At 40.9% G+C, this 70,337-nt stretch overlaps 5 protein-coding genes across 5 annotated transcripts; 1 reads left to right on the forward strand and 4 right to left on the reverse strand.

Moving 5' to 3' along the window:
- Window positions 1–4,681: 4,681 nt before the first annotated feature.
- Window positions 4,682–29,425, reverse strand: LOC140367361 (uncharacterized). The gene is made up of 9 exons (XM_072453797.1): window positions 29,152–29,425; window positions 8,665–8,730; window positions 8,348–8,473; window positions 8,209–8,283; window positions 7,377–7,472; window positions 7,184–7,284; window positions 6,523–6,619; window positions 6,277–6,360; window positions 4,682–4,870 (listed from the first exon to the last, which is right to left on the reverse strand). The coding sequence occupies exons 1-9, from the start codon at window positions 29,209–29,211 to the stop codon at window positions 4,748–4,750; spliced, it is 828 nt and encodes a 275-aa protein (XP_072309898.1). The 5' UTR covers window positions 29,212–29,425; the 3' UTR covers window positions 4,682–4,747.
- A 1,939-nt stretch (window positions 29,426–31,364) lies between these two features.
- Window positions 31,365–35,054, reverse strand: LOC140367244 (tetraspanin-8-like). Its single transcript, XM_072453610.1, has 8 exons — window positions 34,919–35,054; window positions 33,024–33,086; window positions 32,840–32,959; window positions 32,501–32,575; window positions 32,324–32,419; window positions 32,084–32,212; window positions 31,913–31,996; window positions 31,365–31,834 (listed from the first exon to the last, which is right to left on the reverse strand). The coding sequence occupies exons 1-8, from the start codon at window positions 34,973–34,975 to the stop codon at window positions 31,763–31,765; spliced, it is 696 nt and encodes a 231-aa protein (XP_072309711.1). The 5' UTR covers window positions 34,976–35,054; the 3' UTR covers window positions 31,365–31,762.
- A 1,179-nt stretch (window positions 35,055–36,233) lies between these two features.
- LOC140367401 (F-box only protein 15-like) lies at window positions 36,234–41,198 on the reverse strand. Its single transcript, XM_072453869.1, has 10 exons — window positions 40,851–41,198; window positions 40,699–40,782; window positions 40,514–40,618; window positions 39,910–40,131; window positions 39,617–39,805; window positions 39,429–39,546; window positions 39,243–39,325; window positions 38,201–38,346; window positions 37,979–38,097; window positions 36,234–36,546 (listed from the first exon to the last, which is right to left on the reverse strand). The coding sequence occupies exons 1-10, from the start codon at window positions 41,006–41,008 to the stop codon at window positions 36,280–36,282; spliced, it is 1,491 nt and encodes a 496-aa protein (XP_072309970.1). The 5' UTR covers window positions 41,009–41,198; the 3' UTR covers window positions 36,234–36,279.
- A 791-nt stretch (window positions 41,199–41,989) lies between these two features.
- Window positions 41,990–54,991, forward strand: dyrk2 (dual-specificity tyrosine-(Y)-phosphorylation regulated kinase 2). The gene is made up of 7 exons (XM_072453871.1): window positions 41,990–42,078; window positions 45,788–45,891; window positions 48,235–48,562; window positions 48,672–48,835; window positions 48,909–49,298; window positions 49,383–49,473; window positions 51,303–54,991. The coding sequence occupies exons 1-7, from the start codon at window positions 42,003–42,005 to the stop codon at window positions 51,932–51,934; spliced, it is 1,785 nt and encodes a 594-aa protein (XP_072309972.1). The 5' UTR covers window positions 41,990–42,002; the 3' UTR covers window positions 51,935–54,991.
- A 7,898-nt stretch (window positions 54,992–62,889) lies between these two features.
- On the reverse strand, window positions 62,890–66,007 carry LOC140367435 (interferon gamma-like). The gene is made up of 4 exons (XM_072453915.1): window positions 65,855–66,007; window positions 64,520–64,594; window positions 63,678–63,932; window positions 62,890–63,138 (listed from the first exon to the last, which is right to left on the reverse strand). The coding sequence occupies exons 1-4, from the start codon at window positions 65,972–65,974 to the stop codon at window positions 63,007–63,009; spliced, it is 582 nt and encodes a 193-aa protein (XP_072310016.1). The 5' UTR covers window positions 65,975–66,007; the 3' UTR covers window positions 62,890–63,006.
- Between the last annotated feature and the right edge of the window lie 4,330 nt (window positions 66,008–70,337).

Genomic DNA, 70,337 nt, shown 5'->3' on the forward strand with positions numbered 1-70,337 from the left:
TTTTTATTACATTTTTTATTTAGTTCATTTTATTGTATTTCTGTTTCTGTAATTTCTTTGTGATTTTAATGCATTTTTGCTGTTGTGTGAAACACTTTGAATTGCCTTGTGTATGAAATGTGCTCTACAAATAAACTTGCCTTGCTTTGCCTTCTTTATGGGTTCTGTGACGGAGCCGCCCATAACTGAGAGTGCCATGCGGCACTCGGAGCCCACGTTGCACACAATGTTTTGTTCTAACCACGTGAATGATAAACCGGCCCGTAAATGTGGCTATATTATTAAACAGGCACATTTACCTTCCAATTGTTTTTTAGCCCCTCAAGGCAACTGCTCTTGTGATTTTGTGTGTCACAAAAATAAATTCAATTGAACTTGTCCATTGTCAACCCGATTGTCGATATGTATACCGGTCGTTAAATTCCTCCAATTCGGTGAGAGCCAGGGTGCACATCACTTCTGTCCACCTTCATGTACAGTACATATAGCTCCTGCTGGATGGCCAAACAGAGAAGCATGTATGGAACACATTATAATGCACAGTGGTGCGAGGTATGAATTATCGTGTGATCATAAATATCTATTTGTGCCATTTTTGTTACTCTTTGAATGAGCTGCCAATGTAATGAAGGACAGGCCAAGTAAAGTTCTGAGAATTCTGGGAATAATTTTAATGTTTTCCTTAGGGAAAACTGTGCTCTTTTTTAAAATGAATTTTGGGTGGATTATGTAATGCCCATGGGAGGGGCATAGGGGTATAAAAGCAGGGCCAGTTTAGCTGCCAGTTAGTTGGTGCTTGGCTGCAGAGTGGGCAACACCTGTTGAACAGCCAATACTCAAGGCTGGAGTTTATGAACTTTTTTCTGTAAATATGTAACCTTTTTTTCACATTGAAGCACATGGTTTGCCACTTTTCTGGGGCCGATGGGACTAAATAAACCACCAAAATTGAATTTTTGACTCGTTGTTTTGTGCAGATGCTGCAGTACCGTGGAGCCATTACTCAATCTCACACGCTGACAGAGGGTAACCCTAACCCAGAGGGGGTGTCTTATCCAGTTCTTATAGTAGATCCATGAAGCTATTCTTCCAAACTAAGACATTATTAGAAAAACAGGAGAACCTGTAATATATGAGAAATTGTGATAAGCTAGCAAAGGTTTTATTTATCAATAGGAATGTATATGTATAGCTATATATATTATACACCCCCACACTGGGGGCTACAGCAGATCCCTGGAAAGACATCAGACATCTCAGTCAAGAAAAGTGCAGTGCAAGAAACAATGAAGATACTGCAGAACCCTCAATCTCCCAGGCCTCTGGTGGAGGACCCGAGCTTAGAAAATGGGGCGAGACCATGGAGCGAGTGAGATGGGAGTTTTTTGTTTATTAAACATTCCACTAAATATAGAGTGGCCTTGACAATACTTTGCCACCTTCTTTTTGATACATATAAAGAAATAAAACGACTATAAAACTGACTTTTAGGCTTAGTCTAACTGACTGTATTTCTTTGTATGTGTTTTCTAATTATGACTTAGTTTAGTAAGATAGTAAAATGTATGTAAAATGCATGTATAATAAAATCTGAAATATAATTTTGTTCAATACATTTTTGTAAAATGCGTACGCCATCTGTATTTTCCTCTTGGCCTGAGCGCCACCATCCGGAATAATCCTACTTCTGATTAGTGGAGTTGGAGATGTAATCGCTAACTGATGTTCAGGAGCGGGACCACGCCTCAACCTACACTCCACTAGTAAACACGCCCCACTCTCTAACCACACCTCTAATTACCCAGAAGCCCTCCATAGTCGTTATTATCAATAAATATTCTTTCATTTATTGTTTTTTTTATTCTTTTTTTTATTCCTCGAGAGAATATAAGTTCTACACAGACACAAAGTCGTTTAGGCCAGTCTCACTGGATCATGAGCAGAGAAGTATGTGACAAAAAAATAAATAAAAATATACGTATATTTCTTCTTTTTTTTTTTTTTTTAAACCTACTTATCTAAAATGCCTGTTTGTCTCACTGCTTTCTGTAAATACAACAAACAATTTTACTATTTCTGTTTGCTGAATGTGTAACTTTTCTCCATCATCACCACAGGTTGAGGTGAAAGAACGTTGATCTCTTTGTGGTGTAATTTACCGTGTTTTTTTGACATTCTTTAAATATGTACGGTTGCCCAGAAGTGTACATCTACATCAAAACCAATATCCTCTTTGTCGTTGATGAATTAGTTTTTTTAGCTGAAAGAGGAAAGAGAAACGAACATTTATCAAAACATTAGTGAGCAGGACAGCCCTTCTTCAGACAAGTTGCTTTTAGCGTCCTACGGTTGTTGAAAATAACACTCATATTGGCACAAATGTTACATAAAATGAAAATAACTCTTAAAAAAATATTTTACAGTTAAGTGAACATTTTTACTTCCGTGATGAATTGAGGACAAAACTGACAAAAATGTTAAAGGCTGTTTTTAAAATGGCACCCTGATGACCTCTGTCGGCGTGCTCGTTTATGAAAGAAGGGGCAAGAAACAGAAAGTTAAAATCAATCAGATGTTTAATCCCTGCTATTTACAAGACTAATAGAGATAAACGGAGCGCTAACCTAAAATGTCCCTATCGAATGTGTGGCGTCTTACACGGGCGGTCCGGACGTGCCAAAATCCCTGCTCCGCGTTATATTTATAACATTCAGATATTAGGCGGAATATGACGGTTGACGCCTCCTTCCAGTATTCTTCCATGAGCTCTTTCGCACGTCTGTGGCCTTGAAGTTTGCAGCTGTTCCGGGAAGGTCTCCGTCCTTATCAGAGAATGTCTCAAAAGGAGCAGTGAGTGTCTCAAATGGGAGAATAGACTATGTGTTGTGCGTATAAGGAGTTAACCCAAGTGTAACACAGTCTAAAATGAAAATAGTTGGTTATACTTTTAATACAGTTCGTAAAACAGTTTCGTAAAATGAATATAGTTGATTATACAATATAGTAATGGTTAACATATTTAGATTTCCCTTCACCTCTAACAACTTGCGGTGAGCATGTGTTGCTGCAAACAAGTTACATGTTGCAGGCATTGCTCTTGAATAGGTGATTTCCAGTGAGGATGTGACACAGGAAATGGAAAGGAAGAACTCTGACTTATTTGTGTGCAAGAATAGAATGTTTTTTGTTTTTTTTTACTTTTGTTTCAGTATTTTAAGTCTCTTTGAGCGTCCAACAAATGCAATATAATGCTATATATTCAATGTATAGTTGTACCATGATGGCTTACAATTGTGTCTGAAGTTTTAAACAGTAATTTTACAATTTTATGAAAACTTTGGTTTAAAAATATGTCAATTTCAAAAGTGAAATTATGTCAAATACACATTTCTGTAAACTGACACAAAATTTACACAAATTATGCTTTTGATCGCAATGCTCTTTACGAAACAACATTATCAAGTTCCTTTAAAAAAAAAAAGAGAGAGAGAGAGAGAGAGAGAAATCCACCTGGCAGAGTTGGTGAAAAACTGTAGAAGAAAAACTGATGTTGATGAAAATCTGAACAATGCTGAAAGATGAAGAAATTAGTTTGAATCCAGTTGAAAATAGATGTGGACACCCCTATCCCACTCAAATTTGGAATAAAGTATTTTGGTCTCAAAACTCCTGCCATGAACATAATGGATGGATATCTATGGAACATACTTTTGGCCGTCGGGAAGAAGGCAATAACAAAAAAGTGGATGACCCAAGCTGCCCCGACTGTTAAGGACTGGACCGACATCATAACTGACATACGCAACATGGAAAAAATAACCGCCAGACTCAACTTGAGAATGGACAAATTCAACAAGCAATGGACAAAATGGGACTCATACTTCTTGCCATAAGATGCTTTAACCCCTTTTTTCCATTAGATGCAACCTAGTTCACTATCTGCTAACCCTTATCCTTTACATATTTTGAATTCGCTATGTCCTACTCAGCCCTACCCCCTTGGGCGTTGGGTCGCTCATTTCCTGACATAATTATTATTATTGCGTCGGCGCAATTGCTGACAGCGCAATGCATGGACTTCTAGACAAGAGGTGTGATCATGTCAAAATATGAGGTGGAGGGAAGCAAATTGAGGGCGTGGTCTGGTGCATTCTGTGAATGGCCAGAATCATAACTAATAAACTTCAAAACTAATGCACTGGAGTCGTGTTACTATCCCCATACGGGCAAGATAATCATAATGAAACAACCTTCATCATAGGCATATAACACAAATTAAAAGTTAGAGAATGATGAATACAGTCTGATTTTACATGTTCAAATGTTTCTCCCACTCACGTAAACAGTGCAGCGCCATTACGCGCTCAGCTCTTAAAGCTCTTTGCTGGACACCTCCACCTCCGGCATTGTGCACCTGTTACTGGACTGTGCAGACTTGTATTTTCATTTGAACACTTAAAATTGTATTATCTTATATCCCATCCAATGCATCTGTATTTACAACACAAAAACAAATTTAGGTACAGCACCAATGTGTAGAACTTCCTGGAACTCATGCTGTCCCCTTCCATGTATGAAAATAGACCATGATAAGTGCTCCTGAACAGGCCCCTCAGAAATGTCAACAGTCTTAACAGTCATTGATGAGCTTTTTGAAAATGTATTTTTTATAACATACCAGTTCACTACTCAATACAATAAATAGCCAGAGTTATCTGATGGAGCGATAGTATATGGAGGTCAAAGATCAGGAGAGGTAGGGTTGAGGTTGGTATTTCACTCTGTTGTATTCATCCACTGTGCTCTCCACAGCAGGACTCCTCCAGTGGTCCTCCAAACCCAGAGCAAGAGACAAGGCTATTGCTGCAATCTGCAACATATAAAACATCATTTGTGTTATGGGCGGAGTTGTGGGGAAAAAACACCCAGATACTATGTAATTGACAACTTATTTTTCCTATAACTATATACCTATATACAAAAAAGGTGAAAGGCATTTTTTAATTAAATTGGACCTCAAAATATCACTAAAATTAAGGATGTTAGATTTGGCCACAGCGGAACACTTTTGTCATAAATATAACAGAAAAGAATCATACAATTGCAACAAAACCCATTTTTAATCACATCAATGTTACATCTTTGTCTTTACTGTCCTGACAGAAACAGCATTAAAGAAGAGCTATTGTGCTTTTCTCAGCTATATAGTTATATTCTATGACCCCGGGGATCCCTATGTTATATTTTGGACATCTTAAATCGCTATATTGATCTAAAACAACGTTATAAAAAATAAGTCAGCTGACTTCCGGGTTGAAATTTGAGGCGCTGATTTGCCCCTTAACAGTGCATCGCTTTTCCCTCTTTCAAGGATTGAAGAGATTTTAGATGCATCCGATGCCCAGTGGTGTTTCACCATTGATTTGGTAGTTGTTACCACCAGGTATCGCTCTCAGAAAAGGTGTGCTGTCCTGTCCCAAGAACAGGAAAGGAAGATTTGTTTTATCGCTTCTGCCAGTCGCAGCTTGAATCCAGCAGAAAGCTTGAGTTTTGGGGCAGTGGCAGATATTTTTTTTCCCGCCAAATCAGCGCTGAGGGGCTTGCAGTTTTCACCTGTACCACCACACCCTGGGACACTTACAACTGCTGTGCAGCTGGCTATAAGACTTTCTGTGTGGCCATGTCCGCCATCCCTGAGCGGTCAACAGCCCATATGAAGGGGCTTCAGCCGGCAGATCCACTCATTGCTCCTGTGGTGGTCTGAGCAGTGGCTCCTCCCAGGACGACAACAACAGAGAGAAATTCACTTAACCACAACGCCAGGAAATAATAAATAAATAATGAGGGAAAGGCTACTATATTGTGCTTGTCAATGACCTGATGATTTTACTCGACTAGTCCTGTCTGAAAGCCTTCAATACAAGGTTTTCCAGCGGCGCTGACATTAATATGTTATGATGTATGTTAAGCTAAACTTATATTTCAAAAATACATGTGTAAAAAAGTGAAGTAAAGTCAAATTATTTATTCATTATTAATTGAATTTACTGTATGTAGCACCTTTTGTGAAACCCAAAGCACTTTACACTGCTTTATTCATTCACTCCCCACTCAGTGATGGTAAACTACTATTGTAGCCACAGCTGCCCTGGGGCAGCCTGATGGAAGCCAGGCTGCCAATCTGCTCCAATTTGCTTGCACGTGTACAGGGTGTCCTTTAGGATTATACAGTACTGCAATACAGTTTTTAAATGACATGGAGAAAGAGTTACATACTGTGATGGTGGTGACAGCAGAAATTATTCCTATTCGAAGTTTGATGGGGAAGCTCAGATAGCTCTTTAGAATCGGGCCACAAGGCTGAAAAAGAACAAAAAACAAGTTTATTGCCATACTGTAAGGCATTATAGGCAAAGCAATAACATCTCCACAGAGACAAGCAGGTGCGCACCCCTCTATCTGTGCAATGTACGCCTGCTGTCAGATGTTGCCTGAATGTCTTTGGTTCATTTCTGTGCTTACCTTGGAATGAATCCAGGGTTTTTGTGGCACCCAAACAGTCTCACTTAGAGCTAACACACAGCTTCCCACTGAGCTGATGTTATGGACATCTGTGCTGCTGCTGCTGCTGAAACACGACAAAGAAATAAGCTATCATATGAATGCAATTACACGCACTGACACTCTTAATTTACAGTTTATCACAATCAATTATTGCATAGTATGAGCTTTGACGGCTAATTTGCTCTTCCCAATCAGTGGCTGTATAAGCATGTCACTTGAGTTTTCCTGACCTCTGACCTCCAAGACGGTTGTGGTCGAGTTTCGCTTTTCCACCTTGTGAATGTCTTCGTGCTTGTGCAAAATTAAGCTGTCTCATCAATCTGTGTGCATCTTGTAATGGTTGTGAAATGTTTACTCTCCAAATGCAATGCCTTTGGGTGGCGTTGATCAATGTTTTTGTTTTATTGTTTAGCTTAAATATCGTGTATTTTACCATTGCTGTTAACTCTCACATTGCCACAGTGTCATTGGTAAGGGTTTTGTGCAGTTTGCCCGTTCTGATGCAATCTTTTTTGCATCACGTCAAAACATGTTCCTAGTTATTCCACCAATCCAAGCATTACTAACATAGAAAGACAACATTCTTAACAACATTTCAATCACACCTAAATAAATTTACCTCCATGAAATTGATGTGAAAGGAGTGGGAGGTGTGCAGAGACAGGAAGCAGGCAGTTGATCTTCCCAGTCTTCAAAACTCTTCAGCCCACAACACGATTCCTGTGAACAAGACATTGTACCTTACACTTCTTTAAAATATTTTTACTATAGCAAATACGTGTATGATTGTCATGATGTGTAGTCTAACTCACTGACGCCTGCAGTTTGCTCAGCTCCTGCTTGATATATGTTTCCGCCTTGTGGAGCGGGGTCACGTTCAAAAACAATTCCTCCACGGCGCCGTCCATCTGCACAGAGACATCATTTGACACATTACTGTCATGATCTGATCTGGTGTTAGATGTGTTTCAGTCCTTTTCCTCTGCTCCTCTTTGTTTCCCTCCACCCTTCTTGTTCTCCCTCTGGTTACCGCCCCTTTTGTCTCTCTGCTCGCTCACAGTCGTACCTCATTGTTAATCATTGGGTGTAGTATATTAGGTGTTGATTTTCCTTTGTTCAGTGCGAGATTGTCTGTGTTTGCCCTGTTAGCCCCAGCATTCGAGCGTTTTTGATTCTGAGTCCCATTTTTGACTTTCGACTCTGATTCCTGCCTGCTCCTTGTGATTCCTGTTTGCCATTATCGACCTTGGACCGTCTTGTGATTCACTTCTGCCTGACTTCTGAGCTTGCCGTTTGCCCGTGTACCGAACCTGGAAAGGATTTACGATTATTCTACTCTTTCTACTCCGTAATTGGCTCCGTTCTGCCGTTCTTGACAATTCCGTATACTGGGAGACAGAGAGCATGATTAGTGGGCGGTGTTTTTTGTTGTGGATTCGTTTTTTGTTTCTCTCTGCTGGTAGGAAAATCTAAAAAGCACATAAACAAATCTAAATCAGGACCAGTTTGGTGATGGTGCTTTAGAAATATGCAGAAGCACCTCCTATTTTCATGTCTCAGTATGTTTATTTGAAATGCCTAGACCAATATGTCAACGGTGCAATAATGCAATAAGGTTCGGCTTGTAGTTGCAGAGGCATTTACCTGGGTCTGTATATGTATGAGAGGTGAGGCGGCCACTATCAGAGCCACAAACTCCACAAAGGTGAGAGCTGAGAACTGGACAACAGACTCTGGTTATTTGAAAGGCATTTTCCCGCTTTGAGATGTGCGTCTGTGTTACCAGGAGAAGCAAAGGTTTGATGTTCAAGGAGGCCACACACAGGCCGAGGAGCGCCAGGACCACAGTGATGGGCCCCAGCACCTGCAGCACCAGCAGACCGTCACTGCTGGACAACTGGTCAAACAACTGCAGAGAGACACGCCAGAGCAAGTCGTTAAGCAAACCTGACTATGTTCCACAGAATGAGCTTATTATGGTCTGTGCTTAAGGTGATATTGGAAAATGATTAGGTTAAGACAACTTTGAGAGTGCAGATGTTTTTTGTTTTTTTTAAACGCTATATATTTAGTTAAAGCTTGTGTACTAGATTAGTTTACCTTTGCAACAGGTTTGTTACCATCAATAGAGGAAAAGCCCACACTGATCATCAACACTCCGGACACCTGAAGACAGAGTGTTGGACAGAGTGTTGGACTGAGTGTTGGACAGAGCGTTGGACAGAGCGTTAGACGTTAGACAGAGCGTTAGACAGAGCGTTAGACAGAGAGTTAGACAGTGTTAGACACAGAGTGTTAAAGCGCTAATTAGACGTTAGACAGAGCGTTAGGCGTTAGACGTTAGACAGAGCGTTAGACGTTAGACAGAGCGTTAGACAGAGCGTTAGACAGAGCGTTAGACGTTAGACAGAGCGTTAGACAGAGTTAGACAGTGTTAGACACAGAGTGTTAAAGCGTTAGACAGTGTGTTAGACAGAGCGTAAGACAGAGTGTTAGACAGAGTGTTAGACAGAGTGTTAGACAGAGCGTTAGACAGAGAGTTAGACAGAGCGTTAGACGTTAGACAGAGCGTTAGACAGAGCGTTAGACAGAGTGTTAGACAGAGTGTTAGACAGAGAGTTAGACAGAGCGTTAGACGTTAGACAGAGCGTTAGACAGAGCGTTAGACAGAGCGTTAGACGTTAGACAGAGCGTTAGACAGAGCGTTAGACAGAGCGTTAGACAGAGCGTTAGACGTTAGACAGAGCGTTAGACAGAGCGTTAGACAGAGCGTTAGACAGAGCGTTAGACGTTAGACAGAGCGTTAGACAGAGCGTTAGACAGAGCGTTAGACAGAGCGTTAGACAGAGCGTTAGACAGAGCGTTAGACGTTAGACAGAGCGTTAGACAGAGCGTTAGACAGAGCGTTAGACAGAGCGTTAGACAGAGCGTTAGACGTTAGACAGAGCGTTAGACAGAGTGTTAGACAGAGCGTTAGACAGAGCGTTAGACAGAGCGTTAGACAGAGCGTTAGACAGAGCGTTAGACAGAGCGTTAGACAGAGCGTTAGACAGAATGTTAGACAGAGCGTTAGACAGAGCGTTAGACAGTGTTAGACACAGAGTGTTAAAGCGTTAGACGTTAGACAGAGCGTAAGACGTTAGACAGAGCGTTAGACGTTAGACAGAGCGTTGGACAGAGAGTTAGACAGTGTTAGACAGAGCGTTAGACAGAGCGTTAGACAGAGCGTTAGACAGAGCGTTAGACGTTAGACAGAGCGTTAGACAGAGAGTTAGACAGAGAGTTAGACAGAGCGTTAGACAGAGCGTTAGACAGAGCGTTAGACAGAGCATTAGACAGAGCGTTAGACAGAGCGTTAGATAGAGCGTTAGACAGAGCGTTAGATAGAGCGTTAGACAGAGCGTTAGACAGAGCGTTAGACAGAGCGTTAGATAGAGCGTTAGACAGAGCGTTAGACGTTAGACAGAGCGTTAGACAGAGAGTTAGACAGAGCGTTAGACAGAGCGTTAGATAGAGCGTTAGACAGAGCGTTAGATAGAGCGTTAGACAGAGCGTTAGATAGAGCGTTAGACAGAGCGTTAGACAGAGCGTTAGACAGAGCGTTAGACAGAGAGTTAGACAGAGCGTTAGACAGAGCGTTAGACAGAGCGTTAGACAGAGCGTTAGATAGAGCGTTAGACAGAGCGTTAGACAGAGCGTTAGACAGAACGTTAGACAGAGCGTTAGACAGAGCGTTAGACGTTAGACAGAGCGTTAGACAGAGAGTTAGACAGAGCGTTAGACAGAGCGTTAGACAGAGCGTTAGACAGAGCGTTAGACAGAGCGTTAGACGTTAGACAGAGCGTTAGACAGAGAGTTAGACAGAGCGTTAGACAGAGCGTTAGACAGAGAGTTAGAAAGAGCGTTAGACAGAGCGTTAGACAGAGCGTTAGACGTTAGACAGAGCGTTAGACAGAGCGTTAGACAGAGTGTTAGACAGAGTGTTAGACAGAGAGTTAGACAGAGCGTTAGACGTTAGACAGAGCGTTAGACAGAGCGTTAGACAGAGCGTTAGACAGAGCGTTAGACAGAGCGTTAGACGTTAGACAGAGCGTTAGACAGAGTGTTAGACAGAGAGTTAGACAGAGAGTTAGACAGAGCGTTAGACAGTGTTAGACACAGAGTGTTAAAGCGTTAGACGTTAGACAGAGCGTAAGACGTTAGACAGAGCGTTAGACGTTAGACAGAGCGTTAGACAGTGTTAGACACAGAGTGTTAAAGCGTTAGACGTTAGACAGAGCGTAAGACGTTAGACAGAGCGTTAGACGTTAGACAGAGCGTTGGACAGAGAGTTAGACAGTGTTAGACAGAGCGTTAGACAGAGCGTTAGACAGAGCGTTAGACAGAGCGTTAGACGTTAGACAGAGCGTTAGACAGAGAGTTAGACAGAGAGTTAGACAGAGCGTTAGACAGAGCGTTAGACAGAGCGTTAGACAGAGCATTAGACAGAGCGTTAGACAGAGCGTTAGATAGAGCGTTAGACAGAGCGTTAGATAGAGCGTTAGACAGAGCGTTAGACAGAGCGTTAGACAGAGCGTTAGATAGAGCGTTAGACAGAGCGTTAGACGTTAGACAGAGCGTTAGACAGAGAGTTAGACAGAGCGTTAGACAGAGCGTTAGATAGAGCGTTAGACAGAGCGTTAGATAGAGCGTTAGACAGAGCGTTAGATAGAGCGTTAGACAGAGCGTTAGACAGAGCGTTAGACAGAGCGTTAGACAGAGCGTTAGACAGAGAGTTAGACAGAGCGTTAGACAGAGCGTTAGACAGAGCGTTAGACAGAGCGTTAGATAGAGCGTTAGACAGAGCGTTAGACAGAGCGTTAGACAGAACGTTAGACAGAGCGTTAGACAGAGCGTTAGACGTTAGACAGAGCGTTAGACAGAGAGTTAGACAGAGCGTTAGACGTTAGACAGAGCGTTAGACAGAGCGTTAGACGTTAGACAGAGCGTTAGACGTTAGACAGAGCGTTAGACAGAGCGTTAGACAGAGCGTTAGACAGAGCGTTAGACAGTGTGTTAGACAGAGCGTTAGACAGAACGTTAGACAGAGCGTTAGACAGAGCGTTAGACAGAGCGTTAGACAGAGCGTTAGACAGAGCGTTAGACGTTAGACAGAGCGTTAGACAGAGTTAGACAGTGTTAGACACAGAGTGTTAAAGCGTTAGACAGTGTGTTAGACGGAGCGTAAGACAGAGTGTTAGACAGAACGTTAGACAGAGCGTTAGACAGAGCGTTAGACGTTAGACAGAACGTTAGACAGAGAGTTAGACAGAGCGTTAGACAGAGCGTTAGACAGAGCGTTAGACGTTAGACAGAACGTTAGACAGAGAGTTAGACAGAGCGTTAGACAGAGCGTTAGACAGAGCGTTAGACAGAGCGTTAGACAGAGCGTTAGACGTTAGACAGAGCGTTAGACAGAGCGTTAGACAGAACGTTAGACAGAGCGTTAGACAGAGCGTTAGACGTTAGACAGAACGTTAGACAGAGTGTTAGACAGAGCGTTAGACAGAGCGTTAGACGTTAGACAGAGCGTTAGACAGAGCGTTAGACAGAGCGTTAGACGTTAGACAGAGCGTTAGACAGAGCGTTAGACGTTAGACAGAGCGTTAGACAGAACGTTAGACAGAGCGTTAGACAGAGCGTTAGACAGAGCGTTAGACAGAGCGTTAGACAGAACGTTAGACAGAGAGTTAGACAGAACGTTAGACAGAGAGTTAGACAGAGCGTTAGACAGAGCGTTAGACAGAGCGTTAGACGTTAGACAGAACGTTAGACAGAGCGTTAGACAGTGTTAGACACAGAGTGTTAAAGCGTTAGACGTTAGACAGAGCGTAAGACGTTAGACAGAGCGTTAGACGTTAGACAGAGCCGTTGGACAGAGAGTTAGACAGAGCGTTAGACAGTGTTAGACAGTGTTAGACAGTGTTAAACAGTGTTAGACGTTAGACAGTGTTAGACAGTGTTAGACAGTGTTAGACAGTGTTAGACAGTGTTAGACAGTGTTAAACACTGTTAGACAGTGTTAGACAGTGTTAGACAGTGTTAGACAGTGTTAGTGTTAGACAGTGTTAGACAGTGTTAGACAGTGTTAAACAGTGTTAGACAGTGTTAGACAGTGTTAGACAGTGTTAGACAGTGTTAGACAGTGTTAGACAGTGTTAAACAGTGTTAGACAGTGTTAGACAGTGTTAAACAGTGTTAGACAGTGTTAGACAGTGTTAGACAGTGTTAAACAGTGTTAGACAGTGTTAGACAGTGTTAAACAGTGTTAGTGTTAGACAGTGTTAGACAGTGTTAAACAGTGTTAGACAGAGCGTTAGATAGAGCGTTAGACAGAGCGTTAGATAGAGCGTTAGACAGAGCGTTAGACGTTAGACAGAGCGTTAGACAGAGAGTTAGACAGAGCGTTAGACAGAGCGTTAGATAGAGCGTTAGACAGAGCGTTAGATAGAGCGTTAGACAGAGCGTTAGATAGAGCGTTAGACAGAGCGTTAGACAGAGCGTTAGACAGAGCGTTAGACAGAGAGTTAGACAGAGAGTTAGACAGAACGTTAGACAGAGCGTTAGACAGAGCGTTAGACGTTAGACAGAGCGTTAGACAGAGAGTTAGACAGAGCGTTAGACAGAACGTTAGACAGAGCGTTAGACAGAGCGTTAGACGTTAGACAGAGCGTTAGACAGAGAGTTAGACAGAGCGTTAGACGTTAGACAGAGCGTTAGACAGAGCGTTAGACAGAGCGTTAGACAGAGCGTTAGACAGTGTGTTAGACAGAGCGTTAGACAGAACGTTAGACAGAGCGTTAGACAGAGCGTTAGACAGAGCGTTAGACAGAGCGTTAGACAGAGCGTTAGACGTTAGACAGAGCGTTAGACAGAGTTAGACAGTGTTAGACACAGAGTGTTAAAGCGTTAGACAGTGTGTTAGACGGAGCGTAAGACAGAGTGTTAGACAGAACGTTAGACAGAGCGTTAGACAGAGCGTTAGACGTTAGACAGAACGTTAGACAGAGAGTTAGACAGAGCGTTAGACAGAGCGTTAGACAGAGCGTTAGACGTTAGACAGAACGTTAGACAGAGAGTTAGACAGAGCGTTAGACAGAGCGTTAGACAGAGCGTTAGACAGAGCGTTAGACAGAACGTTAGACAGAGCGTTAGACAGAGCGTTAGACAGAGCGTTAGACGTTAGACAGAGCGTTAGACAGAGCGTTAGACAGAGCGTTAGACGTTAGACAGAGCGTTAGACAGAGCGTTAGACGTTAGACAGAGCGTTAGACAGAACGTTAGACAGAGCGTTAGACAGAGCGTTAGACAGAGCGTTAGACAGAGCGTTAGACAGAACGTTAGACAGAGAGTTAGACAGAACGTTAGACAGAGAGTTAGACAGAGCGTTAGACAGAGCGTTAGACAGAGCGTTAGACGTTAGACAGAACGTTAGACAGAGAGTTAGACAGAGCGTTAGACAGTGTTAGACACAGAGTGTTAAAGCGTTAGACGTTAGACAGAGCGTAAGACGTTAGACAGAGCGTTAGACGTTAGACAGAGCGTTAGACAGAGCGTTAGACGTTAGACAGAGCGTTAGACAGAGCGTTAGACAGAGAGTTAGACAGTGTTAGACACAGAGTGTTAAAGCGCTAATTAGACGTTAGACAGAGCGTTAGGCGTTAGACGTTAGACAGAGCGTTAGACGTTAGACAGAGCGTTAGACAGAGTTAGACAGTGTTAGACACAGAGTGTTAAAGCGTTAGACAGTGTGTTAGACAGAGCGTAAGACAGAGTGTTAGACAGAGTGTTAGACAGAGTGTTAGACAGAGCGTTAGACAGAGAGTTAGACAGAGCGTTAGACGTTAGACAGAGCGTTAGACAGAGCGTTAGACAGAGTGTTAGACAGAGTGTTAGACAGAGAGTTAGACGGAGCGTTAGACGTTAGACAGAGCGTTAGACAGAGCGTTAGACAGAGCGTTAGACGTTAGACAGAGCGTTAGACAGAGCGTTAGACAGTGTGTTAGACAGAGTGTTAGACAGAGCGTTAGACAGAGCGTTAGACAGAGCGTTAGACAGAGCGTTAGACAGAGCGTTAGACAGAGCGTTAGACAGAGCGTTAGACGTTAGACAGAGCGTTAGACAGAGTTAGACAGTGTTAGACACAGAGTGTTAAAGCGTTAGACAGTGTGTTAGACGGAGCGTAAGACAGAGTGTTAGACAGAACGTTAGACAGAGCGTTAGACAGAGCGTTAGACGTTAGACAGAACGTTAGACAGAGAGTTAGACAGAGCGTTAGACAGAGCGTTAGACAGAGCGTTAGACGTTAGACAGAACGTTAGACAGAGAGTTAGACAGAGCGTTAGACAGAGCGTTAGACAGAGCGTTAGACAGAGCGTTAGACAGAGCGTTAGACGTTAGACAGAGCGTTAGACAGAGCGTTAGACAGAACGTTAGACAGAGCGTTAGACAGAGCGTTAGACGTTAGACAGAACGTTAGACAGAGTGTTAGACAGAGCGTTAGACAGAGCGTTAGACGTTAGACAGAGCGTTAGACAGAGCGTTAGACAGAGCGTTAGACGTTAGACAGAGCGTTAGACAGAGCGTTAGACGTTAGACAGAGCGTTAGACAGAACGTTAGACAGAGCGTTAGACAGAGCGTTAGACAGAGCGTTAGACAGAGCGTTAGACAGAACGTTAGACAGAGAGTTAGACAGAACGTTAGACAGAGAGTTAGACAGAGCGTTAGACAGAGCGTTAGACAGAGCGTTAGACGTTAGACAGAACGTTAGACAGAGCGTTAGACAGTGTTAGACACAGAGTGTTAAAGCGTTAGACGTTAGACAGAGCGTAAGACGTTAGACAGAGCGTTAGACGTTAGACAGAGCCGTTGGACAGAGAGTTAGACAGAGCGTTAGACAGTGTTAGACAGTGTTAGACAGTGTTAAACAGTGTTAGACGTTAGACAGTGTTAGACAGTGTTAGACAGTGTTAGACAGTGTTAGACAGTGTTAGACAGTGTTAAACACTGTTAGACAGTGTTAGACAGTGTTAGACAGTGTTACACAGTGTTAGTGTTAGACAGTGTTAGACAGTGTTAGACAGTGTTAAACAGTGTTAGACAGTGTTAGACAGTGTTAGACAGTGTTAGACAGTGTTAGACAGTGTTAGACAGTGTTAAACAGTGTTAGACAGTGTTAGACAGTGTTAGACAGTGTTAAACAGTGTTAGTGTTAGACAGTGTTAGACAGTGTTAAACAGTGTTAGACAGAGCGTTAGATAGAGCGTTAGACAGAGCGTTAGATAGAGCGTTAGACAGAGCGTTAGACGTTAGACAGAGCGTTAGACAGAGAGTTAGACAGAGCGTTAGACAGAGCGTTAGATAGAGCGTTAGACAGAGCGTTAGATAGAGCGTTAGACAGAGCGTTAGATAGAGCGTTAGACAGAGCGTTAGACAGAGCGTTAGACAGAGCGTTAGACAGAGAGTTAGACAGAACGTTAGACAGAGCGTTAGACAGAGCGTTAGACAGAACGTTAGACAGAGCGTTAGACAGAGCGTTAGACGTTAGACAGAGCGTTAGACAGAGAGTTAGACAGAGCGTTAGACGTTAGACAGAGCGTTAGACAGAGCGTTAGACAGAGCGTTAGACAGAGCGTTAGACAGTGTGTTAGACAGAGCGTTAGACAGAACGTTAGACAGAGCGTTAGACAGAGCGTTAGACAGAGCGTTAGACAGAGCGTTAGACAGAGCGTTAGACGTTAGACAGAGCGTTAGACAGAGTTAGACAGTGTTAGACACAGAGTGTTAAAGCGTTAGACAGTGTGTTAGACGGAGCGTAAGACAGAGTGTTAGACAGAACGTTAGACAGAGCGTTAGACAGAGCGTTAGACGTTAGACAGAACGTTAGACAGAGAGTTAGACAGAGCGTTAGACAGAGCGTTAGACAGAGCGTTAGACGTTAGACAGAACGTTAGACAGAGAGTTAGACAGAGCGTTAGACAGAGCGTTAGACAGAGCGTTAGACAGAGCGTTAGACAGAACGTTAGACAGAGCGTTAGACAGAGCGTTAGACAGAGCGTTAGACGTTAGACAGAGCGTTAGACAGAGCGTTAGACAGAGCGTTAGACGTTAGACAGAGCGTTAGACAGAGCGTTAGACGTTAGACAGAGCGTTAGACAGAACGTTAGACAGAGCGTTAGACAGAGCGTTAGACAGAGCGTTAGACAGAGCGTTAGACAGAACGTTAGACAGAGAGTTAGACAGAACGTTAGACAGAGAGTTAGACAGAGCGTTAGACAGAGCGTTAGACAGAGCGTTAGACGTTAGACAGAACGTTAGACAGAGAGTTAGACAGAGCGTTAGACAGTGTTAGACACAGAGTGTTAAAGCGTTAGACGTTAGACAGAGCGTAAGACGTTAGACAGAGCGTTAGACGTTAGACAGAGCGTTAGACAGAGCGTTAGACGTTAGACAGAGCGTTAGACAGAGCGTTAGACAGAGAGTTAGACAGTGTTAGACACAGAGTGTTAAAGCGCTAATTAGACGTTAGACAGAGCGTTAGGCGTTAGACGTTAGACAGAGCGTTAGACGTTAGACAGAGCGTTAGACAGAGTTAGACAGTGTTAGACACAGAGTGTTAAAGCGTTAGACAGTGTGTTAGACAGAGCGTAAGACAGAGTGTTAGACAGAGTGTTAGACAGAGTGTTAGACAGAGCGTTAGACAGAGAGTTAGACAGAGCGTTAGACGTTAGACAGAGCGTTAGACAGAGCGTTAGACAGAGTGTTAGACAGAGTGTTAGACAGAGAGTTAGACGGAGCGTTAGACGTTAGACAGAGCGTTAGACAGAGCGTTAGACAGAGCGTTAGACGTTAGACAGAGCGTTAGACAGAGCGTTAGACAGAGCGTTAGACAGAGCGTTAGACGTTAGACAGAGCGTTAGACAGAGCGTTAGACAGAGCGTTAGACAGAGCGTTAGACGTTAGACAGAGCGTTAGACAGAGCGTTAGACAGAGCGTTAGACAGAGCGTTAGACAGAGCGTTAGACGTTAGACAGAGCGTTAGACAGAGCGTTAGACAGAGCGTTAGACAGAGCGTTAGACGTTAGACAGAGCGTTAGACAGAGTGTTAGACAGAGCGTTAGACAGAGCGTTAGACAGAGCGTTAGACAGAGCGTTAGACAGAGCGTTAGACAGAGCGTTAGACAGAATGTTAGACAGAGCGTTAGACAGAGCGTTAGACAGTGTTAGACACAGAGTGTTAAAGCGTTAGACGTTAGACAGAGCGTAAGACGTTAGACAGAGCGTTAGACGTTAGACAGAGCGTTGGACAGAGAGTTAGACAGTGTTAGACAGAGCGTTAGACAGAGCGTTAGACAGAGCGTTAGACAGAGCGTTAGACGTTAGACAGAGCGTTAGACAGAGAGTTAGACAGAGAGTTAGACAGAGCGTTAGACAGAGCGTTAGACAGAGCGTTAGACAGAGCATTAGACAGAGCGTTAGACAGAGCGTTAGATAGAGCGTTAGACAGAGCGTTAGATAGAGCGTTAGACAGAGCGTTAGACAGAGCGTTAGACAGAGCGTTAGATAGAGCGTTAGACAGAGCGTTAGACAGAGCGTTAGACAGAGCGTTAGATAGAGCGTTAGACAGAGCGTTAGACGTTAGACAGAGCGTTAGACAGAGAGTTAGACAGAGCGTTAGACAGAGCGTTAGATAGAGCGTTAGACAGAGCGTTAGATAGAGCGTTAGACAGAGCGTTAGATAGAGCGTTAGACAGAGCGTTAGACAGAGCGTTAGACAGAGCGTTAGACAGAGCGTTAGACAGAGAGTTAGACAGAGCGTTAGACAGAGCGTTAGACAGAGCGTTAGACAGAGCGTTAGATAGAGCGTTAGACAGAGCGTTAGACAGAGCGTTAGACAGAACGTTAGACAGAGCGTTAGACAGAGCGTTAGACGTTAGACAGAGCGTTAGACAGAGAGTTAGACAGAGCGTTAGACAGAGCGTTAGACAGAGCGTTAGACAGAGCGTTAGACAGAGCGTTAGACGTTAGACAGAGCGTTAGACAGAGAGTTAGACAGAGCGTTAGACAGAGCGTTAGACAGAGAGTTAGAAAGAGCGTTAGACAGAGCGTTAGACAGAGCGTTAGACGTTAGACAGAGCGTTAGACAGAGCGTTAGACAGAGTGTTAGACAGAGTGTTAGACAGAGAGTTAGACAGAGCGTTAGACGTTAGACAGAGCGTTAGACAGAGCGTTAGACAGAGCGTTAGACGTTAGACAGAGTGTTAGACAGAGAGTTAGACAGAGAGTTAGACAGAGCGTTAGACAGTGTTAGACACAGAGTGTTAAAGCGTTAGACGTTAGACAGAGCGTAAGACGTTAGACAGAGCGTTAGACGTTAGACAGAGCGTTAGACGTTAGACAGAGCGTTAGACAGTGTTAGACACAGAGTGTTAAAGCGTTAGACGTTAGACAGAGCGTAAGACGTTAGACAGAGCGTTAGACGTTAGACAGAGCGTTGGACAGAGAGTTAGACAGTGTTAGACAGAGCGTTAGACAGAGCGTTAGACAGAGCGTTAGACAGAGCGTTAGACGTTAGACAGAGCGTTAGACAGAGAGTTAGACAGAGAGTTAGACAGAGCGTTAGACAGAGCGTTAGACAGAGCGTTAGACAGAGCATTAGACAGAGCGTTAGACAGAGCGTTAGATAGAGCGTTAGACAGAGCGTTAGATAGAGCGTTAGACAGAGCGTTAGACAGAGCGTTAGACAGAGCGTTAGATAGAGCGTTAGACAGAGCGTTAGACGTTAGACAGAGCGTTAGACAGAGAGTTAGACAGAGCGTTAGACAGAGCGTTAGATAGAGCGTTAGACAGAGCGTTAGATAGAGCGTTAGACAGAGCGTTAGATAGAGCGTTAGACAGAGCGTTAGACAGAGCGTTAGACAGAGCGTTAGACAGAGCGTTAGACAGAGAGTTAGACAGAGCGTTAGACAGAGCGTTAGACAGAGCGTTAGACAGAGCGTTAGACGTTAGACAGAGCGTTAGACAGAGCGTTAGACAGAGCGTTAGACAGAGCGTTAGACGTTAGACAGAGCGTTAGACAGAGTGTTAGACAGAGCGTTAGACAGAGCGTTAGACAGAGCGTTAGACAGAGCGTTAGACAGAGCGTTAGACAGAGCGTTAGACAGAATGTTAGACAGAGCGTTAGACAGAGCGTTAGACAGTGTTAGACACAGAGTGTTAAAGCGTTAGACGTTAGACAGAGCGTAAGACGTTAGACAGAGCGTTAGACGTTAGACAGAGCGTTGGACAGAGAGTTAGACAGTGTTAGACAGAGCGTTAGACAGAGCGTTAGACAGAGCGTTAGACAGAGCGTTAGACGTTAGACAGAGCGTTAGACAGAGAGTTAGACAGAGAGTTAGACAGAGCGTTAGACAGAGCGTTAGACAGAGCGTTAGACAGAGCATTAGACAGAGCGTTAGACAGAGCGTTAGATAGAGCGTTAGACAGAGCGTTAGATAGAGCGTTAGACAGAGCGTTAGACAGAGCGTTAGACAGAGCGTTAGATAGAGCGTTAGACAGAGCGTTAGACAGAGCGTTAGACAGAGCGTTAGATAGAGCGTTAGACAGAGCGTTAGACGTTAGACAGAGCGTTAGACAGAGAGTTAGACAGAGCGTTAGACAGAGCGTTAGATAGAGCGTTAGACAGAGCGTTAGATAGAGCGTTAGACAGAGCGTTAGATAGAGCGTTAGACAGAGCGTTAGACAGAGCGTTAGACAGAGCGTTAGACAGAGCGTTAGACAGAGAGTTAGACAGAGCGTTAGACAGAGCGTTAGACAGAGCGTTAGACAGAGCGTTAGATAGAGCGTTAGACAGAGCGTTAGACAGAGCGTTAGACAGAACGTTAGACAGAGCGTTAGACAGAGCGTTAGACGTTAGACAGAGCGTTAGACAGAGAGTTAGACAGAGCGTTAGACAGAGCGTTAGACAGAGCGTTAGACAGAGCGTTAGACAGAGCGTTAGACGTTAGACAGAGCGTTAGACAGAGAGTTAGACAGAGCGTTAGACAGAGCGTTAGACAGAGAGTTAGAAAGAGCGTTAGACAGAGCGTTAGACAGAGCGTTAGACGTTAGACAGAGCGTTAGACAGAGCGTTAGACAGAGTGTTAGACAGAGTGTTAGACAGAGAGTTAGACAGAGCGTTAGACGTTAGACAGAGCGTTAGACAGAGCGTTAGACAGAGCGTTAGACGTTAGACAGAGTGTTAGACAGAGAGTTAGACAGAGAGTTAGACAGAGCGTTAGACAGTGTTAGACACAGAGTGTTAAAGCGTTAGACGTTAGACAGAGCGTAAGACGTTAGACAGAGCGTTAGACGTTAGACAGAGCGTTAGACAGTGTTAGACACAGAGTGTTAAAGCGTTAGACGTTAGACAGAGCGTAAGACGTTAGACAGAGCGTTAGACGTTAGACAGAGCGTTGGACAGAGAGTTAGACAGTGTTAGACAGAGCGTTAGACAGAGCGTTAGACAGAGCGTTAGACAGAGCGTTAGACGTTAGACAGAGCGTTAGACAGAGAGTTAGACAGAGAGTTAGACAGAGCGTTAGACAGAGCGTTAGACAGAGCGTTAGATAGAGCGTTAGACAGAGCGTTAGATAGAGCGTTAGACAGAGCGTTAGACAGAGCGTTAGACAGAGCGTTAGACAGAGCGTTAGACAGAGAGTTAGACAGAGCGTTAGACAGAGCGTTAGACAGAGCGTTAGACAGAGCATTAGACAGAGCGTTAGACAGAGCGTTAGATAGAGCGTTAGACAGAGCGTTAGATAGAGCGTTAGACAGAGCGTTAGACAGAGCGTTAGATAGAGCGTTAGACAGAGCGTTAGACGTTAGACAGAGCGTTAGACAGAGAGTTAGACAGAGCGTTAGACAGAGCGTTAGATAGAGCGTTAGACAGAGCGTTAGATAGAGCGTTAGACAGAGCGTTAGATAGAGCGTTAGACAGAGCGTTAGACAGAGCGTTAGACAGAGCGTTAGACAGAGCGTTAGACAGAGAGTTAGACAGAGCGTTAGACAGAGCGTTAGACAGAGCGTTAGACAGAGCGTTAGATAGAGCGTTAGACAGAGCGTTAGACAGAGCGTTAGACAGAACGTTAGACAGAGCGTTAGACAGAGCGTTAGACGTTAGACAGAGCGTTAGACAGAGAGTTAGACAGAGCGTTAGACGTTAGACAGAGCGTTAGACAGAGCGTTAGACGTTAGACAGAGCGTTAGACGTTAGACAGAGCGTTAGACAGAGCGTTAGACAGAGCGTTAGACAGTGTGTTAGACAGAGCGTTAGACAGAACGTTAGACAGAGCGTTAGACAGAGCGTTAGACAGAGCGTTAGACAGAGCGTTAGACAGAGCGTTAGACGTTAGACAGAGCGTTAGACAGAGTTAGACAGTGTTAGACACAGAGTGTTAAAGCGTTAGACAGTGTGTTAGACGGAGCGTAAGACAGAGTGTTAGACAGAACGTTAGACAGAGCGTTAGACAGAGCGTTAGACGTTAGACAGAACGTTAGACAGAGAGTTAGACAGAGCGTTAGACAGAGCGTTAGACAGAGCGTTAGACGTTAGACAGAACGTTAGACAGAGAGTTAGACAGAGCGTTAGACAGAGCGTTAGACAGAGCGTTAGACAGAGCGTTAGACAGAGCGTTAGACGTTAGACAGAGCGTTAGACAGAGCGTTAGACAGAACGTTAGACAGAGCGTTAGACAGAGCGTTAGACGTTAGACAGAACGTTAGACAGAGTGTTAGACAGAGCGTTAGACAGAGCGTTAGACGTTAGACAGAGCGTTAGACAGAGCGTTAGACAGAGCGTTAGACGTTAGACAGAGCGTTAGACAGAGCGTTAGACGTTAGACAGAGCGTTAGACAGAACGTTAGACAGAGCGTTAGACAGAGCGTTAGACAGAGCGTTAGACAGAGCGTTAGACAGAACGTTAGACAGAGAGTTAGACAGAACGTTAGACAGAGAGTTAGACAGAGCGTTAGACAGAGCGTTAGACAGAGCGTTAGACGTTAGACAGAACGTTAGACAGAGCGTTAGACAGTGTTAGACAGTGTTAGACAGTGTTAGACAGTGTTAAACAGTGTTAGACGTTAGACAGTGTTAGACAGTGTTAGACAGAGTGTTAAAGCGTTAGACGTTAGACAGAGCGTAAGACGTTAGACAGAGCGTTAGACGTTAGACAGAGCCGTTGGACAGAGAGTTAGACAGAGCGTTAGACAGAGCGTTAGACAGAGAGTTAGACAGAGCGTTAGACAGAGCGTTAGACAGAGCGTTAGACAGAGCGTTAGATAGAGCGTTAGACAGAGCGTTAGACAGAGCGTTAGACAGAACGTTAGACAGAGCGTTAGACAGAGCGTTAGACGTTAGACAGAGCGTTAGACAGAGAGTTAGACAGAGCGTTAGACGTTAGACAGAGCGTTAGACAGAGCGTTAGACGTTAGACAGAGCGTTAGACGTTAGACAGAGCGTTAGACAGAGCGTTAGACAGAGCGTTAGACAGTGTGTTAGACAGAGCGTTAGACAGAACGTTAGACAGAGCGTTAGACAGAGCGTTAGACAGAGCGTTAGACAGAGCGTTAGACAGAGCGTTAGACGTTAGACAGAGCGTTAGACAGAGTTAGACAGTGTTAGACACAGAGTGTTAAAGCGTTAGACAGTGTGTTAGACGGAGCGTAAGACAGAGTGTTAGACAGAACGTTAGACAGAGCGTTAGACAGAGCGTTAGACGTTAGACAGAACGTTAGACAGAGAGTTAGACAGAGCGTTAGACAGAGCGTTAGACAGAGCGTTAGACGTTAGACAGAACGTTAGACAGAGAGTTAGACAGAGCGTTAGACAGAGCGTTAGACAGAGCGTTAGACAGAGCGTTAGACAGAGCGTTAGACGTTAGACAGAGCGTTAGACAGAGCGTTAGACAGAACGTTAGACAGAGCGTTAGACAGAGCGTTAGACGTTAGACAGAACGTTAGACAGAGTGTTAGACAGAGCGTTAGACAGAGCGTTAGACGTTAGACAGAGCGTTAGACAGAGCGTTAGACAGAGCGTTAGACGTTAGACAGAGCGTTAGACAGAGCGTTAGACGTTAGACAGAGCGTTAGACAGAACGTTAGACAGAGCGTTAGACAGAGCGTTAGACAGAGCGTTAGACAGAGCGTTAGACAGAACGTTAGACAGAGAGTTAGACAGAACGTTAGACAGAGAGTTAGACAGAGCGTTAGACAGAGCGTTAGACAGAGCGTTAGACGTTAGACAGAACGTTAGACAGAGCGTTAGACAGTGTTAGACAGTGTTAGACAGTGTTAGACAGTGTTAAACAGTGTTAGACGTTAGACAGTGTTAGACAGTGTTAGACAGAGTGTTAAAGCGTTAGACGTTAGACAGAGCGTAAGACGTTAGACAGAGCGTTAGACGTTAGACAGAGCCGTTGGACAGAGAGTTAGACAGAGCGTTAGACAGTGTTAGACAGTGTTAGACAGTGTTAAACAGTGTTAGACGTTAGACAGTGTTAGACAGTGTTAGACAGTGTTAGACAGTGTTAGACAGTGTTAGACAGTGTTAAACAGTGTTAGACAGTGTTAGACAGTGTTAGACAGTGTTAGACAGTGTTAGTGTTAGACAGTGTTAGACAGTGTTAGACAGTGTTAAACAGTGTTAGACAGTGTTAGACAGTGTTAGACAGTGTTAGACAGTGTTAGACAGTGTTAAACAGTGTTAGTGTTAGACAGTGTTAGACAGTGTTAAACAGTGTTAGACAGAGCGTTAGATAGAGCGTTAGACAGAGCGTTAGATAGAGCGTTAGACAGAGCGTTAGACGTTAGACAGAGCGTTAGACAGAGAGTTAGACAGAGCGTTAGACAGAGCGTTAGATAGAGCGTTAGACAGAGCGTTAGATAGAGCGTTAGACAGAGCGTTAGATAGAGCGTTAGACAGAGCGTTAGACAGAGCGTTAGACAGAGCGTTAGACAGAGAGTTAGACAGAGAGTTAGACAGAACGTTAGACAGAGCGTTAGACAGAGCGTTAGACAGAACGTTAGACAGAGCGTTAGACAGAGCGTTAGACGTTAGACAGAGCGTTAGACAGAGAGTTAGACAGAGCGTTAGACGTTAGACAGAGCGTTAGACAGAGCGTTAGACGTTAGACAGAGCGTTAGACGTTAGACAGAGCGTTAGACAGAGCGTTAGACAGAGCGTTAGACAGAGCGTTAGACAGTGTGTTAGACAGAGCGTTAGACAGAACGTTAGACAGAGCGTTAGACAGAGCGTTAGACAGAGCGTTAGACAGAGCGTTAGACAGAGCGTTAGACGTTAGACAGAGCGTTAGACAGAGTTAGACAGTGTTAGACACAGAGTGTTAAAGCGTTAGACAGTGTGTTAGACGGAGCGTAAGACAGAGTGTTAGACAGAACGTTAGACAGAGCGTTAGACAGAGCGTTAGACGTTAGACAGAACGTTAGACAGAGAGTTAGACAGAGCGTTAGACAGAGCGTTAGACAGAGCGTTAGACGTTAGACAGAACGTTAGACAGAGAGTTAGACAGAGCGTTAGACAGAGCGTTAGACAGAGCGTTAGACAGAGCGTTAGACAGAACGTTAGACAGAGCGTTAGACAGAGCGTTAGACAGAGCGTTAGACGTTAGACAGAGCGTTAGACAGAGCGTTAGACGTTAGACAGAGCGTTAGACAGAACGTTAGACAGAGCGTTAGACAGAGCGTTAGACAGAGCGTTAGACAGAGCGTTAGACAGAACGTTAGACAGAGAGTTAGACAGAACGTTAGACAGAGAGTTAGACAGAGCGTTAGACAGAGCGTTAGACAGAGCGTTAGACGTTAGACAGAACGTTAGACAGAGCGTTAGACAGTGTTAGACACAGAGTGTTAAAGCGTTAGACGTTAGACAGAGCGTAAGACGTTAGACAGAGCGTTAGACGTTAGACAGAGCGTTAGACAGAGCGTTAGACGTTAGACAGAGCGTTAGACAGAGAGTTAGACAGAGCGTTAGACGTTAGACAGAGCGTTAGACAGAGCGTTAGACGTTAGACAGAGCGTTAGACGTTAGACAGAGCGTTAGACAGAGCGTTAGACAGAGCGTTAGACAGAGCGTTAGACAGTGTGTTAGACAGAGCGTTAGACAGAACGTTAGACAGAGCGTTAGACAGAGCGTTAGACAGAGCGTTAGACAGAGCGTTAGACAGAGCGTTAGACAGAGCGTTAGACGTTAGACAGAGCGTTAGACAGAGTTAGACAGTGTTAGACACAGAGTGTTAAAGCGTTGGACAGTGTGTTAGACGGAGCGTAAGACAGAGTGTTAGACAGAACGTTAGACAGAGCGTTAGACAGAGCGTTAGACGTTAGACAGAACGTTAGACAGAGAGTTAGACAGAGCGTTAGACAGAGCGTTAGACAGAGCGTTAGACAGAGCGTTAGACAGAACGTTAGACAGAGCGTTAGACAGAGCGTTAGACAGAGCGTTAGACGTTAGACAGAGCGTTAGACAGAGCGTTAGACAGAGCGTTAGACGTTAGACAGAGCGTTAGACAGAGCGTTAGACGTTAGACAGAGCGTTAGACAGAACGTTAGACAGAGCGTTAGACAGAGCGTTAGACAGAGCGTTAGACAGAGCGTTAGACAGAACGTTAGACAGAGAGTTAGACAGAACGTTAGACAGAGAGTTAGACAGAGCGTTAGACAGAGCGTTAGACAGAGCGTTAGACGTTAGACAGAACGTTAGACAGAGAGTTAGACAGAGCGTTAGACAGTGTTAGACACAGAGTGTTAAAGCGTTAGACGTTAGACAGAGCGTAAGACGTTAGACAGAGCGTTAGACGTTAGACAGAGCCGTTGGACAGAGAGTTAGACAGAGCGTTAGACAGTGTTAGACAGTGTTAGACAGTGTTAAACAGTGTTAGACGTTAGACAGTGTTAGACAGTGTTAGACAGTGTTAGACGTTAGACAGTGTTAGACAGTGTTAGACAGTGTTAGACAGTGTTAGACAGTGTTAGACAGTGTTAGACAGTGTTAGACAGTGTTAAACAGTGTTAGACAGTGTTAGACAGTGTTAGACAGTGTTAGACAGTGTTAGACAGTGTTAGACAGTGTTAGTGTTAGACAGTGTTAGACAGTGTTAGACAGTGTTAAACAGTGTTAGACAGTGTTAGACAGTGTTAGACAGTGTTAGTGTTAGACAGTGTTAAACAGTGTTAGACAGTGTTAGACAGTGTTAGACAGTGTTAAACAGTGTTAGTGTTAGACAGTGTTAGACAGTGTTAAACAGTGTTAGACAGTGTTAGACAGTGTTAGACAGTGTTAAACAGTGTTAGTGTTAGACAGTGTTAGACAGTGTTAGACAGTGTTAAACAGTGTTAGACAGTGTTAGACAGTGTTAGACAGTGTTAAACAGTGTTAGACAGTGTTAAACAGTGTTAGACAGTGTTAAACAGTGTTAGACAGTGTTAGACAGTGTTAAACAGTGTTAGACAGTGTTAGACAGTGTTAAACAGTGTTAGTGTTAGACAGTGTTAGACAGTGTTAAACAGTGTTAGACAGTGTTAGACAGTGTTAAACAGTGTTAGACAGTGTTAAACAGTGTTAGACAGTGTTAGACAGTGTTAGACAGTGTTAGACAGTGTTAGACAGTGTTAGACAGTGTTAGACAGTGTTAAACAGTGTTAAACAGTGTTAGTGTTAGACAGTGTTAGACAGTGTTAGTGTTAGACAGTGTTAAACAGTGTTAGACAGTGTTAAACAGTGTTAGACAGTGTTAAACAGTGTTAGTGTTAGACAGTGTTAGACAGTGTTAAACAGTGTTAGACAGTGTTAGACAGTGTTAGACAGTGTTAAACAGTGTTAGTGTTAGACAGTGTTAGACAGTGTTAGACAGTGTTAAACAGTGTTAGACAGTGTTAGACAGTGTTAGACAGTGTTAAACAGTGTTAGACAGTGTTAAACAGTGTTAGACAGTGTTAAACAGTGTTAGACAGTGTTAGACAGTGTTAAACAGTGTTAGACAGTGTTAGACAGTGTTAGACAGTGTTAGACAGTGTTAAACAGTGTTAGACAGTGTTAGACAGTGTTAGACAGTGTTAGACAGTGTTAAACAGTGTTAGTGTTAGACAGTGTTAGACAGTGTTAGACAGTGTTAAACAGTGTTAGACAGTGTTAGACAGTGTTAGATAGTGTTAGGAGGAAGTTTATACAGCAGATCATACAGGCAAAAATATAGTTATTCAGCAAACGTAAGGTTACCTCTTTATAATAACTGCACCATAATTAGGCTTAATAAAGCCTGAACAAACACTTAATTCATAATGAACTAATAGTTTATTAAGAATGATGGAGGTTTAACTACTCAACAAAGAGGTTAAGGTATTTTTCATGCTAACGATTTTCCCCTAAAACTGACTAAAAATGTCCCCTGATTAAAACTGACCCTGTTACTTAACCTTTTGGAGTATAAAGAAATGGTTCTTTGTGAAGCTGACACTATAAGTGTTAAAGTTATGCAGAAAAGAATATCAGATTTCAGATCCCGTCCGGATTTTTATTTTATTTTATTTTGACAATTCATTTTTTTAATGCTGAATGAGGACGGATTAAGGACTTTTTGTATAGGCTTGTATAAAGCAGTCCAGACATTTAAAAAAAAAAATTGTGGGTTAAATTGTGGGTTTGGAGTACAAGCTGTTCCTGATTCATCCCTGAATGGTTGATTTGATTGAAAATGAGTGAGTTAGAGCTTTGTCTTCGTGTTTTACATACTCAGCAACATGTTTTATCAGATGGTGGACAAAAGTAATAAATTGAAACCAATTCAACATACCTGCAGAAGTAGTTATTAAGACTGAATCATTCTCAATAAACATTATAATCTTGAATTATGCTTTGTCAATCCAGAAAATGTATCAACATGACAATAAACGATTGCTCATTGTTTTAGTTGCAAATAGTCTTTTTGGTGACTGCACCTCACAATATACCTTTCCAAACATACCATAGATTTACAGTCCTCCCCCACTGACAGAATTTTCCAGACTATTCAAGGTCCAAATGACATATTGTTCCACAAATAGGTTAAGGTATGCATGCACTCTCCCGACATTATCATTGTGCGACCACTGACAAGACAGCTGAACTTAGGGTCTGGACATAGCTACTCTGATGAAACGTATGTGAGAAAAAAACAATCAACAGCTATCTATTTTTTCATTGTTGTAAAAAAAAATATTTATTAAATTAGGTTTACATTTAACAGATCATTGGCAAAAGTATTGAGTTGTTGTTTTGCTTTAACAGTATGTCAGAGCTATTCTTGACTGCACTTAACTGAAAAATGCAAACAAAAGCGGATCTCAGAATAAAAAAATGAACATTAAACAGTTCAAAAATCCACTTTAAAAGTAGTTCTGTAAATAAAAATACATTATTAAAGTCACATTTGCTTTAATATAACTTTTGACAATAGAGCCTTTCCCTTGTCGACGAAAACATGCCATTAATGTGAAGCAATTAGCAGCGTGCTCACCAACAGTAGAACAGTGACGCAGATGTCCAGTCCCCGCAAGTAGCTCCTGCAGCGAGCCATGACCAGCGCCTGAGAGAGCCGGGCTGAAATAGAAACGTACAGACGGCCCAGTCTCTGTGTGAATGTGTGTGAGTGATGCTGTTTAAAGCTCACAGTGTTTGCCTTAGAACCAAGAACATGACCAAGTTTGGAGAATCAGCTGCTGAGCCGGAGAGTGAGTGCAGAGAAGCGGAGATGTGAGGATGGCTGAAGACAGAGAGAGGGATGAGAATGAAGGAGTAGGGGTCACTTAAGGTTAGATGTGATTATCAGGAAGACGGAATCTCAGAAGAAACAACAGGAAGTAGAGGAAATGTGTGATTGAAGAGAAAATGCAAGTAGTAATCTAATAGTATCTAATATATATTCATGGGAAACTCCTTGATTCCCTTGATTTCAAATGCAAAGTCCATTATGTCTGTTTTCTATCTTCGTGTTCAATTTAATCAGTAAATAAATAGAACCAGTGCTGGGCTATTGTTACAAAATAAGAGATTACTGTAATCAAATTACTTTTAGTAACCCAGTTATGTAAAGGGTTACAATTTAAAACTTACTTTTACAAGTCTGAGAGACTTTTAGTTACTTTTTCCAGGCAATAAATGTGTGAAATGACTATGTTGTAAAACAGTTTAAACGATAAACAAATAGCATGCCATGTCATGCTTTGGTGACAGAACAGAACAGGATTTCAAGTTGGTTTCTTTCTTCTTTTTTTTCTTAATAATTTCATAATGAGTAATCTAAAACAATTTGAAAGAAAGTAGTCGAACAAGTAATTAGATTACTTTTAGAAGGAGTAATCAGTAGTGCCTCTGGATTGGCAGAGCGGGGTGGTGGTCCCTCTGTTTAAGAAAGGGCCCTTTGCCCTTTGCTCAGACTGTCAGGTCAGGAGTTGTGTTTGCATTGCCAGCAGTAAGTCAGACCTGTTCCCAGTGCATGTGGGACTCCGCCAGGGCTGCTCTTTGTCACTACTTCTGTTCATTGTTTTTCTAGGTGCAGTCAGGTGTCGGAGAGTGTTTCCGGTTTGGGGACCACAGGATCTCATCTCTGCTGTTTGTAGACGATGTCCCAATGGCTCCATCAAACCTGGACCTGTAACAGGCACGAAGGTTGTTGCAGCCGAGCGTGAGGTGGCTCTCCTCTTAATGTGATTTGATCTTGATCTGGACCATGGTCACACATGTCATTGGACATTTTTTTCTTTCCCAGTAAATTCATAACAGGAAATTTGTAGTTGAAACAGTGTATTAATAATAATGAATTTTAATGTATTATGGACTAGAAAACCTTTTGTGTGTGTGTGCGTGCGCGTGTGCGTGTGCGTGTGTGTGTGTGTGTGAATAGTGGAGTTGGCTGGTGATGCTGTGCACACTTAAAAATGTTTCTGCCTCATATAAATAGCGGACGGGCGCACAATAACAGTGATGATCAACAGTGACAGACAGACACAGGGCAGCTGCTTCAGCATGAGTCCTGGTACATTAAATCCACCACTATAGTTTAGACAAATACCATATGCCAAGAGTTTAAATCCTGGCTGAAAGTGTGTAATTGTGTAGAAATAACCAAGTTATCGTCACATGTGTACTAGTAAACTAGTACTACTTATTTCTATAAAATAAAAGTTTTTGTATAAGGTTGTGTTCGAGAATTGGACTGACATTAAAGCCAGGTACTCAAACAGCTCAGAGCTTTTTTTTAAATTTGTATTATGATGTAATCAATAAACTTATTTTTTTTAATTTGAGCATTGAATCATAAAATGCATCAAAACATACATAATATTAGATCTTATCAGCCCAGACTGCTTTAAGTAGTATTTCTTGTAACAGTAATTGTAATACTACTAGAAGATTTAATAGAGGTATGCCTAGTATGCCTTGTACTTGTAGAAGTAGTAATAGATGTAGTTCTCATATTCTTGCCATTGCTAGTATTAGTATTTATAAGATGATGTGTGCCTGAGTCTGTTTTTAAACATGTTTGAAAAGTGTCCGTGTGTTGTGCTTCAGGGCCACGTTAATACTGTCAGTGTCAGTTGTTAACAAAGTCCACTGCACACCTCGATTTCCATAATAAAAAGTCAGTTTATGTATCCAAAGAAGGACAAGGAAGTTCCTAGTGACATCTATTCATGTAGAATAGAGAGGAAGCCGTCGCAGCCAACTTCCTCCTCTTCATCTTTTATTATATTTGGACAGTTGGAAAAGTGACAAACCACAAGAATTGAACACAGCTTTAGTTGAGTCATGTGTAAAAGTAATGTTCAACATAACATATAATCCTGAGTTGTAGCTTTAAAAGATTTGAGGTATGTATACACGTTTCCAGCTAAATATATACATACAGGTCATTACAAGGATTTTGATTAAATTATCTTACATAACAAATAAAAATGTTTATGCATATAGACTGTACCTCTTCAATACATTATAAACTGACTCTTACACATGTACTATACAAGCGTGTAAATATACATATCTTCTTCTTTTTTTTCCAAAATCAAACATAAAAAAGATGCCAGGAGGAGTGTTGCAAGATTCTTCAAGCAATTAAGAGTATGGAACGTTTATGCTGTGCTGGCAGTGTCTTTCTTTCCAATCTGGCAGTACAGGATCATGGCTATGACCATGCCAAAGATCTGCAAACATAAGGACGTCATTATGCATTTCATCTATTATGAAATTTACACTACTGTCCAAAACACATGTTTACTGACCAGAAGAATGGCAATGGCGAATGCGATTCCCAACACGATTCCCATGCTTTTCTCCGCCAGCTCAATGAGTCGGTCAGTGCATGTCTAAACAAAATTGTTCATTTACCACTTTTTTATAATGATCTTTCACAAATAATATTTAAGTTAAATTTATTAATTCCGTTCTCTCACCGTTTTATAGAGACCACCGGAGTCACAGTCAGGGTCCGGCGTGGTGCCACTGGTGGCACTGGGGCATTTGCATGATTCTGGAATTTTAGTCCAGTCGGCTGGACCTTTGAGCAAACCACAGCACTTGAGCTGAGGGAACAGACAAAAGGAACCATACGTCACACAGGTATTCGAAGACTTTTTTGCAATTTTGTGTCTGAGCTCTGTTGAAATACTCTTAAATGTAAAGGCCAGCATTACTTCAGCCTGCAACTTATAGAGGTCCTCTTTAACAGTTTCAGGTTGGTTAGACAGAGGGAGATATTTATTCATACGCTCCTCAATCCATTCCTTGACCTGAAACAACCAGTTAATTACACATTAGAATACAGCTCACACACATCTCATTAACTATGCACGGTGAGAGTTGCACTTTACTTTGCTTTCGCCGACTGCTCCCAGAATGCCTGCTGCCACCAAGAGCACGAATATCAGGAGCAGGGAAATGAAGAACTGCGAGAGAACATACAGATGAAGTATTTCTCAAAGAAGAGGAAATTCTAATGTTGTAACTGTGGTAGTCAAGTCTTTTACACTTAAGTGGATTTTTTTTATACAGAAGACGTATTGGTGTAAAAGGTTGATCGTGTATAGACAGCAGTAGCTAAAAAATAAAAAGAGCTGATACAAGTTTTGAGGTCATTCCAAAAAGGTACATTGTATTGTCTTGTACTTGACATAAACAAATATAATTTAAAATAAGGAGGGGGCACACACCAGTAGGAGCATGCAGCGGTTCTCTTTGATGGCGCCACAACAGCCCAGGAAACCCAGAAGCATGATGATGACCCCCACAGCAATGAGGAGGTCCACACCAGGGAGGGGCTCACTTGAAATCTGTGGAGAAACAGTCAGTTAAATGACAAGGTTTTAAATGTTAAATAACAAAAATAAGCCTCACCGAATTGTTATCCTTATTGACCTTCAGGTAGATGGAAACACCCAAGATGATGCAGCCACTGATCTGGAGAGACAGGGAGTTACAAACTTTAATAGTGACAAATCAGCACCATCTTCAGGCTAAACAAAGAATTACTTAAATCCAATCTAATTCATATTATTCAACTCTCTATTTGAAATGTTTATTTATATATATATATATATATATATATATATATATATATATATATATATATATATATATATATATATATATACCTTTTGTCCTCATAAACAATCTGCTGTGACGCCTTCTAGAAATTCCATGTATTAGGAGAGATCGTCCAATTGCTCTGACTCAAAATATGGGTTGTCACACTCACTCATAGGATTACAACCCACATGACAAGAAATAATGAGAACAGAAACATTTAGTGGTCAGGTCTTCTCTGCAAAGCCAGATGACTCATCTGTCTGAACAACAAATCCTTTACCTGCCATTATCACATTTGTCAACTGCTATTAATCTGTTGTCTATTCTTTTATATTTTTGTAACGTTCAGATTCATGCAACTAAAGAGAACTTTGCCAATTACCAGCCAGTCAATAATAGTTGACTATTATTTGTTGTTAATATAGAGTACATTTTTGGAGAAAAACAACCTCACCAGACGGCTCCTTCTTCCCTTATTGCTTTATGACACACTAAAGTTAAAACTTGTTTTTGCATAGTTGCTTGTGAGTTAAGAATGCTTTAGAAGATCTTTATATTTTATTTTGTGTGCCAATACTTTCCTCCACCCCAGATAATGTTTTGTAGTACCAGTAACCAAACATCTTTATATTGCTGAAGATGTAACTATTGAAAGTTAACAATTCACTAGGACTGCTTGAATATCTCACTCTCTCTGAGCTTTCTAAAAGTTGACAAACTGGAAAAGTGGGTGGAAGAAGTGTTTGTGCAAACTTCTGCATTAAGTAGAGAACAAGTTAATCACAATATGACAATTCGACTAAAATCAGATCTGTGATTCGATTTTAATCATATCATCCAGTTCTAATATGTCGGTTCATTTCTGCACATTTCACACCACTTAGTCCCAATGGCAAATTGATAAAAGCTGTTTATAGATTTCCTTTCAGTAGCAGCATACACATGAGAAGAAATCCTAATGCATGAGTCAAACTTTCCACCGGACAAACATCTCAACAATTAAACAATGACTGAGATTGAGCTGCAACAACTCCAAAGATTACAATCGTAATGTGGAATGGGCAGAGAAGGAGCCACGCCCAGAAACTACCCACAACATGTTTGCTTTTGGGAGGAGGGAGCAAGCAGAACCAGTTCTCTGTCCAGGATAAAAGCAAAAAAGCTTTGAAACTGATCCCAATGAGACCAGCACTACCTAACTTAACTTAGAGGGGGAGCTCATAGTGTCCTAAAAGTAAAAAAATGATAGGAGAAAGTGACTGAAGTGGGTTAAATCTGAATGAAAGGTCAACATTTCAGGTGAAAAATTGAGTTGATTTGGGCGGGTAATTGCAAGTAAAACAATGGCCATGTAACTTCATCATATCAAAAATGAGTTCTTGAGTACAGCAGGCTCACAAATCCAAATCATCCCAGTGCCTGTCTCAGTGCATCACCTGCTCTGATAAACTCAGAGAATATTCAGGTTATTAGAACGCAACAACTGACTAAAAACAACTGACCTAGAATTCTACTAAAATTGCGTTTGAAAGTAACTATTAATAGTATTTTCATGAATGCGTTCTACCTCTACTCAAGTACGATTTTGCCAACATTACTTGTATTTGAGCATAAGGTAAAGATACATCAGATGTGTATTAAGTCACTGGAGACTATTGAAAGTTGTAGTTTTAAAGTTTTTGAGTGGTGTGAAGTGGACTCACCCAGAAGAGCAGATTGAAGAAAAAGAGGAGATACTTCAAGCATTTATTCACCGCCATTGTCTAATTGTCAAAAGGATCTCTTGCACCTTCTTGTCTGAACTTGCTCCCTGTGCTCCCACAAAGATCTGCAGTGACCGGAAACGCGCACACACAGGCCAAGTCCTACCTCTACAGCCCCGCCCCCAGGATCCCACCTTCCCAGCCCCGCCCCTAGGGCCCCGCCCCCAGGATCCCACCTTCCCTTTGTTGGGTTTGGCGGAAAATAGTTAAATGTGCAACTGAATCCACCTTACATTTGACTATTGTTAGGGATAAGTACAGACGATCAGAAGAGCGTTTCAATTGAGAAAAACATTATTTAAGAATGCCATGTGTCCATTTTTTCACTATCGGTAATCCTTAATATTAAACAATTAAAGTCTAAAAGAAAAGCAACATAACACGGCCTTCCCAAAAAGTATATCTAAGTGTATTTTAAGTATACTTGTATTGCATTTTGTGTATTTTAAGTGAGTTATTTTGAACTAATAGTTATAGTTTACTTTCTAAATACTATTTAGACGTAAGCTTAACGTTCATTTTAAGTATACTCATATAAGTATACTAATGAAAATGCATGAAAATCAGAGTAAACTCTACGTGTACTTGAGTATACAGTTGTGGTATGAAGTATTCATACAGTTTGATTCAGTCTTATATTTGTTGTGATCTGCAGTGACCGCCAGTCAAAAATATTCGATTCACATCACGACAGTTAGCTCTAGTGTCAAAGTATTTTAAACAGCAATAAAGGTGAACTTCAAATGTTGAGCTTCCAAATTCATTTTGAAATGGATAATGTGATCAACCCTGGGAATATGATGAACATTTCCAGCAGATGGGTCAGTGCTTGACCAGTAAGATTATGCCACAAACATGGACACCAGCATGAGTCTGCTCTCTGCACTTGAAAGTGGAGCACCAGGATACAGGGGCTCATCAAGTTTACCGTCATAAATTAAGTGTACAGTACTCCTAAAATACACTTAGAAGTGTACTTATATAAACTTAAAAGTGGGCCAATTTAGTCCCAAGAAGTATACTTCTATGTAATCAGCAACTCTATCCAAAGGGCATAGTGCCCAAACCCAACATCAAATATCTGACAAATAGACAAAAATAAATGAAACAATAGTGTAATTATTTATTATGAAACTTATTTGGTCAATGCAAAAAGTATTATGTATCTTTTGTAAACATCACACATCTTATTAGAATGCACAAAATAATTATATTTTAGAATTAAACAAATTATTAATATAAGAAAAAACCTGCATTTATGCTGACCACTGTCCTTCACACAACTATAACACACATTTGTCTTAGTAATTTGTGCAGAAGTATTTGTTGACTTTGCGCATGGCGACGAGGACGGTCAATTCGATGAGGAAGAACTGCTTCTCCTTGTGCAGCCACACCAGTGCCATCTTCACTTGGCCTTCCGGGTGGTGAAAGTCCATCGAGAAGTGGTCCCCGATGTAATCCAGGGACAGGGGTCCTTCGGCCATGGTGAGGTTGATGGGAGAACTGATGCACCAGAATGGTTTTTGAAACTCATCCAGAAGAGTCAGCGTCATGAAGCAGCATTTCTTAGGACAACAAGATAAAGAGCCATCAAAGCTCTATTAACATACTGTGAGGGGAAAAAGTATTCGAACACCATGCGATTTTGCAAGTTCTCACACTTAGAAATGATGGAGGGGTATGAAACTTTCATTGTAGGAGCATTTAGACAGAATCTAAAAAATAAATAAATCAGGAAATCAGGTTGTATTTTCAAATATTTTATTTGTTAGTGCAGCAAATAAGTGTTTGAACACCTGTCAATCACAGCTTGGTGAAAACTGTTGGAATTGTTCGAAAACATTAGAGGCTAAAGGTGACTGTCAATCTCCCTCGGACTGGCGCTCCATGCAAGACCTCACCTCGTGGGGGATCAATGATGATAAGAAATCAACCCAGAACTACGAGAGGAACTGGTCAATGAGCTGAAGAGAGCTACGACCAGTTTCAAAGGTTGCTATCAGTAATACACTATGCAGTCATGGTTTGAAATCATACATTGCACAGAAGGTTTAACTGCTAAAGTCAGCACATGTCCAGGCCCATCTGAAGTTTGTCAATGACCATCTGGATGATCCAGGAGTCATGGGAGAAAGTCATGTGGTCATAATGAGACCAAAATAGAACTTCTTTGTATAAACTCCACTCAGTGTTTGGTGGAAGAAGAAGGATGATTACTTCCCAAGAACACCATCCTTACTGTGAAGCATGGAGGAGGAAACATCATACTTTGGGGGTGCTTTTCTGCACAGGGGACAGGACGACTGCACTGTATAAAAGGAGAGAATGAATGGGACCATGTATTGTGAGATTTTGGGTAACAACCTCTTTCTGTCAATCAGAGCATTGAAGATGGGTCGTGGCTGGGTCTTCCAACATGACAATGACCCAAAGCGCACAGCCAGGACAACAAAGGAGCGGCTCTGTAAGAAGCAAATCAGGGTTCTGGAGAGAACTCTTTCTCAGTGACAGCCAAGAAACCTGACAGATCTAGAGAAGATCTGTGTGGAGGAGTGGGCCAAATCCCTGCTGCAGTGTGTGTGCAAACCTGGTCCAGAACTACAGGAAACGTTTGACCTCTGTAATTGTAAACAAAAGCCTCTATACCAAATATTGACACTGATTTTCTCAGGTGTTCAAAAATGTATTTGCAGCAATAACATACAGATCAATTATTTATATAACATACAATAGGATTTCTTGATTTTAGACAGAGGAAAATGCACCTAGGATTAAAATGTCAGACCATTCCATAATTTACAAGTGGGAGAACTCGCAAAATGTCAGAATCAGGTTGTTCAAATAATTATTCTCATTGTGTGTGTGTCACTCGAAATATTATACGTATTTTATGTAATGGATAATTACAGTGATCAGTAGAAAAAGAGCAGTATGGGCGTATACTGATGTTATAAACTGTATACTCTCTTGCAATTAATACAAATACATAAAATGTACCTCTATAGACCCCTCCAGTTCATCCGTTTTCCAGGGAAGTCTCATGTTCCCAGACAATGATCGATGACGAGAAAGATTGCTCTTGCAGATCACAGAAAGTGCCATGAAACCTTCTGCTACTAAGAACAGGTGAACATTAGGTGGATTGCAAAATTCTACTGTAGATAATGAAATAATGTATATTCTTATTAAAAAGCAAAAAATAAAACAAATAAAATGTACCCAAGTGACAGGCAACGTCAGGAAAGTATTCAGACATCATCTCTGCTTCAGTGTTGTGCAGGACAAAGTGCAGACTGCAGCAGTGCAGCCCAAACTGAGGGTCAGACCTGTCCTGAGGCCGCCTGACTTTAGGCTCAAAATACGGGCTGTGAATTCAAAACAGCAAACCGAAAACAAGCGTTAGCAGTTTATGCATGGGGTGGAAGAAGTACTTATTTTTGTTACTTAAATAAAAGTACAGATACAGGAGCATCAAGTAAAGTATTAATTGAAGTTAAAACTTTAAAAATGTACTTCAATTGTGATCTTGCTGAATAGTCCAGATGTTTCTTGATCAGGAATAATTTTTCCCATCCTTTTTAACTTATGTATGTACATACGCACGCATGTATATTATATACATTTCTTTACACAAAAAAGTAGGCAAGATGTCACCATAAACATGCTAAAAATGTAAGCCCCTTTGCCATTTCAGCAAGTCTAAAATAATAAGAAAACATTATTTTAGGTTTAAGTCTAGTTCGGAAATGTGGTGGAGTAGAAATTCAGATGCCTGATCCCAAAGTACTCTAAAATGTACTTAACTAAAGGGCAGATGCCAAATAATGTTGTGCTGTTACTTTCCACATAGGGTCATCAAAACTGTAGGCATTTTGTGAATAGTGGTTTAGTATTCTATTGCTTTGAAATGCACGTGGTTAGCTTTTTGACCAGCGAGTAACTTCAAACTTGTTTCAAACCATTCAAGAGAACCTGTATTTGTCCCACAATAGGAACATTCCAATGTTGCAACGCACAGTTCAAGAGCAGCAGGAGAATAGAAATATGGTAGTAACTAAAAAAATGAAGATACAAATAATTAATAATAATAAAATACTTAAATCTAATGCAGTGTGTGTAGGTAGACCAAATGTAAGAATACAAAACCATTATGTACAATAAGTGGCTATGACTATGGTAGTGTACAGTGCAGCATATGGACAGCATAAAGAGTGCTATTATGTAGTATTATGTACATTACGTCATTCAGCTTTTCACCTACCTCACAGGGGATCCAAACAGGCTCCGCTCTACCAGCTTGTGAAAGTGGAGACAAACCATGATGAAGGCAATTATATTCAGACCCTAAAAAAAACAAACGTGTACAAAGAACAGAAACATGTAAAAGCAGTGCATTGTTAAAGACCACATCTTACAATCAATGCCATTTACAGACTCGAGTATTTACCCTCCAGATTCCAACAATGAAGCCTGGTGACAGGAACAGAAGTTTGATTTGTCTATCCTTGCCAATTACTCGAGGATGGATTTTGTCTTGCCTCCACATTAGCGAGTGCCACTGAGGCCTGTGAAAAAACACATTTATACCATCAGAAAAGTACATAATACTCCATAAGAGAGAAGTTTGCTCCTTACTCCTTAACAGGGTGCATCCCCTTCCTCAGGCCGTGGATCTCAAGGACACTGATCTGGCTGAAGGGTAAATGCATACTGCTCCATTGAATAATGACGGAGGTTTCAAAGAAGTAGACTTTGCTTGGCCCGAGCGTGACCTCTCGACCTGAACAATTGTGAACTCTTAAATGCCAATTCACATTTAAACTTCTACAAAAACAGAAGGTACATCAACACAGTTACATAGAATAAACAGGTTTATTATTATTATTATTTCAAGATTAGAAATGGAATAAACATTAAACAGTGGTTACCTGAGAACCCGTTCAGTCTGCCTGGGCAGACCAGTGAATGGGTTTATGTCCCTGAGCTCATGTCTCCAATTGTTGAACTCTTGTTCTGCAAGAGCTTTGAAATACTTCTGTTTCCAAGGACCAGTCGAGCTGAAGCCTGGTGTGGGTGCAGGCCTGCGATAGTCCACCCACCACGATCGAGTCACCCCAAACTCTGTCATGTAAATCCTATGCCACAACAGGCTGAGGGAAAACAGTCCTGCAAGATCTGACACAGCCTCAGAGGTTGGTAGTACATTTAAACTTTAACGAGATGTTACTTCCCTAGTTTTCAGACGCCATACTACTTGCATAGTATATTTTACAGTTACAGAACACTTTAATAAAACCGTTATTTGTTCAGGTTGACTTATACGTAATGGTCAACCTGTCAACCAGGTTGACCATTACGTATAAGCCACACATCTTGAGTAAAATGTGTGGCTACTCCTGCACAGCTTTGAACAGTTTGGACAGAAACTGGGCTGAAACTGAAAAGCTGAACACAAGCTTTCACTGCTGAGATTAGCAACAAGGGTATAAGAGGTTTTTTAAAGTTTTTTTTTAATAAATTATAAAAACTTACTCATCATTTGCCAGATGACAAAATAGTTTGTTGACATAACTGAGGACGAACAGAGATGTAGCATCAAGATATGACATAATCTTCATTAAGATTTCAGATGGAAGCCTTCAAAATGAAGAGAGCATTAGGCACACGTGATACATACAGGGTGATGGAAAGGAAACAGGGATGCATCATGGGCTTACCTTTCAAGTATGTTACTCTTTATTTGTGAGTGTTTAAGAATACTTTCAGGAAGCCTTTTGGACACGTCTGCTTTGGCTATAGTTCTGAAATTAACATGAACAGAGCTCATTGACATGGATTTCACCGCTGAATCATTGCGGTGTGATGTCACCTGTGGCTCTGGGAGGCCCTGGAGGCCCTGGAGCCTCTGGGCTTCACTTTTCCCTCTGGCCCAGGCTCTTCTCGCCCTCTGCCCTGCGGCTGCGGGAGCTCTGTAAACTGTAAACCTTTTGCAAAGTCTCGATAAAACTCGCTTCGTCCAGCTGCCATGGTGGGCTCGTGTGGGCTCTATTGCACCTATGGCGAATCTGTCTCCTCTAGGGTCATAACATCCGGCCACGCCCCAGTCTTTTCGCGCTAGTTCACAGCTAGTTCCGGTTGCCGTAAAGATGCGGATCTTCACTTCTTATCCCATTCATCCTCTGTGGGAATTCTTCTTCTATTGGGGTTTTGGGTTACAGATGGATAATCACAGAATGAATGGAATTATGAAGTGGAGCTGCCGAATTTTAAGATCGGTCTTTCGCTAAAAGGCCCAATTCAGCAATCAAGCCACAAGAGGGCGCACAAGTTCTGCTCAAGGCACTTCTCGGCCTGTCAAACAAGCACTTTTTTTGAGGGACTAACAGTCACCTGAATTCTGAAATCGGCGAAAAATCTTTTTATTGCTTGAAGAATGTATTACATTTTGCTATGACAACGGTCCTAATTGGTGTTATCCTTCTGAAACCTTAAATAGTGGAGATAAAGAGGTGAGTCTTAGGGTGGCAACGTTCAACAAATTGTGAAACATTTTAATTATCGTGATCATTAATTCAGTTTATCATTAAGGTTCATTACAGGAGAAGGATACAGAACTCAACACTGTCAACTATACTCTAGGTAGCAAGGCTATCATTGGAAGCAATAAGAGAACATCACTACCTTTTGTTTGTTTATAAAGCTCTCATTGGAAGTTTACCTGATTATTTAACATACTTGCTGTGCGTGTGCGTGTGCGTGTGTGTGTGCGTGTGCGTGTGTGTGTGTGTGTTTATCGCTATGGCAACCGTCCCAATTTCTCTTATTAAGCCTTATAATTGCACAATTGAAACAATCGTTTGACTAGTCCTCAAACCAAAATCGCTGAGTAGACGATTAATAAAAACATCGTTAGTCGCTCGATGACATGATCATATCGAACCTTTATGATTACAGCTTAAAGCGCCAAAGAGGGCTCTGCGAGAGGAAGAGGAGGAGCTGCGATGGAGGAAGAGGAGGAGCCATGTCTCACGGAGCCCAGAGGAGAGGAGCGGCCGCCATGTTAACCAAGAAGCCCGGTGCCTCAGTCCTCCACACGGGTAAGCACAGCCTCTGCCGCCGATCCCTGCCCCGCGGAGCCGTGGCAGCGCGTTAAAACCCCGCCACTGTCTGTCCCTTTCCTCTCCCCGTGGTTTTATCTCATGGAAAGGCTCGCGTTTCGTCTCACTGTCGACGGAAATCCTGCTAGTGCTGATAGCTTTGGTGGCTATTTGATTTATATTTCGACTATTTGATCATAATACGGACTAAAACCAATCCAATTGCGTGCGGAAACGTGTTTTGTAGAGTGGGACAAATCCATCCGTGATATTGATAGGATCACATGCGGGAGCACAAGTGTCCCTTCCCCGGCTGCTGGGTTTATTTTTAGCCTGCTAACCATCAGATGATTAGTGCCTACAGCTCCTCAGCCTTCTCGTCTTCAGTCGTCTATTTATAATCGCGGCCCTTTTAATTCTTTTAACCGTTGTCATGAATGTTTGGTCGGTCCAGGTTTTTGACTGGATTAGTTAATTTATCTTGCTTGCTTTTGTTTTGATGCTTGTGTCCGTGTGTTTTCGTGTTGCTGGGGGATTCCTGGCCTCCACATCAGCAGACTGCAATAAAGCCTGGGATCAGCTCTGTCTCGGGTCCTTTTCCTTCTGCTGCTCCTCGATCGTGTCTTATCCTTTTGTCAGCTACTCATTCTTAGTACTATAAAAAGGCCCACTATCTACAGCTGGTCCGGTGGTCATCTGATAGCCCTTTGCACACCACAGAAGGTGATAAACAGTGAGGATACCACGGTTCCTGCTGCTGCTTTTAATTGTATTCATGTTGGCCTTTTTGTGAAACAGTGCCATAATAATGGTCCATGCATATATTTTAATGGCTATGTTGACCAACAGTTATTCATTTATTTCACCTCTTGGTTGTGGTAATCTGTGTATACTGCTGCCCTGGGGCTGACTGAGACATGTACAGTACATTTATTCACACAGATGAGTTTGCTAGTCTTGTGATTGAACTATAAACTTTAAAACTACACTGTGAACAATTTCAGCCAAAATTGTTTTCAGATGGGCATATACGTGAGCAAATACTTTAAGAAATATTTGATGAATTTAGTTTCTGAATTGTTATTTTACTAGTGTTTGGTATTGTATCATAACAACATGTATGGCATATGAGATCCTATTGATAGTTTTTAAACGTATACTTACTTATAGATACTAGTAAATGTCTACAAATGTTTATATTTCCAAACAAATACCACATACATTTTACAGTATGCATTGAGTTTTCAGTTTGTCAAAGTGGCTTAAAATGACAAGATGTTAAGTACCATGTTTATTAGGGCTGTAGTCAACAAAAACCTATTGGTCGACAAAGACCCACCGTGTGCAAAGATTTATCAAACTAATCACTACCACTATTTTTGACAAACTAGTCACAAGACACAAACCCACAGAAGTAAAAATAAATACTAGATACTAAGGAGTGCTGGTAAACATGTTTTATGTAAAAAAACATATTAATCAACTAAACAACTGATGGCTTAGAGGACTCTGTAAAAACGTTTGTGAACTGGCTTCCATGTTTTGTGTAGTTTTTCTCTTGTTCCCTCTTCCTGTGCATCGTCGTGCAGCTTGTGCGATCACGTTGAGGCACATTTTCCCACCCGTCCTGTCGAGCAACATGCCGTGTGCACTCGCTGGCACTCTGGCATTTCCAGCCTGGTGTCGAGTTCACACTGAGCTTACTGCCGCTCCACGCTCCTAGCATGATTCAGGCTCACTGAGGGAATGACTGCATGTACGACTGGCTCTGGATTCCTTTGACATAATGAGCGTGTACTAGAGAACACTGGTCATGCTCCCGTGAGGGCCACTTAGCTCAGGTAGAATTACACTTACTCACATCAATCTCATTCAGACCAGGAAAACAATGCATAGCTAGCCTGGTGTCAGACCAAATGCAAACTTATTTTGTCGAGTCAATAACGCCACACAATTTTCACAGCATAACAATATTCAGAGTGACTCATTGGTTTAAAGAACTGTTGAAAGGTCTCTGTATTCAGCTTGTTTTTATTTTGTATGTTCACCTCTGGTTTAATGCTAATTTCGCAGGAGCTGGCTGTGACTTTTATGGATGGGCAAGCAGACTCAATATTTAGTGGATGACATTTTCACAATAAAGTGAAAAAGAAACAAAACAAAGGAACTGGTCTCAAACCCATGTCAAGTCTCTTATCAAAGCTAGTCTCACTGCTCAATTTATCCCACAAACTGGCTATATGCTAATAAATGACTACTTATATTTCTAACTTATGTCTCATAATTTGAAACATGAACAGAGCCTTAGCAACCAGCAAAGACTCTAAAAGATCATTTTCAAGTCACTTGGCGCTGCTCTTGCCTCACTTCTCCTCTGCACATGCTCAGTTAGGGCACAACCTGCAAACATCCAAGATTCCCACACAGGTTTATGGTTTGAGCATAGATCCACGAGTTTGAGGCTGTGTGGTCCTCAGAGCGCATGTGCAGACCTCTTAAACAAGCTGCTGTCCGCTTTGGTTCTAAAAGCTCATGTCAGAGAGCGGAGCATGAACGGGCCTCTGTCCAAGGTGAGAGAGTGCGCAGTGCGGGAGATGAAGAACCAAGATTCCTAGCCTGCAGTATTGATCAGGGGCCTGTAGTGGCCACTAAAATACACTGTGATTTTCTGCAGCAGAAGTGAGGAGAAAATGGGCGTATTTGGATATATTTGGAACAATTTAAATATAGGTTTGACACATGGTAATTTTAGATTTGATCGGTCATTCCCTGCTTGCCTAGATCGTCCTGATTGCACGCCACTGTAATTTAGTGTGTGTCTGTGCCTTTGTACGCCTTATCACAGCCTTATTAGCAGGATTACTGCAGCTTCGGATTAAGGAGAGAGGGAACAAGCAGTGGCCATCTGTCTGGCTGCCACCCCTACTACGAAGTTTTACACTGAAAAAGAATTGGTGCCTTTGATCTTTTTTGTAGCTTAATTTTTCCATCCCCAAACACAAAGCCCTTTACAAACGTGCATGTCCCGACTCCCGAGTCCCAAGACTTCAGCTGGCTCAAATGCGAAGCGAGTGGTTGTTTTTACAGTTGTGCCCACCTTTATGTTAGCAGGAAAGAACCCATTGAGATTGAGAGCCCTTTTTTGAGGGTGTTTTGGTGCAGAAACTAGAATGGTTCAGACGGGCTTGACTGAGTACTATAAACAGGCCTTTAGGTTTGAGTTGATCGTCACTGCGCTCCTCCCCCCGCGGCACACGGACTCGCTCCTCTCGTGTACAAATGCAAAGTGCAGTAGTGCAGTAGTGCTGTGGACTGAAGAGCCATGGAGATCACCCGTGTGCTGTTTGTAAAAGGCTTTACCGTACATTTATCGGGTACACCAGTCTGATATCAGATTGGTGAGTTGTTTGTTGGTGTAAATATTTTATTATCAGTTGCCCTGGAAACGTTCCAGGGTGGTGGTGGATCTTTCATGAACTCTGATTTCCATAGCAGTGTCAAGATGGATTAGTTGGTGCTAAATGTGACAACTGAAGATATAAAGATTGCTTAGGAGTTGTTAAAACATATCTTTACTACTGTACAATAAGAGAACAAACTCACTGTATTTTGATCCATGGATATATTTTTTTCTAATTTACAGATTCACAAAAAGCAAGAAGCCCTAAATGATAGTTTTTAATCTAATACAACTCTTTTTGTGTGGCAGGCAAAGTGGGCGAGCCGATCTACTCTCCCAGTCACAGTGGACCTCAGGCATCTCCTCCTGGCGCCCTGCCTCCTCTACGCAGCAGCAACCTTAACCCTTTGACGGTATTGCGCATCTATTTTTTTTGACAACCTAATAATTCAGTTAGATTACTTATCGCTTTGTAACAATATTAGTCTGTGAAGCTCCACTTTCTAACTTGTCAGCTGTGGCTGACTGTGGCTAATAATAGCACCCTGCTCCAAGTCGCTTATAAACACTGGGTTGGTTTATAGGTTGGAGTCGGGGGTGAAACTCTTGAGTTTGGTCCGCCTATAGTTGGAGTTAAGGAGACACTAACACCTACAGAATCACCTCTTGTCATTGGATGTATAATATGTTATAACTACACTTGTTAAATTTGTGTTAAGATGTGAGGTTAAAGAAGGTGGTTTAAAAATGGAAGTACAATTACAACTAAATTTGAGTTACCATTAGCGGCCATATAAAAGAGCGCTCGCTCTTGGTTCTGGTTGGAAATTAAATGTAGACATTAAAGAATCTCATAATTATGACTTATTTTTGGCTTCTCCCAGTAATGATGTGATTGTATTTTATCAGTCTATCAGAGGTTTTGCTAGAGATTATTTCAATCCATCATTGTGATGGACAAGGTCCCAAAAGATCTGTCATGTGCTATTTTTATCCATCTTTATATATTTTCAGAACGTGTGTGTGACAGGTGGTTACACACAGGGCGTTTGGAGCTTTATAAGGACCAAACAAATCGTCTTTGCTATAAAATAAAACCATATTTCTATGTTACAGATGCAAAAAAATACATATTTTCTCCCTTTTAATTTGAGTGGTTACATAACATGGGACAATATTCATGTATTTTATGCAAATATACTTGCCCCGACATGTGCATGTACTTGAGTTTGGTTTTATGATCTAAACTGGCTTTCTGCCCGTAGTGTGCTTGCACATGTGTATTGTGGCACTAAAGAGCTGAAGGGAGTTAGAAAGAAGGGAAGTCCTGCACTGGCTGCGAGGAAGGAAAGTCTGGTTTGAATTCGATGCTGGTCTGGCACGTTTGCTATGTTTTCCACCTGTAAAAATGGTCGTTTGCCTTCAGTCAGTAACTTCTGGTCTATCACAAATTATTTGCTTGAAATGTTGCAATAACAAAAAAGATAAAAGTATTATTAATTTACTTTTGTAGTAATAATACTTTTACGTTTCTATTATCAATTCTGCACATTTTTGACATTTTTCTTACTGTAGACATTATACAATAGTCTAATTGTAAAAACATAACTTTAAATTTATATTATATTATAATCTATTATCCATCCATCCATCCATTTTCTACCGCTTGTTCCCTTTCGGGGTCGCGGGGGACTGGAGCCTATCCCAGTGACTTCGGGCCTTAGGCGGGGTACATCCTGGACAGCGGCCAACTCGTCGCAGGGTCAACACAGAGACATAGACATTACAGACAGTTCACGCTCACATTCATTCACTAGGGCCAATTTAGAGTCACCAATCTTACCTAACACATGCATGTCTTTGGACGGTGGGAGGAGCCGGAGAACCCGGAGAGAACCCACTGTAACACGGGGAGAACATGCAGACTCCACCCAGAGAGATCATGTGATGGTCTGGTCCGGGAATCGAACCCATGATCTCCTTCTTGGGAGGCAAGAGCCTTTGCCACCGTGCACCCCATAATCTATTATATTATAATATAATATATTATATTATTTTGGAGGATTGCCTAGCAACCTTAACTAAGGCCTGCTCTGATTTCTGATGGTCCATGTTCCAAGTAGATTATTGAGATCAGCTAACGTGATGATCTTGGACATTCTGAGGTCATGGCTAAAACTAGATGGGTCCAGGCTTCTTCTTGGCATTAGAACAGCCCAATTGGAATATGTTTGTCCTTGTCCAGGCATTTAACACAAGCTGAACAGAACATTTGTATTGTATTATTTTAGCTTGTTTTAGAATTCCTTGTATATTTTATCTGCACTTTGTCTCATAGTAGTTGTTTTTAAACGTGCTTTATAAATAAACTTGATTTTGGCTCATACGTTTTTCAGTGTTTTGGTGATTTGATCCTAGTTCCCAAGAACACCCTCCACTACTTTTGCCACATCTTTCTTTCTGTAATTTGTACGAAAATAATTAAGAGTGATTATATTGTGGTAGTCAGCTGCTTTTTGAGCTGAAATAATTTTTGCCAAGCAGAAACTTGCTTTGTTCACTAAAATTATGCTGATATTTTATTTTTACAGTAGCAGACCAAGATAAAACCCACGTCCATCATTATCGTTTTAAATTATTTCATTGGAGCAAACTCCCCAACAAAATATCTACACTTTATAAGTGCTGATTTAGCTTTTTTGCCTACGCATGTATTTAATCCCTACATTAAATACTGCTTGTTTATGTTTTTACAGGGGGGTTCTAAAGCCAGCATGTCAGACACTGTGCAGCTGTCTCCACCGTCACATCAGCTGTATGAGGAGAACTCCAACAAGCGCCCTGTTCTGACCTCACAACCCAATGGCTTGGCGCCTCTTGGCTCCACCCGGCCTGGCCTGCTTTCTTCTGAGAGGCAGACCTCCAGCTCTGACCCCCTTCACCACCGCCTGGGCAGTGCCACATCGAACAAATCAGGGGAGGGCAAGCTCAAACCCGTGTCCATGGCTCCAGACCAGGCAATGAAGCAGTTTATGTCTAAAATGTCATCATTTGAACACCATGAGATTTTCAGCTACCCTGAAGGTGAGCTTTTAAATCCAATAACTTTTTAGCTTTTATTTATAAAATTATTATTTTTGCTTTACTTTATTATTACATCTGCATAATTGTATCTTTACATTTCTGTCCCCAGTGTTTTTTGTTGGCCCAAATGCCAAGAAGAGATCTGGAGTGATGGGAGGAGCCAACAACGGCGGATATGACGATGATCAAGGGTCATACATTCAAGTTCCCCATGACCAAATTGCTTACCGTTATGAGGTTTTGAAAGTAATTGGAAAAGGAAGCTTCGGACAGGTATTTAAATACTGTACACACTGTAAAAATTGTCACAAATGGCAAGACTTGTCATGGCGCGTGCTTTTTGCAGGTTGTCAAAGCCTTCGATCACAAAACGCAGACCCATGTGGCCTTAAAGATGGTCCGCAACGAAAAGCGATTTCACCGGCAGGCGGCGGAGGAAATCCGCATCTTGGAGCATCTGAGAAAGCAAGACAAAGACTCTACTATGAATGTGATCCATATGCTGGAGAATTTCACTTTCAGAAATCACATTTGTATGACATTTGAGCTTCTGAGCATGAACCTTTATGAACTTATAAAGAAGAATAAGTTCCAAGGATTTAGCCTTCCTCTGGTCAGGAAGTTTGCCCACTCTATCCTACAATGCCTGGATGCGCTGCACAAGAACCGCATCATCCACTGTGACCTAAAGCCTGAGAATATACTTCTCAAGCAGCAAGGGCGAAGCGGCATCAAGGTAAGCCCGCTAAACAGAGCTACTTTTGGTCTACAACCAAATCAATCCATTTAATTATATCATTTTAACACTTTTACTATCCAGGTCATAGATTTTGGATCCAGTTGTTATGAACATCAAAGAGTTTACACCTACATACAGTCGCGATTCTACAGAGCCCCAGAGGTTATTCTAGGTAAGCATAACAAGTCACTATTTGTTCTTGTATTATTTCCTCTGCCAAAATGTTTTATGGGCTTCAAGTCTTCGACCCTTTGATTGAAAATGTCCCTTCACATTTGGACCGATTAATGTTTCCAGGTATAGGATTACATATTCTTCAATATATACAAATAACCAGCAACCAAAGTGACACTTACTTTAACTACACTTTAAATTCACTATTCTTTAGCTCCTTGTTACTCTTGACATGTTTTGAAACTTCTTTAAAGCTTTAACTTGCCATATGGAAGCTTATTTATCTTTTTTGACTTTTGCCATTTTTCACTTCATAAATGTTTAACTATAAGTTTCACAACATTCACTTCTGAACTCTTGTGCACTTTGTACACAGCATGTTGTTCTTATTGCTAACAGTGGTTTAAAGCTGCGGTACCTAATTTTCAAACTGAAATAAGGAAGTAGTTAATTACATTTTTCTCCTTCCATGCTCTCTCAAATCCTTCGGCACGTCACTAGTATTGACATGTACAGGTGCTTGAAATCTTTGAAAAGCCCAATTTTACTACTTTTTATCTGAGGTTGTGCTTTAAAATGCATGAAATCTGTATCCTACACATTTTGACAATTAAGAGCACCACTAGTCTTCAATTTGTTGTTCTGAAGTACTCAAACTGCGGATACGACTTTGCTGTTGTTTTAACGTTATGCACGACTCTTTCAAATTATTTCTGCACTTGCTCTGCCGCATTTATTCAAGAGGAAGGGGCTCGAGTAGCCTTGAATAAGTAAAGTATAAACATTGCGTGAGTAGTCACATAGTGACTGACATGACTTTTCTTACAAGTTTGAAAACTGATCAAATGCTTAATAAATGGATAAAGACAGCATTCCCAGCTTGAACTGATTGTCTGAGCACATACAGGTGTCACAAAACTGTACAGGTCACTTCTGCAGCTTTATTTTTATAATGCTCAATGTTGAGTTTTGGCTTGGCTCTCTTCGTCTGTTGATAAGAAATGGACCCTAGCACCAGGATTCTGCTCGGGGCATACCATTGAATGATGCATGGTTTATTACCCAGCATGCTTCAGTACTGATTGTGTAATTTTACACAACAGATCTCCTGTCTAATAAAGCCTTCGGGCCAGAAAAGACATTTTCGCAATCGCTCCTATTGACACTCTTATTTAGTGTACTTATTTTTTCTGTAAAATTATGATTATTTTAGCTGATTACCTAAAGTCATTTACGCAGTCATTCTAGTTTTTACCAGGGAGTTTTCCCAGTCCAGAGACGTCAAAAATAGAAACTCGAGGACGAGACGGAAACATTTTTAGCTGTAAACAGATCTGCTGACGTGTGCTCTAGGATGACAGAACCTGACATAGCCACCAGGGGGGCGGGTTTGAAAGGAAGATTGACAATTTAATGTGAAGGGTAAATGAGTATTAGAGCTGAATGATTTCAGAAAAAATCTATAAGAGGAATTTAATTAATGTATTCTATTTGGTTAACAGTGCTCAGACCAAAAGCATTACCATTTGAGAAGACACTGAAAGACCTCTAGACATCTGATCTGCAGATTTGTTTTATTATTATAATCAAGTCATATATCATATGATATTATATCATATGGAGACGTGAACAATCAACACATTGTGGTAGTACTGTGCATTCAGGTCTGGCCATGCTTCCAATGTAGGAAATACCTCAGACATAAGTCAACTTCCACAACACAATGCATGCGATGAAAACCCATGCTTTGGAACATACTGTGCATGCTTTTATTGTGCCATCTAATCAACACTGCATTATTAATACACATTGACTTTTGGTTTCCAGGATCTAGGTATGGAATGCCAATCGACATGTGGTCTCTGGGTTGTATCCTGGCTGAGCTCCTGACGGGTTACCCTCTGCTGCCAGGTGAGGATGAAGCTGACCAGCTGGCCTGCATTATTGAACTCCTGGGTATGCCCAGTCAAAAGCTTCTTGATGCCTCTAAAAGAGCCAAGAATTTTGTTTCGTCCAAAGGCTACCCTCGGTATTGCACTGTCACAACATTGCCTGACGGCACAGCTGTGCTCAATGGTGGACGCTCACGCCGGGGTAAAGTGCGTGCCCCCCCTGCTAGCAAAGACTGGAGTGTAGCATTAAAGGGCTGTGACGATCAACTGTTTCTGGACTTCCTGAAGCAGTGTTTGGAGTGGGACCCTGCTCTCAGGATGACACCTAGTCAAGCACTTCGCCACCCTTGGCTTAGACGCAGACTCCCCAAACCCCCCACAGGGGGGACCACTATTGTGGACAAGACCTCAGCTTCTTCCAAAAGGACAACAACCACTGACGGGGGCATCACCTCCATCTCTAAACCCACAACCACATCCTCCAAAACCAGGACTAACCTAGCAGCCATTACCGATGCCAATGGAAATATCCAAACAAGGACCGTTTTGCCTAAGCTGGTCAGCTGAGAATGATTGCACTCCACTTGCTGTGATGGGATATACTTTGATGATTAGCTGTGAGAAACCAGATTGAACTAAATAAATCTAGTCTGGTCATTTTAAAGGGCATTTTGGGATGGTTGCACAGCATTGGGGTGCACTCTTAAACTTTTAGAAATAGTGTTTCTAGGAATCGATGCATTCCTGAAACCATGGGGTCCATACAGACTACCACATTTTTGAATCGGGTGTGATGAAGATGAGCAGCAAAAGCTATAATACAACTGTGCTGCTGCTCTGACAATCAACTCACCTCTGCATCACCAAGACACTACAACTACATGGTGCTTATACTTTTAGAAGTTTTTAGCTTTTAACAGGATATTCAGATTAGAAACCAGAATAGGAACTCTCTACCTTCCATCTGGTGTCACCCAAAAAACCACATGTGATTCAATAATGAAGGTATTCAAGTTCAATATTGCCTCCTGCACCTGCCTCTGAACATTTGTGCTAAGGCAATGCAAATTTAGCATTGTAGCATTAAGGATGGGTTTGTAAGACATACCTCTATCATGTTCCTTTTTTAAAGCCGGGCTTCTCATTTTGTTACTCGAATATGTTTTTTAACTAGGGCCTAATATTATATAGTGACATTTCAGTACACTGTTAGCCATTACAGCCCACATAGCTTTGTGCCTGTCAGCCGATGAACTGATAACCATGCATTGGTACAAAATACATGTTTCCTTGCTTACAAAATCTGTCTATTACTGCAAGCAATGACTGTTAGCCTCTTGGCAACCAAAGCCTCAGTCTTTTAGTCACGTGGTGTGCCAGTCTTACAAAGGAAAGACGACAATAACAATTTACAATGCTACATAAATGTATAATGTATTTGGTTATTGTGTGAAATTATAGTAAACCAAATGCCCCACATTTCAATATCAATGAAGGCATTTGTTTCATATGGGTCTTGAAGTACTTCTGAGTTGAGCTTTTTATACCCATACATTTGAAACTCTTACAAAACCATAAACGCATGTGCATATATGGAGCTGTAGCTGTTAAGACATGACCATACATTTTCAATTAGTGAAATAGTAAACAAGAATTAACATAAGTTATTTCCATATTTCTTTATGGAAGTGTAGTCCTAAATCCACAGCCATAAGCATGGTTAAATAACTATTATTTTTTAAGATACTTATATTTGTGTTGGCACTTTACTTTTGCAATATTTTGTTTCTGCACAAAGCAGATGACTAATTTTCCCATGATCTTGATATACAGAAATCATTGCTTCATTTTTGTGCTGCAAAATCAAAGTTGCAAAACTGTATTAAAAGATTTGGCTCCTTTCTGCTGGACCGAAAAAGATCTCAAGATAAGTGGAGCTGGGACATCATTATGAATATTTTAACCCTGAATGAAACAATTTGAACTAGAATGAATGAAGCAATTGTCAAAAATGATGATCTGGGGAGGGGTCAGAATTATATTTATTTGCTACATTTTAATATTTATTATACATTACATATTTTACTATGATGGGCAGTTCATAGTATATACTTGAATGTGTGGTCACACACACTACCACACAAAACTGTGTCTCACTTTGGCCTCAACCGCATCAAAATGAAGAGATAAGTGTCTTCGGCCAACTACAATGTAATGTAGCAGACTCTGGAGGACACCGGAAATGCACCAACACTACCTGCTCCACCCAACTCAGGGGAAGCTCCGCCCTGTTCTGGAAGAGGACTTTTTGTCTTTTTGCTGATGCGTTTTCTAAGGAAGTGATTGGTGTTTTTTTTTTTTTTTTTTTTTTTTTTTACTTTTATATTTTTTGTGCCGAGTTGTAAATTTGTGCCTTCAATAACTTGTCGCCATGGTACACTTGACCTTCTCTTGCACACAAACTATTCTAAATAACAGATTAAACATTTGTTTCCAGTACATGGGAAGGGGGGTGATATCCAACACCAACATCTAGTTGGACCAAGACGTCCTGTGAGCTGCAAGTGATAATAATTGCCAACTAAGCTCACTTTATGCAAACCGATCTGGGATTACCTTGGTAGTGCTGGCATTGTGGTCATGTGATAATGTTTCCAGTCTCTGTCTTGAATTATGTTACAATTCTCCACATTTCCTTCATCACAAAGACCGTGCACAATGTTTACAAAGATAAAAGAGGAAATCACATCAAAATGTAAAGTGTTCCACTGAACATCAGTGACATCTCTTTAATGTTGTGTGCTAAGAAAGGTTGTGTCACATGGTTGCACAATGTAGAGACAACATATCAGTCAAGTCGCCACTACTCCAAGATGGAAGTGGATTTACGTGACGACGGGGCTTAGCAATCACTAGCCAATTGACCATTGACGTTAAGGCGCTGGCTGCTGCACTAGTGTCTGTCCTGTTCACAGTGACGCTAGCAGTGGCTGCTGATTGACTTTACAGAAGTGCACTACCAGTTGTTAGCATAAATGTAAACATTAATTTTCATGTTTGTACCTCAGATTGCAGTTGACTTTTTCACTGCATTGTCTTGACCTGAAAGTAAGGGCATTTGGTTGACACTACCAAAGTGTGTTCCCATAGCATACAGTGCAAGCTCACAGCTAGCTGCTCAAACAAGAAGGCTTATCTAGATTTAACACAAGGAAGGCATCATCAGCCTTGGAAAAGAGGAACCACTCATAAATGTGATCATTCTTCAAAATCTAACCAGATGATGTCAAACAAATGGCTATAGCGACCTCACTGCTAGACAGTTGAGTTTGCAAGCTTCATGTGTCCTATTAGTATCACCAAGGAGTTGTTTTTTTATTTTTTAAACAAAACATAGCTGCTGCATTGTATTTCTGTGACATTTGCCAGTTCTTATTGTGAATTTTAGTTGTACATATATAATGTGGAAAAGTCAAATGTATAATATGGGGGGATAAATGCGCCAGTTTTTACTTTCTACTGCATCTACTGTACAGAACACAAAAGTTGACACTTTTATAGTGAGCCTTTGTTAGATTTTACTGTGGTGGAAAATCTTATTAATAAAACCGTTTTATTGTTCAACTAATGTTGTGTAGTCTGGTTTGTGTCATATAAAGTGGCCTCACAGCCAAGCTTGTTCAGTAAAATTGTGCTTGCTTCGTCATTGCATTGTCCCCAAATGCAGATGTGAAAATATGGCACCTGCTCACAGAGATACAACAAATGAAAAGAATGGACACATGTACAAAGGGTTACCATGGCAATGCTGGTTTAGATGTGCTAATGACTTACAATATTGAGAATGTTTAATCGTATCACTTTAATCTGCTCCAGGCAGCTGTGGATGAATGGATGCAGCAAATGATGTGCTAATTTTCACATTTTGGTCTTTACAAAGGATATTTTGGTATCTATTACACAAACGTACTGTCTACCCGCCTGCATAATTCTCTTAACAGATTAGAAAATTGGACTCCCATGGTAACAAAAAGCTGCCATGTGATTGGATCAGATGGGTTCCATTTTAGGGTTTAGTCAGATTAGGTGGAAGGACATGTTTGCTAATTATAGAGCGAGCTAGCAGGCTAACTGTGGCCAGGCAGCTGCTACCTTGATAAAGACAAAGTTTCAGGTTAATCTCTGTTTTGGGGGGTTTGAGTGATTCCAGGGCTAAATTCTCTTGCATCATAGTTTAAAGTCGTAGTACATTTTGCTCTCTAGACACAAGGGGGGTGAAAAGAACTGTCAGACCATATTGTAATCTAATAGTGTGTGTCATGTTGCATTTTAGTTGGTGTACACAACCGACCGATGGTCCTGATCTGAAAACAGTTTAAACTGTTAGAGCATGGTTTGGGTTTGGGCTTTTTTTTTTTTTTATTAAACTAAACAATTCAAATTTATTGAGAAATTCATTTACTGTAATATTACAATTACATATTGATGCATTTTTTCCTCACTTGGCTGTTTTTTGTTTTGTTTTTTAATCTCCAAATAGAAAGACTCGTATCATGGGCCAAGGGAAACATTGATTGTTCTGACTTTTATTTGCCTTAAATTACAGAGGTACAGAAACACATGGATAGAGAACAGTTTTCCTGTTTTACACTGCTTAAAAGCAGGAGGAAAGGAAAAGGCTACCTGTAACAGAAATAGAAACACACTATGATGTTGCAACATATGGGTTTCTTGATTCCCAGTGGGTTTAGAATAAAGAGGCCCATGTACAGATGAGGCTTCTCATGGCAGGGGCTGTGGGGGCCGCCTGTAGCTCACCTGAGTAGGTGGAGTTGCCTCTGACACGAGAGACAGTCAATGACAGGGCAGATAGAGTAACAACAGGTGGCTCACTGGACACTGTCATGTTGGGGCTGTCACTATGGTAACAGTAGCTTGTGTATTGTTCGTCTGCTGAGCTCATCTTTCGCCATCACGCTTTTTGTTTGTAAAGCCCTCCCCCCCTCCTCCGATGAGATTTCATTCAATGTTTATATTGGGTTCGATGTACAAATTCAGTGTTTCTTTATTTATCCTTCATTTATCCCGGCAGGTCGATTGTGAACTAATTCTCATCTACTGCTGTCGTCATTTGCTGTAGAATAAATCACACTAAACATTTGGGATTCCAAAGGATTTCTTGTGTGAGTCAAACTAACCTGTTGCCAAAGGGTCTGATCTAATTTTCATATGTCCAATTGCTCATCAAAGTCTCCACTCCTCGATGCCTCAGCTGTGAAGACCACCTGCTCTGCATATTAAGGGGCTATTTAAAATAAATACAAGTGTTTATGTATTTCTCTGCAATAATAAAATACCCTCTGTGCACTTTTTAGGCCTACTTAATTAAACAATGGGAATCCTTTAATAGAGTGGAAATGAGTGGCACCAGCAATACTGTGATTACTGCTGTTTGACTTGTTTTATCCTTTGCATTCCACAAACAAAACAACCCAGGAACTAAACCACATTATACGCCATCGCTCTCACAAAGGTCACTAACCAGTTTGAATTCATGCTCTTTCGAAAAGCATCACACATTTCTGAGTCAGTGGAGAGAGTGCAGTATAATTAAATATAGTTTGAAGCAGGGGTCTTTGGGTTCAGGGCAAGTGGAAAAGTGAGTGTGTTCAGATGGTGTCAGATTTGGCAGGCCAGAGGTCAGTTTATTTCCAGCGCAGTTCTTCATCATGCAACCGTCTTTCTCACGCACTTGAACCAATTTGTCTGTCATATTATGCTTGGCAAAAGTTTCACTGAACAAGATGCGTGAAGATTATATGCATCAAGATAAACTATTGGGCACGGGACAGTGGGGTAGAAGAACTGCAGACGACAGACAGACGGAGTAGTTTAAAGGTGCACTATGTCGTCATGGAGATGGTAAGGTTTTTGCTGGAATGTTCCACTGTGGCATTAAATGGTATAGTATATTTTTTATAAGAACAGGGACGGTGAACATTGCCCAAAATAAGAAAGATTCCTTGTGCCATGCTATAGAAAAAGCTTATTTCCACCAGTCGACCCTGGGCAGGTTAGTGTTGCCATAGATACTTGTCATCGTACATAACAAACAAATAATCCCACCCTTGGATCAATCACGGCTAAAACTGCTAGATGGCATCATCTACACATTCACATAACTCCTTTTCTCATACACACACTTGTATACATACTTTTACCTCTATTTGTAAAAAACATTGCCACTTTTGTCTCTATTTATGTGAGGCAATTTTGACATAGACAGTGAGCAATCCTTAGCTGTTGGGTTGTCAGTTATTTTGCCACGGCATTTTCATGTTTGTTCATAAATATATGTTTTTACAGCATATAATAGAGCATCATATAACCCTAACCGAGGTCTCATGGAACATAGGACTGACACCTTCTAAGATTTATTGGCAAAGCCACGCAATAATATGTGAACTAGCATTATCCAGCTGCTAGCTACCTGAAACAAACAGCTCAGTCTGGAGTGATTTCTGTAAGTCCACTGGTCCCTCCTGACCACAGCAATACAATTCTGGACAAACAACGTCTTTGGGGATGTTACAGAAGAGGAATCCTTTGTTTTGAGACTTTCTGTTGGCCCAGCCCACAGTGAGCATGTGGTATTTGTCCTCGAGGTTGGAAGTAGCAACAAGTGTGTGACGTCAATTTAGACCCATAGGCAGCACAACTGATAAAATGTGTTTATTTGCTTATTTTTCAGCTTCATTTTTGGTTCACTGAAATTAACTGTACAGAAAGTACTTTCTCCATTGTTGCTACAGGAAGAACTTAGCTAGAGTTTGCTAATTACAGTTGGAGATTTCGGACATAAACTGCTGCATAACTAGACTTTAACATTTGTTATTAAATTATTATTATTAAAAATGATTACTAGCATCTCTTTCAACTCTTAGTTGTGTTTTGCGCTCTTACAGGATGTCATTTCTCACCATTTACTCTCATGCGTTCTCACTGCTAAAATTCAGAATGCTTTGATGTTATCTGCATAACCTCTATAAATGCAAGATAGTTACAGTATGTCTATGTCCCCACCGTATTGTGGAACATTCCAGGCAAAGCAATAACATCTCCACCAGATAATCAAATTACATAATGCATCTTTAATATGCCTAACAAACCACAAAACCTCATGCTGGCCCAGGTTTCTAAACATTTTAAAATAAAGTTTAAATAAATGATCAATGTTGTGAGTTTTCTACATATTTGCAGAAATGTTTTAAGTGTTTTAGAAAATAACAAATGGTGGGTATAAGGGACCGGCCTCCTGCTGGTGCCAGAGTCAGGACTAAACATGGACCGGCCTCCTGCTGGTGCCAGAGTCAGGACTAAACATGGACCGGCCTCCTGCTGGTGCCAGAGTCAGGACTAAACATGGACCGGCCTCCTGCTGGTGCCAGAGTCAGGACTAAACATGGACCGGCCTCCTGCTGGTGCCAGAGTCAGGACTAAACATGGACCGGCCTCCTGCTGGTGCCAGAGTCAGGACTAAACATGGGGAATCTGCGTTTCAGTTTTATGCAGCTAAAATCTGGAACAGTCTTCCTGAAGATGTGAGACAGGCTTCTACTCTGACAATGTTCAAATCTAAGCTAAACACAGTTTTGTTCAGCTGTGCAAATGAGTGGGTTTATTTTCTTTGCACTCTTCTCTTTATGTCTAAACTGTTTTGTGATTTCTGTCATGTCTGAGTGATTTGAATTAATTTTGTTCCTGTTGTGTGAAGCACTTTGAATTACCTTGTGTATGAATTGTGCTCTACAGATAAACTTGACTTGCCATAAAAATAAGGTCACGAAACATTGTGAAAAATATTATCTATGTTGTTAAAGATCAGCATTGTATTACAGCGGTAATGAACTTTACCACCATCTGTTGTGTTTAAAGCTTTGTACACTGTGGGCCATGTGTAATAACAAACAGTTGAACATCTGAACAATAAACAATGTAATACTCAAAATTGTTACTTGGTATTTGGTCCCACATAAATGGGCAGGTTACAACTTTGAAACTTGCTTCTTCATTGGCCAGAACATCATGAGGACCTGTAAGACCAAAACAAAAGGCCCCAAAGCTGTTGGATTGGACTTTGTTATAGCCTGATAATTGTGCCACTCATGAAGATTGATTCACTTTTTTCTTGTCAGCCTCACTCACTTCTCCACGTTGTTTGTGTTTGTTTGTTTGTTTGTTTGTTTGTTTGTTTGTTTGTTTGATGTTGTTTGATGTTGTTTGATGTTGTTTTGTTTTTGAATTAGCTGCTGGATTGCAGTTATTCACATAGTGTCCACCAGATGTCACCAGAGATAAACGTATAATGCCTGTAACTTTTAGTGCCTCTGACAGGTTGGACCACTCATTGAACTAAAATGCAATTCATATTCATTTAGAATTCATTTAGAATTTAGCAAAAAAATATTTTAAAAATTCAGAATTACACTTTTTTTTTTTTTTACTTATTAAAAACTTTTTTTTAGGTTTATAATTTAACTTCTTGATTGTAATTGATGACATCACACTAGGGAATTACACAGCAAACACTGGACAAAAACTCATCTAATGTCACCATTTATTTTTTTTATTTTAAAAATATATGAGAGTGACTTTATTTTGTTAAATAAATGTTTAGAGGGTCAAAAAGTACTTAAATCCTTCACAAATTTTGGATGAATGAGTGTCCCTAGTATGATGTCACTTCCTGTCATTTTCTACTGATTTTCCAAAGTTTTATCCACAAATACCTAGGTATAAATACACCAAATAAAGTTCAAAATTAGAAGATCGTAAAAATCTGTCATACACACTTTAAATTTAATGCACATGTAAAAATTTATAAATAATCATATAATTAAAAATATATACGTTACATTATTTATTTATTTTTTTGAACGCAATTATCTATTGTGACAGTTAATCTACTGCTGCATAGCTCAGCTGCAAGAGGAAAGACTTGTTGTAAAGAATTAAAATACATCAGTGCTAATTGTTCCAAAGGAAAAACGCACACATGTGTAATTAAAATACAAGTAATACTTAGCTCCTCTACTTCAAAGAAAATTATGTTGCTGTTGTTGTTTTTTTTTTTTTCTTATATTTTATATATTAGCCTAAATTGTAGGAAATGCTTCTAATGTAGTCAGCTGGCTGTGGTTTGATATGTAAATTTCTGTAATTATGATCTGTTCTGTTTATCGTCCCTTGTCCCCACAGACATTGTTTAATCTGTTTTTCACTGTCGCCCTCAGAGGCAACTGTTGTGATTTTGTGCGTTACAAAAATTAATTGAATTGAACTGAGATTCTTTTAAATTATATTCTTCTGATTGCTACTTTTTACTCATAGGCTTCAGTTGTATGTTATCCAGGTTCCAGATGTCCAATATGCAACAACTAATGCAGAACCTTTGACATTAAAATGATGAGCTTATAAGATTGTGAGTAGATACATTATTAATCATACACAAATTTACTGAAGAAAAACCTATTTCCATTCAGCACTGTTTAACTAAAGTCTGACATATTGCAGGAACACATCTAGGCAAGTTGACAAATTGTAATAATTTATCTATGGACCACACCTGGACAACTCTGGAATAACAAGTACAATCTGACAAGTTTTATTGTTCCAAAAAGTCGAATATGAATATTGAAACCAAGATTGATATTGTGTGATAGGTTTTCATTTCCTCTGGCTGTCTGCATCATGCTGACTCAGTCTGAAACTTGAGCAGGAGGCGGTGGGTGACAATCACAGAGCTGCTTTCAAAATTACTCTGCACAAGTGCAACTGTTGCAGGGCTAAGGAGGGCGGAGTTTGATGATTGTTATTATGCAGCCTTATTGCTGCAGGCTCATGCTATCAGAATTATGTATGTGGATTTATACTCATGAGGAAATATTTTTGTACAGAAATGTATTTACAACCAGAAGAAATAGGGTTCTCAGGTATTAAAATAAATAGTAATAACATTAAAAATACAACTGATTCCTATGAAATAAATCCTCCTTCCAGTTTCCATAATTGTCAATATGTCACCAATATTGCAGTAATAATAAATGTATGCTTTTGTGTGTGTATAAATTCCCAGTTGCCCTGCTCTTCGGTGAGCTGTGGACTATGCTGTCGTTTGGAAAGCACAGAGATGTACTTTCTTAGAAGTTGGGCTGTTTAAAAAAAAAAAAAGTACAAACTCAGAGCTATATGAGGTGTGGGTAAGCCTTTTACTGTAAAGAGAGGTCCATAGCATTTACCAGAAGACATGACAGGATATGACATCACAGCTGCGGTCGGGAGGGGGAGAGGGTCCGGGGTCTGGGGTCGGTGGGGTTGTAGGTTGTAAGTCACAAAGAAGACAGAACGCATTGTGATATAGCCTTCCATAAGATTGTGAGAGTTATGTGCGCAAACAATCCTCTTTGAACATATTTTTAAACCACTCAGTTGCAGATATTCAGCTCAGTTTGAGGTTTGTGTGAAACTTTAATGACACTGCCTGAGTCTGATTAGCGTTTGAGTTTCAAAGTAAATTTGTAACAGTGCGTCACATCATACTTCCTAAAACTAAGAGGAAGTATTCAGTATATGTCAAGACTGACTTGAATGAATTCTTCTTGTTCTTTTTGTATCTCACACTGGTAAAATGATCATGAATCCTTAATGAACTTAAAGGTGCACTATGGAACTTTTCTGGTGGAGGGTCAGGCACTTGTTTCCATGGAGATGTTATTATTTTGCGTTGATCGTTTCACAGTATAGCATTAAACATATTCATTTCCATGGAGACAAGCAAATGACAAGTACAAGTTACAGGTCAGATCTGTGGAGAGGTGACCATGCTCACTGTAAAAATACATGTTCAAAACCTCTGTAATTGAATTAACTATAATACAATATACTATCATGTCATTCAAGCCAAAGCAATACAATCTCCATGGAGACAAAGAAAAGTTACATAGTGTATCCTTAATATGGACAACACGATGTGCTATGATCGTGTTATTGTCAAACTGAATCTTTGTGCCACAATGGTGTAAAAAGGACTGCCATTACAAAAAGAGAAAAATATATAAAATATCATAACATTCTTTATTTGTCAATTTATGTCATAAATAAAAATCAATAAATACAGCCACTCGACATTAATTTATAAATCAAATACAACAAATAAAATATTTAAGATACAGGAGCAATAAATAAAATTGATAATTAGAAAATGTCAGTAAAATAAATTCCTTCTGCAATGAAAGGACTCAGTGCCAGGATTGTAGTTAAGTTCTCACACCCGTATTCAGTTTCATTATTGCACCGTAAACATCCACAGGTCATTTCCCCCCATCAACAAAGAACAGAGTTTGTAAAGTCTTACAAACAGTGACAGTTGTGACAGTCGGGTGAACGACGTGGTTAGCTCAGGACTTCAGTCAGTTCAGTATGTAATCAAAAATGAAAGTAATCATCTTTAAAATATATTGTATTTAAAGAACCCGTTATTTTTTCATAGTCTTAGTCTGCTCATTAATTATTCACATAAAAAAATCTCCTGTGAAGCATGTATCTTATTTTGAGATGTTTCTTCTGGAGGAATTCTGGACTCACTCCTTTTTTTTTGCTAAAGTTTGTCGCCGTCTCCGTTTCTTCTCCTTGTCGTTCAGCAGTGAGCTTGCCTCTTCATACAACCACATTAGCTCCCTCAAAGCTTTGCCCTGGTTGACAGAGTTATCCGTCTGGCAACAAGAAAGAGAGGATGAAACACTTGAGTCTATGTTTTAACAGCTCAAATCAAACTGTAACGGGAAAAGGCTGTGTGCTGTTTGGTTATTTGCCTAAATCAACATGGCTGCATTTTACTACATTAACCAGCTGACTTTCACAATAGGCCTTAACAATGTCTGCCTTTTGCCTAATCTTAACCTGACAGGCCTACTGCAGCGCTGGAAGAAATGCAGCCAAACGGAGGCCATGCTACCCATGCTTCCTTTATAATTCAAATCTAAATCATACACATTTGACCTCTATATCGGCCCCTAACTCTAACCAGTTGAAACAAGGCCTTATTGTTTGTTATGTGTTTGTGACATTGTTTTGTATTGTCACATCACAGCAGTGGTGGTGAGCTTAGGGGCCCTCTGCATACTGACTCACCACAACTTGATCATCACCTGACCCTTATATTTATACAAGCTCATGGGCACAACAATGGCTGTAAACTGAGAAGAGCAAGAGTCAAAGATCAATATAACAAACAATGAAAGTTTGGACGCACCTCAATGTTCTGTAGAGACTTCAGTTCGTCCACAACCTTCACCTGCTCCCGATATCTCCCCTTCAGCTTGTGGACCATTTCACGGATGTACTTCAGGCCAGTTCTGACACTGGCTCTAGTGTCACTGGAGCCATCCTTAGCGTCAGCATTAGCCGTACTGTCCACACTGGGGCCTGGGGTCGGGAGCTGGTCCAACATTTTGTTGAACAGTTTACCATACATTTCCAAAATGCCGCCCAAGTACACTTTCTTAACCTGTAGAAAGACATTCAAAATTAATTTCAGTTGACTGCTAAACTAAGATTTAGGGTTAAAACATATAACCTATATGTTCATTTTGCAGTGGAAAACGTGGTGGTTTCCCCTCAGCAGAGTGGGCTTAAAAAAGGTAGCTAAACTGTCAAACCTACTTCAAATAACAGGATCTTGCAACTCGGAAAGTAATGAGTAACAGGAGCTATTTTCACCTGTGGCCAATGTTGTGAGCTATAATAGTGTGAATATGTAGTTATGTTGAGTAAATGTTATGCTGAAGTAAAAATGTCTGATTTTGTGAAAGAAAAATTAACTGAAATACAAACATGCACAACAAGGCTAAATGTTGAGTTAGGGAAGTGTAACTTTCATTTTGATGCCTGAGATGCAGAAAAACCACAAAACCTCAGCAAAAGTCCGGACCAACAGACAGGAGTCTGCTGTCGAGGACATGAAGTAGTTTTACTCCAAATACCATCAGGTGACAGACGTTTCATAAGAGCTATAGCTGACATCACCACACAGATGACAACTACACATCAAAATCATCAACATCATGTTGTATGTCATAGAGAAAAAATATTCACCTCTTTTATGTCTCCAGACAACGGTTCTCGGGAGAAAACTGGTTTGCCATTATATCTTTCTAAGACTGGAATTTTCTGCAAAGAAAACATCAAATTAAAAGTAAATTATGAGTGTGACTCCAGGAGTGTGTGGTTGATCGTAACTCACGCATTTACATGTAGCCTAAATGTAGCCTGTAAACGTTAGACCTACAATCTTACTCCTGTGTAGCGTGTTACTCTAGTGTGTTCCTCTAGTGTGTTACTCTAGTGTGTTACTCTAGTGTGTTACTCTAGTGTGTTACTCTAGTGTGTTGCTCTAGTGTGTTACTCTAGTGTGTTACTCTAGTGTGTTACTCTAGTGTGTTACTCTAGTGTGTTCCTCTAGTGTGTTACTCTAGTGTGTTACTCTAGTGTGTTACTCTAGTGTGTTGCTCTAGTGTGTTACTCTAGTGTGTTGCTCTAGTGTGTTACTCTAGTGTGTTACTCTAGTGTGTTACTCTAGTGTGTTACTCTAGTGTGTTACTCTAGCGTGTTACTCTAGCGTGTTACTCTAGCGTGTTACTCTAGCGTGTTACTCTAGCGTGTTACTCTAGCGTGTTACTCTAGTGTGTTACTCTAGTGTGTTACTCTAGTGTGTTGCTCTAGTGTGTTACTCTAGTGTGTTACTCTAGCGTGTTACTCTAGCGTGTTGCTCTAGCGTGTTGCTCTAGTGTGTTGCTCTAGTGTGTTGCTCTAGTGTGTTACTCTAGTGTGTTACTCTAGTGTGTTGCTCTAGTGTGTTACTCTAGTGTGTTACTCTAGTGTGTTACTCTAGTGTGTTGCTCTAGTGTGTTACTCTAGTGTGTTACTCTAGTGTGTTGCTCTAGTGTGTTCCTCTAGTGTGTTGCTCTAGTGTGTTACTCTAGTGTGTTACTCTAGTGTGTTACTCTAGTGTGTTCCTCTAGTGTGTTGCTCTAGTGTGTTACTCTAGTGTGTTACTCTAGTGTAGTGTGTTACCACTGTGTAGTGTGTTACCACTGTGTAGTGTGTTACCACTGTGTAGTGTGTTACTACTGTGTAGTGTGTTACCACTGTGTAGTGTGTTACTACTGTGTAGTGTGTTACTCCTGTGTAGTGTGTTACCACTGTGTAGTGTGTTACTACTGTGTAGTGTGTTACTCCTGTGTAGTGTGTTACTCCTGTGTAGTGTGTTACCACTGTGTAGTGTGTTACTCCTGTGTAGTGTGTTACCACTGTGTAGTGTGTTACTCCTGTGTAGTGTGTTACCACTGTGTAGTGTGTTACTACTGTGTAGTGTGTTACTCCTGTGTAGTGTGTTACTCCTGTGTAGTGTGGAGTGGTGTGTGTACTCACATAGTACAGCCGCAGGTTCTCGATGGTCCGGTTCATATCCTTGGGGATGTGAGAGCTCCTGACCTGGGCCACAAACAGTAACACACACAGAGAGAGCACCACTCGGGTTGTAGCATCCATCACAACAATAAGACCAACTCTAACTGTGTCCAAAGAGCAAACACACACACACTAAACAAGCACTAAAAGTTTGACTCGCACTGAAACCTTTTTATAAGACAGGATAGTAGAGGGGAGAGACAGCCTGTGAAGCACCGATGATCTAGGTGTGAACACTGTGGTTGACTGTTTCCTTTAAATCACCATTTTTCATAGAAGGGGGTGAAGGGGTCTCCTACTCTGCAAACTCACCCACATTCATCAACATGTTGTTTAAAATGATGTGCTTATGTGCTATTGTGCTGCTTTTTGACCAGATAGCAATGCACGGTGCATGCATCACTGCACCACAAGCATCTATTTTTATGTTGCAACCTTCTGTTGATTCGTGTCAGAAATACAGAATTTGAATGCTTGACATGGTTTCCTCAATAGATTTGATCAGGCAAAAACACAGAAAAAAGTTATTGGAATGATTAGTGAGTCATTGTCAAGTCGACTTCACCAGGTATGATGTTATTTTTTTCATGTACAGGTGATGAGCCTGGGCTAAACAAATTCACAAATGCTATTAACTATATTTGAATGGTATAGTACAAAAGGAAGTGTAACTTTCATATATGACTAGATACATGTCTTGATACAGGAAAATGAATAGTATTTTCACCGAAAGGAAACATGATGTAATGCCCAGAGAGGATACCTCTCTGCTGCTTGGAGAAAACGCATGAGATTTCTTGTCAACCCGCCTATATTTCTGGCAATGTGTGAGTTTAAATTAAATTAAGTTGGTTTAGTGTCCATATTCTGAACAATGCTTAGTTTTATTTTTAGAAACTTGAATCAATTGACAATGAGGTGGAAGAGTGGAAGCACACAACAACACAGAAAGAACTGAATCAGCTGATGACAACTGGCCGTAGCTATCACAAGGAGCGCATGGAACAGCCTTAGTCTACGATCTCTGGGATGCAAAAAGAAGACCAATATGCGCAAAGATATAAGCCACTGGTGACACACAATGAACTCAGAAAATGTAATGAACTATTATTATGTTTTTGAATGCAAACTTCTCTGAGTGTTCCTCTAAACATATTTGTTATAGAATCTTGATGGATCAGGCAGCTGTTAAACTTTAAGGGATGCAGACAAAATGATGGCTTAAAACTTCCCTGTATAAACCTGCATTTCCTCAATTCTTACACCTCTGTTGTCTTTTTGCTTTGTTTATTGTATTGTCATTTATTTATGGTATTGTTCGGAATATGCAGTTGAAAAGTATATATATATTTTAGGTTTAGCGCATAGACCCCGGCAGAGAACGATGAGTGATGCACAGGAATCTTACCCTCAGATCCTAAACACCGGTGATGGTGAAAATAAAAAATAAAAACTGACTCTGTAAAGGTGTTCTTTTGTGCAAAGGTGGTGCTGGGGTGGAGGAGGGCTACACCATCCAAACTGCTGCCTTTCATAGCTGAGCAGGGCGGCAGAGGTAGGTTGTGCAGGTGAGACAGGGTTGACAGCTAAACTTTGCAGACAGGTAGAGACATTATTGGATGACTACCACTGTGTTTTGATATCATAAGATTCTTTTACGGCTGAAAAGTTTAGTTCTAAAGGAATTTGTACTATGAAGACCAATAAATGGACTAACTAACAAACTAACTAACATTCAATAGTCTGGTTTCCCATGGACTTAAGCACACTCACTTGGATAATAATACACCAAAATCTGATTGACTGTTTTCCTTTTAGTGTCAGATTCTTTTTGTTTTTCTTTCATTTTTTTGGTGAATTAGTTCATCCACATATTCTCTGGCACTGTGAGGGTCTTGCCTTTCAAAAATAATGCCATCTTGGGTTCTGGCAGAGGGTCTGAGAGTGAGTGGCAGTTTATGTGTGCGTTGAAGCCCTCCGTCATCCCACCCACCTTCCTGTTCTAATGCTCTCCATTTTGTTCATCATGTGTGTTTTATTTTATTAGCGGTTGACAAACATCATTTGATAAGGAGTGTTAACTGGAACGTGCTTTACATATGAAGCACGTTCTTTTTTAAACAAATCATAAAAATAAACTACTTAAATTATATTAACCGAATCTGTATCTCTAAAAGACTAAAAAACTTGGAAACTGTTGTTTTTAATAGGCCCACCAAATTAAAAAAATAATAATAATTTTAAGGTTTCATTTTCTTTCGTTTCTGTCTGGATCATCTTTGAAATATTCCATTAAGACATGAATAAAACATTCTGCTTTAACCACTCAACCACCAGGCAGCATATGTCCAAATCTATAGTCTATAAACTAAAACATATTTTTGTTTCCATATAACATCTTTCAGCCAAATTTCTTCTGAATCTTATTGTACCACTAGCCTCTCCTTTAAATATCCCAGTCCTTCTGCCATATTTTCTGTTTACTTTTTGTTTGACAATAACATTTGCTTCCATTTTACTTGACTTCCTTAAGCAACCACATTTGACCTTTGCATGTTCATTTGCCGCCTCATCCAGTCTCATCCTCATCACCCTGAACAGAAAAAGGACTGGCCTACTGTCTGAATTATATACTGCACTCGGGTCCGGACACATAGTTGTTCTTAATGACCTGTTGTCCTCCCATTGAACAGCCAAAAGCATCGCCAGAAACATTTCCTCTGTATACACTCATCATTTTTTATTCTTTTAATAAGACAATTTATTTCAGTGTTGCCTACCTCAAAATGTATACTTAATGAATTTTTAGAACATTAATTCTACCCAGATAAATATTATGGAAGGAAATTCTAGTCCTTTCAGCTCTTAACTAACCTGCTTCCTTTGTACAACACTATACGAGCTGGGCACTCAAGTCCCTGCACAGCAATGCCTTTCCATTTACGCACGTACAGAACGACCCATATAATAAGCACGGGACCAGGGATAGAGATAGAGAAAACTCTCTTTCACCAATCAGTCCTCACATTGGGCACTGACAAGTTCTGGGGCACACAAGGCAAGGGGACACAAGTAGGAGGGGGCACAAAAACAAATAACTTAATACTTCAAAAACATCCAATGTGAGAACTGAGAACCTCCTAAAACCCAAAGAAGGCAATCCAGCCTTGGCCTAAAGTTCACAGTGAGCCTGTTGTGAATCTCAAAGCTCAGTGAAATAAGATGCAGAAGCATTTATGTGAAGAACTATGCTCTTTTAAAGACAGCCCTTGGTCTAAAATGTAAAGAAGAAGAAGAAGAAGAAGAAGAAGAAGAAGAAGAAGCAGAAGCAGAAGCAGAAGCAGAAGCAGAAGAAGAAGAAGAAGAAGAAGAAGAAGAAGAAGAAGAAGAAGAAGAAGAAGAAGAAGAAGAAGAAGAAGAAGAAGAAGAAGAAGAAGAAGAAGAAGAAGAAGAAGAAGAAGAAGCAGAAGCAGAAGCAGAAGCAGAAGCAGAAGAAGAAGAAGAAGAAGAAGAAGAAGAAGAAGAAGAAGAAGAAGAAGAAGAAGAAGAAGAAGAAGAAGAAGAAGAAGAAGAAAGAAAGAAAGAAAGAAAAGAAGAAGAAAGAAAGAAAGAAAGAAAGAAAGAAAAGAAAGAAAGAAAGAAAGAAAGAAAGAAAGAAAGAAAGAAGAAAGAAGAAAGAAGAAGAAGACAATTTGACACATGGTGTGAGGAATGATGTCCCCTAACATACTAACCTAATAAATTCATAATTGAACATGAAATATTCTCCTCTAAATCTCAATTAAACATTTGTGTTGGAGGTGGGGGCGTGTTGGCTGCATAAGTGGTCAACACGACAGAAGTCCTTGGTCTGAAAAAGTTTGAGAAACACGCTTTAGAGGCATCTGCATGTGTCAATATGTAATTGATCTGTTTGCTTCAATATAAACTCTTTATGCTTTCCCTCCAACAAGGACTCATCTGTCATGGCATCCGGAAACACCCACAGAGGAAATGTTGGTAATGGCAGCACCGCACTAATATAACATGATTTTAGCACATGGGATACCAAACATTTCAGGCCAGGACTCACAAAATAACATCGAAACCGATTAATAGTAATCTAAAAATGAAATGAATTGAATAATAAGTTTTAAACCATTTAAAATTAAGGTTAATTACATTTATATCCATAGTTCATTGTGTTATCTGACCCAATTTAGCTAAAACTGATCATTTTCAATCAAATAATATAATTTGGACATTTTGTTTTCAAATCATGTGATCATCTTGTGACCCTCAGCTCATGATTCACGACCCCCACTTTAGGAACCACTGCTTTAGAAAACCAAGGGTGGAATGAGTTTTGTCCCTGTGAATTAAACTAGTTCATTGAGAGCTGTACTTTAAAACGCTCCTTTGGCATTTGGCCCATGACAAAGCTGCAGTGTAACACAGATGTCAC

The sequence above is a fragment of the Eucyclogobius newberryi genome, unplaced genomic scaffold (genome assembly GCF_026437365.1).
Source record: "Eucyclogobius newberryi isolate DKJ021-1_F unplaced genomic scaffold, fEucNew1.0.hap1 SCAF_2, whole genome shotgun sequence".
NCBI lineage: Eukaryota > Metazoa > Chordata > Actinopteri > Gobiiformes > Gobiidae > Eucyclogobius > Eucyclogobius newberryi.

Bases quoted from the DNA above. Each gene is read 5' to 3' on its own strand.
- LOC140367361 (XM_072453797.1), bottom strand. From the start codon at position 29,211: ATGGCTCGCTGCAGGAGCTACTTGCGGGGACTGGACATCTGCGTCACT. The intron at 8,284-8,347 runs GTAACACAGACG...TCTGTTGTCCAG, and splicing joins TCAAACCTTTGCTTCTCCTG to TTCTCAGCTCTCACCTTTGT. The intron at 7,285-7,376 runs GTGAGTTAGACT...TCTTGTTCACAG, and splicing joins TGAGCAAACTGCAGGCGTCA to GAATCGTGTTGTGGGCTGAA.
- LOC140367244 (XM_072453610.1), bottom strand. From the start codon at position 34,975: ATGGCGGTGAATAAATGCTTGAAGTATCTCCTCTTTTTCTTCAATCTG. The intron at 32,420-32,500 runs GTAAAGTGCAAC...TGGTTGTTTCAG, and splicing joins GAGCAGTCGGCGAAAGCAAA to GTCAAGGAATGGATTGAGGA. The intron at 31,997-32,083 runs GTGAGAGAACGG...AATTTTGTTTAG, and splicing joins CCGGTGGTCTCTATAAAACG to ACATGCACTGACCGACTCAT.
- LOC140367401 (XM_072453869.1), bottom strand. From the start codon at position 41,008: ATGGCAGCTGGACGAAGCGAGTTTTATCGAGACTTTGCAAAAGGTTTA. The intron at 40,619-40,698 runs GTAAGCCCATGA...TTCATTTTGAAG, and splicing joins AAGAGTAACATACTTGAAAG to GCTTCCATCTGAAATCTTAA. The intron at 39,547-39,616 runs GTAAGGAGCAAA...GTTTTTTCACAG, and splicing joins GGGATGCACCCTGTTAAGGA to GCCTCAGTGGCACTCGCTAA.
- dyrk2 (XM_072453871.1), top strand. From the start codon at position 42,003: ATGTCTCACGGAGCCCAGAGGAGAGGAGCGGCCGCCATGTTAACCAAG. The intron at 42,079-45,787 runs GTAAGCACAGCC...TTTGTGTGGCAG, and splicing joins TGCCTCAGTCCTCCACACGG to GCAAAGTGGGCGAGCCGATC. The intron at 45,892-48,234 runs GTATTGCGCATC...ATGTTTTTACAG, and splicing joins GCAACCTTAACCCTTTGACG to GGGGGTTCTAAAGCCAGCAT.
- LOC140367435 (XM_072453915.1), bottom strand. From the start codon at position 65,974: ATGGATGCTACAACCCGAGTGGTGCTCTCTCTGTGTGTGTTACTGTTT. The intron at 64,595-65,854 runs GTGAGTACACAC...TTTTCTTTGCAG, and splicing joins AGAACCTGCGGCTGTACTAT to AAAATTCCAGTCTTAGAAAG. The intron at 63,139-63,677 runs GTGCGTCCAAAC...TCTTGTTGCCAG, and splicing joins AGTCTCTACAGAACATTGAG to ACGGATAACTCTGTCAACCA.